Source organism: Antennarius striatus, chromosome 7, assembly GCF_040054535.1.
Source record: "Antennarius striatus isolate MH-2024 chromosome 7, ASM4005453v1, whole genome shotgun sequence".
NCBI classification, from domain to species: Eukaryota; Metazoa; Chordata; class Actinopteri; order Lophiiformes; family Antennariidae; genus Antennarius; species Antennarius striatus.
This window is the reverse complement of record NC_090782.1, coordinates 19134201-19202173: the sequence shown is the minus strand read 5'-3', so window position 1 is coordinate 19202173 and position 67973 is coordinate 19134201. Positions and strand designations below refer to the sequence as shown.

General features: G+C 38.7%; 6 protein-coding genes and 1 pseudogene across 13 annotated transcripts in view; 5 read left to right on the top strand and 2 right to left on the bottom strand.

Annotated features, from left to right (window-relative positions):
- Nucleotides 1-1161: 1161 nt before the first annotated feature.
- LOC137599456 (potassium voltage-gated channel subfamily V member 2-like) lies at nucleotides 1162-5787 on the top strand. The gene is made up of 4 exons (XM_068320409.1): nucleotides 1162-2424; nucleotides 3247-3505; nucleotides 3626-3676; nucleotides 5540-5787. Exons 1-4 carry the CDS (start codon nucleotides 1162-1164, stop codon nucleotides 5785-5787), a joined length of 1821 nt encoding a protein of 606 aa, XP_068176510.1.
- Nucleotides 5788-8654: 2867 nt separating this feature from the next.
- Nucleotides 8655-14132, top strand: LOC137599379 (N-acetyllactosaminide beta-1,3-N-acetylglucosaminyltransferase 3 pseudogene; annotated as a pseudogene).
- Nucleotides 14133-14716: 584 nt separating this feature from the next.
- On the top strand, nucleotides 14717-20513 carry LOC137599018 (N-acetyllactosaminide beta-1,3-N-acetylglucosaminyltransferase 3-like). Of its 3 annotated transcripts, none has more exons than XM_068319650.1 (2): nucleotides 14717-15343; nucleotides 18543-20513. In XM_068319650.1, the coding sequence occupies exon 2, from the start codon at nucleotides 18655-18657 to the stop codon at nucleotides 19684-19686; it is 1032 nt and encodes a 343-aa protein (XP_068175751.1). In that variant the 5' UTR covers nucleotides 14717-15343; nucleotides 18543-18654; the 3' UTR covers nucleotides 19687-20513. The 3 variants fall into 3 exon arrangements, with proteins under 3 accessions (XP_068175751.1, XP_068175750.1, XP_068175749.1); XM_068319649.1 differs by lacking the exon at nucleotides 14717-15343 and adding an exon at nucleotides 15766-16393; XM_068319648.1 differs by lacking the exon at nucleotides 14717-15343 and adding an exon at nucleotides 15766-16489.
- A 3223-nt stretch (nucleotides 20514-23736) lies between these two features.
- On the bottom strand, nucleotides 23737-37283 carry jak3 (Janus kinase 3 (a protein tyrosine kinase, leukocyte)). 5 transcript variants are annotated; one of them, XM_068319961.1, is made up of 24 exons: nucleotides 37124-37283; nucleotides 36347-36553; nucleotides 36061-36136; nucleotides 35534-35651; nucleotides 35054-35199; nucleotides 34645-34942; nucleotides 34396-34527; nucleotides 34132-34289; nucleotides 33940-34051; nucleotides 33388-33568; nucleotides 32895-33019; nucleotides 32367-32498; nucleotides 32191-32278; nucleotides 31900-32024; nucleotides 31323-31461; nucleotides 30329-30480; nucleotides 29989-30139; nucleotides 29440-29567; nucleotides 28849-29038; nucleotides 27492-27616; nucleotides 26512-26684; nucleotides 26054-26171; nucleotides 25863-25976; nucleotides 23737-25720 (listed from the first exon to the last, which is right to left on the bottom strand). In XM_068319961.1, exons 2-24 carry the CDS (start codon nucleotides 36543-36545, stop codon nucleotides 25622-25624), a joined length of 3279 nt encoding a protein of 1092 aa, XP_068176062.1. In that variant the 5' UTR covers nucleotides 36546-36553; nucleotides 37124-37283; the 3' UTR covers nucleotides 23737-25621. The 5 variants fall into 5 exon arrangements, with proteins under 5 accessions (XP_068176062.1, XP_068176060.1, XP_068176061.1 ...); XM_068319959.1 differs by having other exon boundaries at nucleotides 23738-25720; nucleotides 36061-36178; XM_068319960.1 differs by having other exon boundaries at nucleotides 23738-25720; nucleotides 34396-34515; nucleotides 36061-36178.
- A 3960-nt stretch (nucleotides 37284-41243) lies between these two features.
- Nucleotides 41244-51990, top strand: slc5a5 (solute carrier family 5 member 5). Its single transcript, XM_068320408.1, has 17 exons — nucleotides 41244-41299; nucleotides 41612-41686; nucleotides 41744-42092; nucleotides 42409-42474; nucleotides 42654-42705; nucleotides 43379-43446; nucleotides 43644-43798; nucleotides 44215-44355; nucleotides 47322-47451; nucleotides 48059-48147; nucleotides 49022-49134; nucleotides 49519-49589; nucleotides 49789-49875; nucleotides 50840-51042; nucleotides 51278-51375; nucleotides 51575-51660; nucleotides 51859-51990. Exons 1-17 carry the CDS (start codon nucleotides 41244-41246, stop codon nucleotides 51988-51990), a joined length of 1971 nt encoding a protein of 656 aa, XP_068176509.1.
- A 3997-nt stretch (nucleotides 51991-55987) lies between these two features.
- On the top strand, nucleotides 55988-63695 carry cluap1 (clusterin associated protein 1). Of its 2 annotated transcripts, XR_011036763.1 has the most exons (13): nucleotides 55989-56225; nucleotides 56316-56427; nucleotides 57828-57912; nucleotides 58005-58184; nucleotides 58574-58669; nucleotides 59032-59115; nucleotides 59223-59356; nucleotides 59524-59665; nucleotides 60085-60157; nucleotides 60653-60763; nucleotides 60951-60997; nucleotides 61963-62168; nucleotides 63389-63695. XR_011036763.1 is itself a non-coding variant. In XM_068320013.1 (12 exons), exons 1-12 carry the CDS (start codon nucleotides 56204-56206, stop codon nucleotides 62116-62118), a joined length of 1242 nt encoding a protein of 413 aa, XP_068176114.1. In that variant the 5' UTR covers nucleotides 55988-56203; the 3' UTR covers nucleotides 62119-63331. The 2 variants fall into 2 exon arrangements, 1 of the variants encoding a protein (XP_068176114.1); XM_068320013.1 differs by lacking the exon at nucleotides 63389-63695 and having other exon boundaries at nucleotides 55988-56225; nucleotides 61963-63331.
- Nucleotides 63696-63949: 254 nt separating this feature from the next.
- The window catches only part of LOC137599216 (N-acetyllactosaminide beta-1,3-N-acetylglucosaminyltransferase 3-like), a 5081-nt gene continuing 1057 nt past the window's right edge, over nucleotides 63950-67973 (bottom strand). The window contains exon 2 of the mRNA XM_068320014.1: nucleotides 63950-65230. Within this exon, the coding sequence (XP_068176115.1) occupies nucleotides 64081-65230 (1150 nt within the window). The 3' untranslated portion in view covers nucleotides 63950-64080. The remainder of the gene's footprint in view (nucleotides 65231-67973) is intronic.

Sequence of the window (67973 nt, the reverse complement as noted above, 5' to 3'; positions counted from 1 at the left end):
TTCCTGCTTAGAAGTTTGCAGAGATGTGAATAGAAGAAGGATGAAATGTAGCCAAAAAGGCCACATAAAGTCCAACATCAGAGCAAACTGTTCACTTCATCTCATATTTGCTGGGTTATTTTCCTGAGGTATGCAGGAAACAACACACTCAAACCAGTACCTGCCTTTTGACTCTCACCATCTACTGGAGCACAAGTTCGGAGTGACTTGGGCCCTGCAGCACAAGGCTGACGAGTTACCCACCAGTACCCAAGAGGGACACCAATGTTCAGATTTTGGACAGTGAGGACAGATGGTTTGAGAGATGTGAAAGAAGCCTTCCACCTGAAGGATGGTCTATGACATCATCGTTCAATATTTACAATCAGGTCCTTTCAAAACTCAGACGGCCTAAATAAAATGACTGCCATAGTTTGTCATGACTCATAGATGACCTGCTGCCAATTTTTGAAGTGAATGAACATATTTTATTTCAAAATGAATTCACTTCAGTTTAAAAGCAAATGACCTCAAACAATGGAAAACTGACGCAAATATTAAATTTTCTTTTTGCGAGTATTCAGATTCATGTTGTTCAGTTACAGTAATGTATTGAAGCAGGTTTAGAGTTGTAAGAATGGTATGAGGAACTGAAAGGTGTGGCGCTGGAAACAAAGTAAATTAAAAGAGGACTAAAATAAAGCAGGCCATGGAGCAAAAGACCAGTCTTAAGACCTTGATAGTTCTTAAGATAGCAAATATAGGCCATGTAACAAATGGCCTGAGTTGACTCTGCCCCAAAATCCTTAAATCGACTTTGATTCCCAATCCTGCCTCACTACCTTCATTTGCTACCTCTTGAAGAAACCAGGAGAGGAGCCAACAAGATTAAATGGCTCCCAGCTGCTTGCCTCCAAACTCAGTGCCTGTTCCATTAAATGACTCCACGCAATCAGACAGAGAGATCTTTTCTCTGTCTCGTGAAAGTATTAACTAGAAACTCAACTGAGTTGGAAAAACAGGAAGAGCTGCTTTTCACCAGGATATCAGTTCCTGCAGGAGCAGACACACCATTTCTGCTGTTTCAGCAAGATCGTATGTGTTACAGGAATCTTTTTCCTGGAGTCTTTCCTGTTGTCCTTTTTTTTTTTGTCTGTTTCATTGGCTTGAACTACAGTTGCCATGGCTTTAGAGAATGTTGAACTGCAGAGATGTTTGCGAAGTCGGCGCTCAACTGTCAACTGTCTATCAAAAGGTGTTGTAGACAACAAAACATTCCCATTTTCCCAAGAAAAAACAGTCAAAGCTTGGAGATCGCTGGATAATCTGGACAGTCCTTGCATCAAAGAAGGGTTGTCCAAAGCAGAGGGTAAACCTGAGCAACAACAGAGCATCAATCTTAACGTTGGGGGAAAAGTTTTTCTTATTCCCAAAAAGTATGCAGCTAAATATCCTCAAACCCGGATAGGATCACTGGCCCTCTGCAGCGACCGAGCAAAGCTCTTCACACTGTGTGACGACTACTCCGTGCAAAAGAATGAGTTCTTCTTTGACCGGGATCCTGCTTTTTTCCATCATATCTCCCAGTTCTACACGAGTGGAGTTCTTTGGATTGTACAGGAAATGTGCCCGATCAACTTTGAGGAGGAGATCGCGTACTGGGGCCTGAGCTTGAAGGACACCAAGCTCTGTTGCTGGATGGTATTTCAGGAAAAGATTGATGAGGTGAAGGATGATCTAAAAGTAGAGAAGGAGTTAATGGCTGAAATTGAAGTCAAGTACAATGATGAGTGCTTCAAGGACATGGTCTTTGGGAATATTCGGAAGAGTCTGTGGAACATTGTTGAGAATCCTTACTCGTCAACTCTAGCGAAGGCTTTCAGTGTTGTCTCCAGCTTGTTTGTGCTCTTCTCCATCGTCGCAATGACCCTCAACACTGTAGAAGAACTTCAGAAGTATAAAATACATGACAGACCACACATGGAATGGGTGGAGATCTTCACCATTGTGTTCTTCACATTTGAATATTTAACTCGCCTTTTCACAACTCCGAACATAAGTATGTTCTTGAAGAGTGGACTCAATTTTGTGGACATGGTGGCGGTCGTACCTTATTTTATCCAGATTGTCTTTGAAGCCTTTTCTGGCACTGAAGACGTGAATGCACAGGAAGACTTGAGAACCATGGCTCAGGTCAGCAAGGTTAGCCACGTCCTCAAGGTTGTCAAGCTGCTTCGGATCCTTCGTATTTTGAAACTGGCTCGACACTCCACTGGGATGAGGGCGTTTGGGTTCACTCTGCGTCAGTGTTACCAGCAAGCCAGTTGCATTTTCCTTTTCATTGCCGTGGGAATCTTCACTTTCTCTGCTCTACTTCACTCAGCCGAGAGGGAAACAGAAGGATCTCCGATCAGCAGTATCCCATATGCTTGGTGGTGGGCTGCAGTGAGTAATTGAATAAGACAATGTAATGCTGCAGCATCTAAATTTCATGTTTGATCTCTTCCCACAAACACCTGCTCTTTATTTGCATCCTTCCTCTGAGGACATTGGCATTAGAAGACACACTTTGGTTCAATGAAGTAAAAGTGTTTCAGCTGATTCTTTTGCTGCTTATATTTTTTCCTTTAAGCTGCAAAAGTATTTGTGGATAGATAAATCTGCAGGCTCATCTATGGAGAAACAAATTTTAACAGCAAGAAAAATCCGGTCCAAAAGTGGTCAGACATATTACTGTAAATGATTGGGTGAATTATGGTGGAAATGTTGTTTTTCAGGAAATATATTTAAACAAAATTTCATTTGTGTGTTTCAGTAGTTCTGAGGTGACAGAGTATTTTCCTCTGTTATGATACATACTGTTTATTGGGTTTTAACGACAGTGAGAGGCTAGTTGTGATTTAGTTTGATATTTCAATCTTAATCATGGACATGGTTACTTACATAACCATTCATGTAAGTATTTAGATCTTTTGGATGCATTGTCTTCTCGTTCTTGTGCAAGAATTTTCCTAATACCTTTGGTGATCTATCCACCTAACTTCATCATGTAAAATGAAAGGACGCACAATTAGGCAGGTGAATGTAAGTGGGTTGACTGACATTTGGGCCAGCGATGATTGGATAAGATTAACAGGTCTGAGATAAGCTACAATTTAAGTTTAATTTCGTAAGAATCTCAACATTGATCTTGTACAAATATAAGAAATTTACATCCAATCCAAACTATGATGAACAATAATACTGAGTCTTCATTTTCTTTCATAGGTCAGCATCTCCACTGTGGGTTATGGTGATGTCGTTCCAGTAACTATTCTGGGCCGCTTTGTGGCCTTTGGCTGCATCTCATTTGGAATCATTCTCAACGGCATGCCGATTTCTTTCCTTTTTAACAAGTTCTCTGATTACTATGCCAAGCTAAAAGCTCAGGAATATAACAGCACCTTAGTACAGAAGCGCTTTCAGCTCAAAAAGCGCCTCCGACGCCGTCTGGACATGTGTTTTCATCCCTCAAGGGAAGACAATAGTACTGAAAGCCAATATGATTGTATATACTGAGTGAAATCTTAAATATGGCAGCCATGGGGTGTCTTCATTGTGATTGTGTTGCTTAGCGAGCAATCTTTTTGCTTTGTTTTTATTACAGGCACCCTTTCACCATCAGTCCTTTGCATTGACTATGTGGTTGAGAACCATGGTAGGCTGTATAAGATTTATGAGACCGATTAACTTCTTTGTTGTTATCTTTTACATTGCATTTTGAAATAACTTTTTATGGTACTCTAAAAGAAGACTGAGTGTCTGGAATGCTGCCCAAGTTTGTAAAAAGCGATCAAGTTGCACATAAGTTGCAGAGTGGTCCTTAACTTGAGATTTAAAAAATAACAAGTGCCTGTAAACGCATCACACTAAACTAAACATTTCAATATGTAACACTCTGGTGGGATACGCAATACTGCAAAGTAAAAGTTATTTTACAAAATGCATGTATTAATAGATTTTGATAGATGTTGACTTCCATTTTAAGTCAGGATTTAGGAAAGTTTTGAAAATGAAAAGACATTAAATATAACGATTGCATGAGCTCATCTTACAGTGAGTGTGAGCAATTCTCTACTCATTAAATAAACCTGCATAATAGACGTCTGATAATGAGTTTGTCATTCTGTGTTTCCTGCGGAAGTTTCAAAACCACTTCCTCAACAGATGTGCATCAAACTATCTGCGTATGTGCAGAACTTATTTTTATCTTGCCTGAGATTCAAGACTGAACTGATAAAGATGAGAATATGACCGATCTGATTGATCTGGATTTCTTTCGTAGTGCAAATGATTTGACACAGGTACATTTCCTCCCACAGTGTCTCAGCGACAAATTGTAATTGCTTGCAGTTGTGCATGACAAGCAATCTGAGATTCTCCTTCATAATTATTTGATAGAGTCAGAATTCAGGGTTAGATGGAGCCAACTGATTCGCTGTGGTGACCCCTGACGGGAAAAACCGAAAGGAGAAGAAGAGTCAGGATTCATTGGTTCCCAGTGATGCCATCCTTTCTCTGAAGCAGCAAAGTATGCCTGCATCAATACACTGTCACCTCCATGCTTGGCGATTGGGTCTGTGGTTCTTTGTTGAACACTGTTATGATCACACGGAACTAAGGGCACCTGTAAATTCCACCCAGTTGAACATTTGATTCATCAGTCTGTAGAATATTCTCTCAAAAGTTCTCAGACCTAAAGTCTGCTGGCTGTAGATTTACAGGTAGGAGTTATTTCAGTTATTTAATTTTCAAAACTCAATAAAATGTAATCATGAAAGAGGTTGGGGTGTTGTTTCTGATTACGTATCTGATTAATCTGGAGTTCTTTAACTCTTTTTCTTTCTTGTTGTTTTTTTGCCTTGATATGATTTTCTGCGATGTCGGATAATAATTGTCTGCCTCCTTTTTGTCTGTTTGTACATCTTGTATTAATGTGAAGTACAAGATCTATGAATAAATACTGTATTGATTATAGCAGTGAAATCACATCTTGTGGTCCACTAATCCTCAGCGCAGATTAATTATCGCAATGATAAAATGTTAGATGAAAGTGATTACAACATTGTATTCAGGGGTCGAGGTTCCTTGCATTTAGTTGTATCATAAAATGTCTTGGCTCAGTCTTCTAACAGTCTGATGGATGAAATCGTTGCTCAGTCTGGTGGAACCGGCTTGGAGGGTCTGAAACCTTCTTCCAGAAGGCAACAGGCTGAAAAGGCAGTGTACGGGGTGCGTTGGGTATTTTATTGTTTTTGGCTACTCAGGTGAGACGGGAGTTGAACATGTCCTGGAGAGAGGAGTGAGGCACCAGTGATCGTCTCAGCCTCATGCGGTATGCATTGTGGGAACTTGATGCAGCAGGAAATGATGTCCTCAGTGCTGCGTCAGTAGAATGTTCACATGATGGGGGGGTTGGGGTTTTCACTCTCTTCAGCTTCCAAAGGAAGTTGAAACGCTTCTTAACCAGCGATATTGTGTTTATGTTCCAGGAAAGATTGTCTGTGATATGCAAATCCAGGACTTGGTGTGACTGACGTGCTCCACAGCTATGCTGTTGATAGCCTGTGGGAGGTGGTGGGAGAACGCTTTCCAGAAGTCAATGAAATTCTCTTTTATTTTGTCCACATTAAGGAAGAGCTTGTTATTGGTGCAACACGTGGCCAGCTGGCTCACCTCACCTCTCTTGTGTCATTCATCATTTTTGTTGAGAACCACCACATTTGTGTCATCAGCAAATTTGACCAACAGGTTTGTGTTGGAAGTTGATGTGCAGTCCTGGGTGAGCAGAGTGAACAGCAGAGGACTGTGAGAACATCCTTAAGATCCTTCACACAGACATTAAAACACACATCCAGTGATGTTATCTGGACCTGCAGTCTTGTAGACATTAATCACAGTGAGAAATTACTTCATGCTGGCTGGGATGAAGCACAGAACCGGGTCGTTGAGAGAGGGAAGAGCCTTCTGAGGCATGTTATTCGATGCAATATAACGCAAAACATTTAAGGAAGTCATTTAGCTGGTTCAGCAGAGTGGTGTCTTAGTCACAGATCTGTCGTGATGTTTGTATCTCCTTCCATGGACTGGGCGTACGTCCACTGAAGTTATTTTCTTGGCATACAGGCGCCTGACTTCCCAGATGCCATTCTCAACTGCCAATGCAGCTGATGATGTAAGCTGTCACTGTTTCCATATATTCCTGTAAGTCTTTTTTGTTTTATGTGGCTTCTCCTTTAAACATGGTCCAGTCAGGGTTCTCAAAACAGTCCTGAAAAACAGAGGTGGCACCAACACCCGGATCAGCCTCTGAATCGGTTTGTTGACCTTCACCCGTGGTCTGCATGCTGGCTTCAGCATAACAGTGACGTGGTCAGAGACTCCGAGGTAGGGGAAGGGAGGGGGGCAGCCCTGTATATTCCTCAGCAGCTGGTGCAACGTCCAGGGTGTTGCTTCCTTTTCTAGGAAAATCAACGTGCTGCTGTAGTTTTGGTAACATTGACTTCAGGTTTTCATTCTTACTTCACTTTTTCCTGGCTCATTTGTTGGCTCATTATTTTGGGTTTGTAAAACTGGAAGAGCAGCAGATCATCGTTATCTTGTACATCTGATTAACAATGAGGTATTTTCCTTCATTCACTCCAAAAGGTAATTGGATCCTTGCAAACATTTGCGTTTTTATTCTTCCTGTATTTTGTGTTCATGCCCTAGTTTACCCAAAAATAATAAAACATACAGGATGATATTTTTTTTATAACTTAGATACTAAAAATAAAGTGGCAAGAAAACATGTTCTGATAATTAAGCCTAAGTGGTGGCTGATAATAGTGGATGAAACTGATGTAGGATGAATTTGGTAAATCTATGAAGACTAGGCAGCAATAGGGGGGTGGAGGGCATCCAAACTAGCAGCGTGAAAGAACTAGAAGAATGGGAGGGAGTTGTATTTAAAAATTGAGGAGCAAGATGATCCTCTATTTTTAGGCTGACAATGAATATATGTTACTGTGGTTTTGAATAGATATAATACATGGAATCAGGATTAAAATACAGCCTGAGAGTGCAAAGCTTGCATATACCCTTTTTAATGGGTAACTAACAACATCTAAGTAAAAATCTATGTTCAGTCTGTTAAATATTAACATTTACCATCTAAATGTTAAACGTTTAACGTTTATGAACCTTTTAGTTTTTTAGTTTTCTTCTTTTTGTATTTACAACTATATCAATATGTTATTTATAGCGGAGCAAGTTAACACACACGAAAACATCTTTGAACAAGGCAGAAGTGGCCAAAGCATGTTTTTTTTACTCATGTAGAAGTACAGTACAGTTATGTGAGTAAAAAAATACAGCTATTTCAAATTCTTTACTATAAAAAATTTAATTAGAAGCGCTTTGGAATGTCTGTTGACATGATTAAGCGCTTTATAAATAAAGTTGATTGATTGATTAATTGTACTGAATAAAAAAAATCCAAAAATATAAAAAGTAGCTACAATAAAGACATTGCCTCCCCTTATTTTAATATATACATAATTTAAGGGTTTAGAAACTTTATGCTTGAATTCCTTCTTACAGCGTTTTTTAAATTGTGTTGAAAACAAATAGAAATGAGAGGTTGAGTCTGTTGCAGATTTACTTTCTCCCTCATCTTACTGTGTCTGGACTATGTAATTTGAAAATCTGCCCTTAGTTACAGATATTTTCAGTTTAGGAGTTTAGGAAGTTAATTATATATGATCTGTTTTGTCAGCATTAATTTTAATAATTAACTCGTCTTTACATTTTCTTAAATATACAGTAATGTTTCAGTTAAGAATTAAAACATACTATAACAATCTAACACTAACCTTTACTCTAACTCTGCACTTGTTAAATTCCTTGTTTTGATAACTTTTTTGTAATGATTCTAAAGGATTTGAACTTATTGATTGATTGATTGATTAATCTTAAAAAACAAAATCCAGACTCAAGGGTTTTTCCTTTCATAAGTACTGTTCCAGTTGGAATACATCATCCATCCATCCATCCATCCATCCATCTATCCATCCATCCATCCATCCATCCACCATCTATCTGCCATGTGCTAGAGGTGGGGGTTTCTTTAAACACCGTTCACCAGCTTTTTCCATCGTCTCTGTGGATCAGTGTTGTTATAATGTTAATTTCAATGTTGTTACAAATAATGTTCTAAAATTAAAATCGTTAAGTTGTTCTTCAACCATAATCAATCTATAAACATTGTTAAGACATCAATCAATCGTGTTATCAGCCTGGTCAAGTGGCTGTGTATATTTACTCAATCCTGTCATCATTTTTTTGTACATAATAACTATACTTTAAAGGTTCAGTCTCAGTTAAACTAATACACTAAAATCAGATCATTTCAGCTTTTGAATATTCTCATATGTGTGTAAATCTGAATATCTTATCCCTCACACATAGTCATGGTCTGTGTGATAAAGTGTAACCTTTGAATGTCAGTGTTCAGAGCACATAACAGAAAACATCCAGCAGACCGTCACAACACGCCAGGGTCATCCTGCATTGTTTGTAGGAGGATGTAGGTGAAAGATGAAAGAGAAAATAGTTTCTCAAAACGGCTGTAAGTGTTTGTCATATCTTAGATCCTTTGTTCGATATTCAGACTTCCTATTGGTGAGATCTGATGCCACTGAATGAACCCTCTGCAAAGTTTGTGACGATCATGTCATTCTTTGTCCTGTGACTTGCTGAAATGTGACATCTTTGTCATGTGAGAACTCTTGATTTGTTCTCAAATCTGACGAAATAAAAGCAAAATGTGAACGACTGACTTGGAACAAATGGGCACCGCCCCGCAGGATGGCACCGGATCCTGACGCGCACTGGACGCATCAATGAAGAACCGACGGAGACGCGCTGGGTGATCACAGTCATTACTGAAGTAAGGTCACTTCACTTCCTCATTTAAAAGTACTTAGCGCCGTTTTGCGCAATTTGCGCATTGGAAATATGTCAGAAGACGAAGCTGGAGTCCACGTTGTAGTACGTGGTCTTTTCTAGAAAAAATTTGTGACACCAGATCGGAGAGGAGCGTTTATCGCGCCGTCAACAGGTCTGTAAAACAGAGCGTTAGAAATAACAACACTTATTTAAAAATGTCATTCATTTAGAGGGAAGTCGTGCTTCATTGGTTATGGTGATAGAATGTATTGCTGTGCGCCGTTAGGTGATTAAAATATTCATAGACAATTTCACACAGTTTTATCTTAAAATATTCATTCTGTTCCCTGTTTAATTTCCCTGTGAAAGTATCGATTTGACTTTCGGGAGAAATGAACCATTAGGAGGGAACGCTTGCCTTGGATGAGGTTTTCAGTCTCCCAACATTCTTGGTATTTATTGCACTATTAATTTATATCTGGAATTAATAATCAGAAGCAAATATTGCACTGTTTTCCTGAAGGTGTTTAGTCTTCCTTGTATATACTCCCGGGTTTCAGGAACAATTACTCTTCCCAAACTAGTGTAACAAAATAAATCAGACTGATAGGTCTACATTACTCAGTTTTCATCTGCTAGCCTTGTCTTTTCTTTCTTTTTTGTTAAACGTTGGCTTAATGTTCCTGTTCTGGGATTTAAATGAAACCGTGGGAGATGTTTGGAAGAGAAATGCCGGGAACAACAACTCATAGACATCTGAACTCAGATAAAAGTCCCATTGGGAAATACTGATATAATCTTTTATGAATGTTTTGGAAACACTGCAAATGGTTTCACTATAGGTTAAAAAATGTCTTAAAAGTTAGGATAAAATTGTGAGAATAAAAGGAAGGCACAAACATCGGTATGATATTAAGCTACGACAGTATTGACAAAAACCATACTTCTGTAACTTTATTGTCCAAAAAAGTACATTAACTAAAATTTTATATACAAATAGTGTAAACAAACAGACTTAAAGCACTCCTGGTTTATTTTTGTCTGTTAATCTGAATGTGGTAACTTTCAAAGTTTCATCCATTCAGTTGTGTTTTATTACATTTTTACAGTAAATTGTTAGGATCTAAGCATTTTTTCCTCACTTTTATTGGTAATCTAATGACTAAATCCCTGACATCATTTATGTCACATTTTCCACCTTTACAATTTATTGCCACTCCACACCCAATGAACTTGTCAAGCGTAGAGGGCTCAGGTTGATGCCAACCACGTCATGTTTGCTCGATGCTCACAACGCAAAGGGAAGTCAGTGAAAATTTTCATTTATGGACCTTTATGAGCGTGTTGAAGTGATAAATATTTATTTTAAGGTCTGACTAAGTTTTAACTTACAGAATGTTGATGGTCAAACCATATTGTCTCCCTCCTGATACATTTTAATGGCCGTAAAGAGTTATCAGGTTGCTATGTACCAGCCAATTTATTATGCTAACATTAAAACTTGAGGAGTGGCTTGAGTTCTCAGAAACGTGGCACAGAAACAAATTTATCACACTTGTTCTGAGGACCATTTCTATGAGGCTCACATGGATGGATTTGTCACTGTCCAATTTAACTCTATCAAAATACACACTAAGCTCCTGATATAAGAAACTCACCTACTCAACACTGCCATGACCAGGGCATTTGGAGGGCTGCAGTCAGTAACAACCATGTATAAATGATCAGGTGTAAGTTGTATTACCAAGTTCTATTAATTATTACTTAGAAGAGGAAAGTTCAGTCATTTGTTTCTCCAGAGAGAGATGAGCTAGAAAAGCAGCATTCCAAGCAGCAGGAGAATAAACCCATGACGCACAACCAAACCATGATATTAACTGACTTCGCTGGCGCAGTCTGGCATTTGGCATGCGCATTGCATTGTTACAAGATTATGCACTGAAACATTTAGACTCCAGGGGCGCTCATTCAAAGCCACCAGTGGCTGGTAGGGAGTTTCCTCAAATGGCATGATGGTAACTTGTCCGTGACAGATTATTAGCAAGTGATAAATACGAATAGATAAAACTCCAGAGGAAGTCTGCAACACAGATGAGTTCTGAAGCATTTTAGGAATTAATGTAAACAAAGACATTAAAAGGTATCATCACTAAAGGTATCATTTTAGAAAAGGAAAACAGGAAAAGTTCTATTTTTAATGTAATCAACTGTCTTACGAAGGATTCTCAAGATTCAACAAAATCTCCTCATTGTTGGTTACAAGCAATGAGGTTGCCAATGTGTGTGGTTTCTCCAGTTAATTGCTTTTTTAAAAAAATAGTCAATTTTAAATAGAATTCTGGTTAAATTCTAGAATGTAAGTTAGTATCATAGACATACCTGAGTGCCTCACAATGAAATTGTTGTGAATTGTTGTATGTTTTATAACTACTTCCAGTAGTACTGCTAGTTTTAACTGTGGCGGCCGTTTATCAGAGATCATGTGACCAAGTTATGGATACTGTATAACATATAGTTTACTTATTAGTAAATACGTTTGTTATGTAAGTCATTACCTAGGTTATGAGGTGGTGTTTAAAGAACTGACAGAACAACTTCGTCTATGTGAATGGTAGAAAGATAAAGTACGAAACACCAGAATGCACAATGTGAGTCTAGACTCCAACATGTTGTTGGTTTAGACCAGAAAAGCACTTTGGATGACATAATGAAAACTACTGATTGGGTTGGGGTTACCTTTCTCCCATAAATTCATCCTTTAGTTATAGTTTGATCCACCAGAGCCTGAGAAAGGAGTTTAGGTCAGAGTCTTCACCTGCTAGTCCATGTTCAGGGCACATAGCCGATAGGAGACTTCCTACATCTCTTTCTGCAATATTATCCTTAATCATGTAGCTGTTTTTATTTAGTCAATCAAATTTTGTGTCCTTGGTTTCTTAATTTCACACCGAGCTGTGTTCTGTCTTCACTGCAGGGTTGGAAGGATGAGAAAAGTCAGTGGAAAAAGGTTGTTGCTGGCAACGCCTCTTGTTGTCTTTGTCCTCCATCTCTGCAAAGATTTTGTCGACCCCAAAGCCATCCAGCATCAAGTGTACGAAGAAAAGGAGGACAATCAAATCAGACACCCCACCAAAAATAACTCTACTGTTTTATTTTGGCCAAGTTGTCGAATAAATGCATCGGCTTCCAATGTCTCCGGCTTCGACACGCTTCCTAATAATATCAAGGATTTCCTTTACTACCGTCACTGTCGCCACTTCCCCATGCTGCTGGACCTTCCAGACAAATGTGGAGGACCTGATAAATCAGCAGAGGTCTTCCTCCTGTTGGTGGTTAAAAGCTCTCCTCTGAACTATGACCGCAGAGAGGTGCTGCGCAAAACCTGGGCTAAAGAGCGGTTACACAACGGCGTGTGGATTCGAAGGGTCTTCATATCAGGAACGTCAGATTCAGGTTTTGAGAAAATGAGGCTGAACAAACTCCTGGAGCTGGAGCATGGTGAGCACAGTGATATCCTCCAGTGGGACATCATGGACACGTTCTACAACCTCACCTTGAAGCAGATGCTCTTCCTGGAATGGATGGAAAGAAACTGTCCGAACGTTCGCTTCCTGCTGAATGGTGACGATGACGTCTTCGCCAACACAGACAACATGGTGGAGTTTCTCCAAAGCCTCCAGGATAATGATGGAGGAAAGCACCTTTTTATTGGCCATGTGATCCAGAATGTGGGGCCCATTAGAGAATCATACAGCAAGTATTTTATCCCGGTACAGGTGCAGGAATCAGAAACATATCCCCCCTACTGTGGGGGTGGGGGCTTCCTCTTGTCTGGCTATACAGCTTCAGTGATATATAATATGTCAAAGTCTGTGTCCCTTCTTCCCATTGATGATGTTTACATGGGGATGTGTCTGGCCAAAGCAGGACTTGGTCCAACTTCCCATATCGGTGTTAAGACAGCAGGACTTTATGTTCCCTCCAGCGTACTCGATAGATACGACCCTTGTTTTTTCAGAGACGTTTTACTGGTACACAGATTTCTTCCAGCTCACTTGTACCTTATGTGGCACCAAATCAATGATCCTAATCTCAAGTGTTCTCAAAAGAAAAGGTTTCAGCCGCATCAGATTTGGTGACTGAGTTTCATGATTCCTTTCTTCCAAGCCCTAGATTGTAAAAGAAGGTAAAAATCTTTTTACATTCTTAGCTTAAAAGGTCTGGACTGTTTCCCTACTGCAGCTGTTTTATGAAACTCTTTATGTTGGTAAATTCATGGGTGTGCAGAAATAAGAAAGGGAGATGATGCCTTAGTCACAGGTTCGTGGAATAAGGGTGATATATCCCAAATAAATTAATTTAATAATAACACCAAAATAAATTCAAAGGTATTTGATGAATAATCAACAAACACATTTTCATCCCAGGTGACCAAAAACACCAGATAATCATTCGTCAGTGGACGGGCGTAATGCACAATGCAAAACCTTGTACAAAACTTTGTTTTCACAGAACAGCCCTTTGGTTAAGTTTAGGTACTACTACAAAACTAGTTGGCATAACAACTGGATGAGAAGACAAAGAATGAGGTAAAATGGGGGGGTTGATGTCCTGGGATGGAGATTGGACCGGAGGAGTGGGTTGTTACCACCTGGTGTATTTTCTGGAGACATAATCCATTCAAAGCTGATGTAGTTTTTGGAATATTTATTTGACATCACAGATTTGTTGAAATAAGCGAACAATTCCTTTTTAATGATGACTACTGCTAGTTTTGTTTTTATTTTTATTTTGTTATTACATGTTTGTTAAATATTTAATTGACATTGTGGTTGTTGTGACTGCAGCTGGTGATCGCTTCACAAATCATTTTTACTGCCAACTGAATCATTTCCGTACAGTACATTATAGTGTAGTATCATATAGTGTAGTTTAGTACAGCAGATTACAGTAGAGTACAGTAGTCTTTGAACATTGGGTTCCAAGATAGATATTGTTGTCGACTCATAGCTGTACTGTCAATAGTATTTGCCTAAGAATGATGAAAGATGATTTCTGTTCTCTTTCGGGACTTTGTAAGTTAATAAAGGTTGATTGCTGGGCACATGTCTGTACACAGTTCCATGGTGTTACAAATATGTTAATTATTCTGTTATTTCATAATAAATTTCTTGTAAATTAAATTATTTTCTGAACAAACTGAATATGTTTCTCATATGAACACATTCGTTTCCAGGGGACACCTAGCTGGAATCACAATGGAAGTAATTTAGAGATCATTTTTTACCTAGTCAGCACTGCCAGCCTCTCAGTAAGAAAACCCTTCATGGGTTCGAATTCATTCCTGGTCAACGATAAACTGACTGGATGCGAATTCAGGCTTTAAGTGGAAAGGAATCTAAAACTCTAGTTCCCCCTTGTGTTCAAAGCACGTTACTGCAACTCTGAGTATCACCACTACAGTAAACGAGCCGTTCTTAATCTCTTCATATGATCCTACATGAGTTCTGTGTCTGAGTTATGTTTTTGCCTATATATATATATATATATATATATATATATATATATATATATATATATATATATATATATATATATATATATATATATATATATATATATATATATATATATATATATATATATATATATATATATATATATATATATATATATATATATATATATATATATATATATATATGATCATGGCAGCACAAGAACAGGCCCTAAGTACAAGAGCAATAGAGGCCAATATCTACCACAGTAGATCTGACCCAAGGTGCAGGCTATGTAAAGAAGCCCCAGTCAGTCCAGCATGTGGTAGCAGGGTGTAAGATGCTCGCCAGCTCAGCATACATGGAAAGGCACAACCAAGTAGGTGTGATAGTGTACAGGAACATCTGTACCCAGTATGGACTAGAAGTACCCAAATCCCAATGGGACATACCACCGAAGGTGGTTGAGAACGACAACGCTAAGATCCTGTGGGACTTCAGCTTCCAGACTGACAAACAGCTGCTGGCTAACAAACCGGACATAGTGGTGGTGGACAAAGAGCAGAAGAGAGCAGTGGGGATAGATGTGGCGATTCCAGCTGATGCCAACATCAGGAGGAAAGGAACACGAAAAGATTGAGAAGTATCAAGGGTTAAAAGAACAGCTGGAACAGATGTGGAAGGTCAAGGTTAATGTGGTCCCTGTGGTAGTAGGAGCACTTGGAGCAGTGACCCCCAAACTGGAAGAGTGGCTCCAGCAGATTCCTGGAACAACATCTGAAGCCTCAGTCCAGAAGAGCGCAGTCCTAGGAACAGCTAAGATACTGCGCAGAACCCTCAGACTCCCTCTGGTAGAGGACCCGAGCTTGAGGATGACACACAGATACCACCCCACAAGGGTGAGAGGGACATTTTATATAATGTATATACATATATATATACATATATATATACACACACACACACACACACACACACACACACACACACACACACACACACACACACACACACACACACACACACATATATATATATAAAATTGATTTGATTTGATATCTCATTACATGTAATATAATACACCTCTCCCTGGTACTACAAAAAGTCATTTCAGGTCATTTCAGAACAAACACATGAGGAACATTTCATATAGTTTTAATTAAAACCCCTGTAAAATCATCTATAGAAAACACGGGAGCTAGAGTATATTTTTCTTTCACATTATTTCAGTAGTGATGTGACTGTGCTTAAAGTTTCCAACAATATACTAACCAAATGTAAGTTTCTATTGTGCATTTAAGAACAGAGTTTATTTGGAATTTTACGCTCAACAAAGCTCACCTCCAACGCGTCACCCATCAGACATTACCTTCTTTCTGTACATTAATTATTTTGGCACTAGATCCGGACCACATCCTCCTCTGGATATACCTTAATACGGTGATAAGCGCACCTTTCGTCATATTGAGTGCTTAAGATAAACTTAAACCCTGTGTTCAAGCCAAGCCAAACAAAACCAAACACAAAAGCTGGTTTCTAAGTTGTTTGCGTTCCTGTATGGAAAGGGGATCTGCTGTTCCCATGATGACGGCCGACTCTGTCATACCTGGATTTGAACTGGAATTTCAATAGACGGACTTTCAGTGCGTTTCATTGGTACAGCATAGATAAAACAGAAAGAGCCGGATCGAAATGTTTCCGTTCTTTCCCCATTTGAACTACTCTAAGGCACTGCCCGTCAAAGAATCTCTTTCTTCGGGCTATCAGAAATTCTGTTTCTAAGATTTACGCACCGTGGTGATTGCCTTAGGAGCAAGACTCAGGGCAGAGAACGCCCCTGCGGATCTTTTACCTTTACTTTGTCTTCTACAACAGGCTCAGCCTCACAGTGAAATGAGACTCACAGGAACTACCTTGCTGCGCTCACGTAGATCTTCTAATATGTTCAGGTATTTATTAACGACCTTAATGACGAGCCTAATGTTCCTGTTACTTACTGTCTTAAATAGATCCATATACTTTACACCTCTGCGCTCATTTGGAAGGTAATTTAGAAAAGTATTTGAAGGGGCGATGAGAAACTCTTTAAAGCACCATCTCATTTATTTTGAGTTTACAGTCTACAACACAGACCGGCAGCTTAGAATTAATGTCTTAATATCTGTTGCTTTGGGGAAAGTAAAGTCTGGATTGAAAAAAATGACATAATTTCACATTTTAATCACCTTGAGAAGAAACCTCATACACGTTGTGTCATAATAAAACACACACCGTGTAAATTGTAGATTACTTTAATGTGTTACTGTGTGTGGATTACAGTTCAGAGGGCCGTTATTCCAGGTGAACTATTCACACCAGACATTCTTATTGACAAAAATGTTTTCTTATGCTTTTATAAACACAGACATTAATAAGCCACCAAATCACAATGTCCCATATTTATTTGGATGTAGCACAGTAGACATGAAAAGCACAATAAAATTAAATAAAACTAATCTGGTTGAACAACTTGAGCAGATAAAAAATATGGGTTTTTGACTAAAGATACCCACAAGATAAAATACAGTTCTTACTTTTAACACAAACAGCCACAAACAACAGTACTATTATTTCTACAATATTATAACAATTTCATCTCTTCTATTATCATTTTTTACACCGGCTCATGTCACACCTTGTCAGTGTCCTGCAGGATGAAGTCCTGTAAATCTTTGAAAATCCATGCTTGTTCTGATTTCACGGTAGATTATATTTAACAAAGAACAGTTGGTTTTAAACCTGTGACACAGGAATGTTTGTGTTGATGCATGTTAGTTAAATGTAAATGCCGTTAACACACCCTGAGAAAGCCAAAAGCAAGAGGGTGTGAAGACAGCCGATAACCATCTGTGAAGGACTGGAAGGGAGTTTGTGAAAAGATGCAGTATTGTGGTAAAAATGATGACAAATAATGGCAACAATCATGCAAACCCTTTAGAATATTTAGTTAAAGAACTGATTTCCTCATTCCTTTGAGTGAGTAGAAATGTCACGTGTTTCAAAGCTGCTAAAAATTATAACAGAAAACCACAAATCACCAACATTTAAAATTGAGCAGTTGAACACATCCACTGTTTAAGAGACAAGTGATTTAATATATAACCAAACATATCAAAATAACGATTACAATAACAAATAATTTGATACTGTCATCTCACACAAAGAAATTCTGATGAATATGAATTATATTGCATGAAAGGGATTGAATGTAAGACAAATTCTGAAGAAAATTCAAGATTATTCAGCCAAAATACACTAACTAACCAAAACTCAATTATTAATTGAAATTTGATTGAAAGTACAAATAATTCAGTAAAAGTTACTACTTTGTCTCAAACCGGTATAGTTTGTTTCAAAATGATAACGCAGGAATGTTTCTGTGCCTTAATACAAGTACCATCAACACGCACTGACGCACCCAAAACAGTGAATGCGTGCTGACAGCCGATGACCATCTGTGACTGGAAGGGGGTGTGTGAAAAGATGCAGTATTGTGGTGAAAATGATCACAAATAATGACCACGACCATACAAACCTTTGAGAATATTTCAGTAAAGAACCGATTTCCTCATGCCTTTGACTGAATAGAATTGTCAAAAATTGTAAAACTAAAACTACGTTATTGATCCCAAACTGGGAAATTCACATGTTGCAACAGCATTCAAGAAAAAAAAAAAAAACAAGTTAAAAAGAAGCATAAAAATAAGAAGAATGAAATTTAGGGGGACAGTAAACTTAAGAATAATAGATTAACATTAAATAAGACAGAAGATATACTCAAGTATATACAGTACAGGTGCAAATGTTACATTTTAAACATGTTAGTGTAATTTATAGTATCGTGGTTAGCCAGTGGCTGACTAGTAGGGGACTTCTGTGTCTCTTTGTGTTGTTCTTGACATGAGAATGTTTGGCCAATCTTGCAAAACCACAAAGGAAAGAAAGTATGTAGTGTTTTCTGTATTTAATTATAATCAAGGTTTATTCACCTCATTATGCCTCTATGTAATCAATTTTTTCTGTGATAATGAGAAAACTTTTTTTCATTTTTGACTGCAGATTTCTGAAGCTGAGAGGAGTCAAAACAGGATTTTTCCTGTTGCTTTTGGGAACTCCTCTCCTCCTGGTTGAGTTCTCAAAAAATGCTGGAAAGGCAGTTGTTGTCCAAAACATGGGAGAAGACAGTCAAGTCAAGGCACGCAAAAACAGCTCCTATGTACGCTCTTGGCCATCATGTCAACAAAATACATCTGTTCAAAATATAACCGACTTCAACAATCTTCCTAATAATATCAAGGACTTCCTTTACTACCGTCACTGTCGCCACTTCCCCATGCTGCTGGACCTTCCAGACAAATGTGGAGGACCTGATAAATCAGCAGAGGTCTTCCTCCTGTTGGTGGTTAAAAGCTCTCCTCTGAACTATGACCGCAGAGAGGTGCTGCGCAAAACCTGGGCTAAAGAGCGGTTACACAACGGCGTGTGGATTCGAAGGGTCTTCATATCAGGAACGTCAGATTCAGGTTTTGAGAAAATGAGGCTGAACAAACTCCTGGAGCTGGAGCATGGTGAGCACAGTGATATCCTCCAGTGGGACTTTCAGGACTCCCTCTTTAACCTCACCTTGAAGCAGATACTCTTCCTGGAATGGATGGAAAGAAACTGTCCGAATGTTCGCTTCCTGCTGAATGGTGACGATGACGTCTTCGCCAACACAGACAACATGGTGGAGTTTCTCCAAAGCCTCCAGCATAATGATGGAGGAAAACACCTCTTTACTGGCCATTTGATTAAACGTGCACATCCCAGGAGGACGTCAAGGAGCAAATATTTCATTCCAGTTGCAGTGCACCAAACAAACTCCTATCCCCCCTATTGCGGGGGTGGGGGCTTCCTCTTGTCTGGCTATACAGCTTCAGTTATATATAATGCGACAAAGTCTGTGCCCATTCTTCCCATTGATGATGTTTATATGGGGATGTGTCTGGCCAAAGCAGGACTTCGTCCTACATCCCATGTTGGTATGAGAACACTAGGATTTCGCATTCCCTCTCGTAAAATAGACGGCCATGATCCTTGTTATTATAGAGAGGTGTTGGTGGTACACCGATTCCTCCCACCTCACTTGTATCTTTTATGGCACAGACTAAATGATCCCAACCTGACATGTGATTCCCCCAAGAAAAGGTTTTGGCTGTTTTAGACTTAAGGTACATGACTCATATTATTTAACCAGACAAAAGACACAACAATACCGCTTTAGATCATGTTCCGTTAAGAAAGATGCAACAGATTAATTACAATACATTAGTCTAATTTATACATACTGTTTTTATTTTGCAGAATGCAATTTAAACCATTTCAAAAATGATCGTCTTCTAATTTGGAGAGTCCCAGAAGTAAACTATATGTCCTTCCTTTTAAAAAGTACTCACTGGAGGAGGCAAGGAAGAACATATGATATATAATGTTTTTCCTGATGGTGAATTGTTTTTGCCTCTTTGTAATTATGGGAGTGTTACTATGTTTTAATGTCATATTATTATGTTGGTATATATTCTATTTGACAGGAATTGGAATGAGTCTTGGGAATTTAGATTTTAATGTCCAGTCATAAATAAATGAATAAAGAGATACATGCATACACACTTTTTGAGTTGTGTAGAGTTTGATGTCAGTGATGCAGAAGAAATCTTTTCTGCACACAGGTCACAGAATTGCTTGATGCATGCCAAGCACATTTGGACAAGCCAGCTTCATTTTAGAATAAAGTGCTGTGGACTGATGAAACAAAGATTGAGTTATTTGGTCATAACAAGGGGAGTTATACGTGACGGCGAGAGAACATAGCATCCCAAGATAAACACTACCTTCCCACAGTAAAGTCTGGTGGAGGATCCACCATGTAGTGGGGCTGCGTAGCCAGTCCTGGTACTGGGAATCTTGTAAAAGTTGAGTGTCGTATGGGTTCCACTCAATATCAGCATTTCAGAAGAATGTTTAACAATCAGTTACAAAGTTGAAGTTACATCAGGGCTTGGGTATTTCAACAAGACAACGACCCAAAGCACTGCTCAAAATCTACTCTGGCAAACTACTCATGTTGGGGGGCGGCAGTGGCTCAGTGGTAGAGCGGGCAGTAGAGCTGGTCGTCCAATGTTCCCAAGATTGGCGTTCGATTCCACCTCCCGCCAAAAAATACCTGGGTGTGAGCTGACAGTGGGAGGTGTCAGCTCACCTCTGGAGCACTGCCGAGGTGCCCTTGAGCAAGGCATATAAATATATATGTATATATATATACTGTATGTGTGTGATTAACTAGAGCGCCACTAATTTCCCTTCCGGGATTAATCCAGTATATAAAATAAAAATGAAGGTGCAAGTGCAATGTTCTGGGATGGCCATCTCGGTCCTCAGACCTGAATATCATTGAAAATTTGTTGGATGATCTGAAGCGGGCTGTTCATGCTGGTAAACCATCAAACCAATTGAACTGGAGATGTTTTGTAAGGAGGAATGGTCGAAAGTACCTTGATCCAGAAACCAAAAAATAATTGGAAATTTTGGGAGCATCTAGAAGCTTTTATTTTTGCAAACAGAGGGTCTACTAAATATTGATGGGGTTTTTTTCTGTTGGGGTGCAAAATTTTTGCACTTTTTTTCAAATTTTTTTTAATGTATATTGCACAATAAACCTTGTTTCACTGCTGAAATATTACTATGCCCATCGGTGTTTGACAAACAAAAATGAAGTTACTTTTCCAAACACCCAGTCATTTATAAATGGAAATAATGAAAATTATCAGGGGTAGGCAAACTTTCCCATACCACTGTAGATTGAAGTGTTATGTATTTACCTCATACATTAATTACCTCACCCCTCTTTCTTTACTTATTTTCAATTAGCTTTATAATCAAGCTGCATTGCTGATATGCCATCATACTAAGAAAGCTTTTACCAAGTGTGGACAACCCATAATTTTCTGTCTCTATGTGCAAACAGAACCGATTGTGGTTAATAATATAGATCTTGGACATTGAAATGTAAATTAGAAGGGGGCACTGTGTGTTTTGTCATAGTGCATTAATAGAGAGATTACATTAGCATTAACAGTTGAGATAATTCTGATTCAGCCTCATTCAAATAGCTTTCATGTGTTTCTGAGAAAGAGATCTCCATCTGCTATTATGAACAATCACACTGATGATGATTTCAGAGGCTTTTCTCATTAAAGCTTCTCTAACAGAATGACGAAAAATATCATCCACCTCAGCAACACTGATTTTCAGTTACACCACAGAAACTCCATCTTATTACCTTTTACAGTAATCACTATTGTTCGACTGAAAAATAATCTTGAGGAAGTGCAAGAATCACATGTCAGAAGTATAAATAGTATGTGCCATACTTTTTTTTCTCCTGTGCTGTGTACCTCACCCATGAATCAAATGTTTCTTAAACCTTTGTTTATTTGGCGTTGTTTGCTTTCAACGAGATGGCCATGCAAAGCCAGTTTTGTCACATTACAAGTGGAGGCCGATGACCAGCTGAATGAGGTTTGGCTATAGAGTGGTCCATTGTGTTTATTTTTCTTTTCATGGTATATGCAAACTCAAATAGTAGTAGTTGAAGGAGTAAAATATTGTGTTAAGTAGAGGGAGGAGGTGAGACAGGGTCTTTGTGGTGGTGAACATATACTGGGCTGTAGAAACGTGGGATGCAGCAAATTGATGTAACATGTAGACAAAGGAAGGAAGACAAGGAGATTGGTGGTCAAATGAAGCCATTAAGTGCCTAAAATAAAAGTTAAAAGAAAACCTAAAAAATGAGAGATGAAGACAGTAGATATGTACACATGTGCATGTGATGCAAAACAAAGTGGGAGGTGGTGGAGGTTAATGCAGGAGAGAATAGTGAATCAGGAACAGTTCACTAATCCCAAAGTGAGGATTGCTACGAGATGAAGACTGGCCCAAATGACATACCCTCGGAGGCATGGGGTGTCTAGGAACAATGGCAATGGAGTTTTTAAGTATTTGTTGGACAAAATCTAAGAAAGTGAGAGTATGTCTGAAAAAGAGAGGCTAAAAGGGAAGGTGTAGATTTGAACCAACATGGTGTCATTGTTTCTGGAAAATGTTATATAATAGTTATGAGGAAGTTGTTTGAAAGAGTTGGGAGTGGCAGAGAAGTATGTAAGTGTCAGGCATGTGGATAGGTACGTGAAATTCGATTGGTTTGGGTTACACTAGGTTGCTTCCTCGTACAATGAGAGTTGAAACTTTTTTGCAGTTACAGACCCGGTCTGATGAGTCCGATCTCTTTCACTCATACTGGGAAGGAGAGGCAGCACAGTGAGAGTGTGACTGAATAATAAAAACATTTGGTCTTTTATACTGCTTCAAGTCCATCCCAACAACAGAATTACATTTTAGAACACTCGGGTGTTTCACCACCTGGCTTACTGTAGGCGTTATCAATCTTTACCACCTCCTGAGAAATATTCCTTTTAAGGGTTAATGATTTGCCCCTTAATGTATGAATTCCCTTCCAGCACAAGCTGTTGAAAATACCTTGTCAATTTCCACAGGCGCACTGTCTCTCAAACCTCTAATATATATATAAAAAAAATATAAAAAAATGTCCCTCTCACCCTTGTGGGGTGGTATCTGTGTGTCATCCTCAAGCTCGGGTCCTCTACCAGAGGCCTGGGAGTCTGAGGGTTCTGCGCAGTATCTTAGCTGTTCCTAGGACTGCGCTCTTCTGGACTGAGGTTTCAGATGTTGTTCCAGGAATCTGCTGGAGCCACTCTTCCAGTTTGGGGGTCACTGCCCCAAGTGCTCCTACTACCACGGGGACCACATTAACCTTAACCTTCCACATCTGTTCCAGATGTATATATATATATATATATATATATATATATATACACACACACACACACACACACACACACACACACACACACACACACACACACACACACACACACACACACACACACACACACACACACACACACACACACACACACCTGTGCTGGAGTTAGGTGGACTAGTGTTGGTTTTTGCTTGCAGGAATCAGAGAATGGATGGCACGTAAGACATAAATAATAACAGGACACATATCAACAATGTCAGCTGTGGATAAATCTACTGTATTGACCCGAATATAAGACGACCCTGATTATAAGACGATCCCCTCTTTTTCAAGACTCAAGTTTGAAGAAAGACTGAACACCAAATGTAATTTTTATACAGAAAATAATTACAGTTCATCTGAAACAAATGATTATAACAATATATTCGAGAGAAAAAGCATATTATTTTGCCTCATTCAAATCATGCACAAACAGTCTATCACATCTTAATATCTGAACATTTAAATATGTAAACTAAAGTGCAATCACATTTGTGAATGAATGGTGAGTGGCACCAACCTTGCTACCATCCGAGAACCGACCCACTTTTTTCCAGATTGCCGCTACGTTTCTCTATTTTCTGTTATCTCCTCTCTTATTTTCTTCTCTTTTCTTTCTTACTGCTATTTTTCATTTTTCTTCTTCGTGACAGGGGTTCGCTTTTGCCTGGGGAATTAAGTTCAGTATTCGCTTTAAAGATATCTGGCGCCATCTAGCGTTGTGAATGGGTATAATGTCTTGACCCCGAATGTAAGACGACCCCCACTTTTTCAGTCTTATTTCAATGCAAATAAACACCGTCTTATTTTCAGGCCAATATGGTAATTCAATAGCAGCTGCTTTAGCTGATAAACATCACCACAGCTCTGACCGTTTTAGATGGACTATGGAGCAGTTAAGTCATGTGAAGAAATTTAACAATCAAGAGAGCTTGTTAAAACTAGCTTCAAGTCAGTTAAAGCCATTTCTAAGTCAGAAGTCCAAGTAACTTATCTGCGTCAGTCATGGCCAGTTGTTTCCCCCCATGTGTAATCTCATGTGGAGGTTGAGAGATCTTTGCAAAGTAACAGATCCCAGGATAGCAGCCTACTGTGAATACAGTGCGCCCTTGCGCATATGCGCATCAGCGCTCGCGACTTCACCTCATCGCAGATTTTTGATAGAAAGTCACGTGATACCGTACGCGCATTCTATTGGCTGACGGTATCCGGAAGTGCGCTCTGTTCTGTGAGTCTCGGACTTGCGTGACACAAAAGTGCTTGAAACAGTCAATAAGAGTGTGGGAAAAGGTATTACAGAGAGAAGGTGGTTTAATATCAGTATAGGGAGGGTTCATAAACATTTAAATCACCGTAAATAATAAGATAGTTTGTTGCTATATCGCGGAATTCGTTAATCGCGTGTGGTTCCTGAAACGCATTAACCGCGAGGAATGAGAGCACACTGTACTATGTAACGTTACATATTTTTGTCAACACGGTCATCAAGTGGACAAAAAAAGGAACCTGACCTCATGGAAGCCCAAATCCTGCGATGTGGAACTGTCTGTTATTGTGGACAGAAACTGCTTTGCAAAGTGGCTTCTGTCAATAAATAAAAACAACCACGGCCCATTGTATGTCCTATAAAATATTTGTATATTGTTTGTCTCTCAATGTTACATTTGCATTATTTGAGATTGCGCAGCTCTTAATTTTAAAATTACTTTGTTTTGAAGGGTTTATTTTGAAGAGTTTGTTTTGAAGAGTTTTGGCTAAAAAACACCTCTGAATATACATGTTGTCATTCTTAACATTTGTACATAGCATTACTTTTTTTCAATTTTACATTTTCATATTTATATTAGCTACCTAGATTCAGTTCTTCAAGTTTTAAAACATTTGATTGAACATGTTTTGTGGTTTTTATTGTAATAAAATAAAATGCATTAATGAATAACAAAAACCTATACATCTGCCGTGCTTTGACAGGATTCTGGGATTATTTAGGCACCTCAGTAATCAAGGATGTCAAAGAACTGAACTTTTATAATACCTGCTACAGAATTTTTTTATTCTTATTACAAACAGGATGTAAACACGATACAAATGAAAACACAATGTAACACATTACCACAGCATAAATGAAGAAAGGAAAATATTACATGTTAATATGCATATAGTCATGTTGCAATCTACTTTACATGTCCTAAATTCTACCATATTTGGGTTTTTCTTTCTAATCCTGCAACATCATTTCAATCTGTTTTCCCAAGCTTGAAAAACACGGTCGCTCCATGAAGTTGTACGCCCAGCACTCCTTCATCAAACTGTACACCTGATGTTACAATAAAACACACATGAATAATAGCTGTGCATGGATATACAGACAGAACAAAGAGTTATTGATATTTGCAGCAAAATATAAATATATAAACCAATATAAACGTTTTAATTGTGAGAAAAGAGAGTAAGCACACCTTGGATGGACAGTTTGGTGGAGCTGGCAACCTCCAGTTATTCTTAAGTATATTGGTCAGATGCATTGAAATGGATGCACTCTGCACATTAAGTCCAATCTCCTGCAAATACAGCTGTAACAAAGATATCAAAATGGACAAACCATAAAGGTGCAGCAGTCTTATATACAACATGTGTGTGTCAAACCTACCCTTTTTGGGTTGGAGCTCATGTCACAGTAGGAAAACAGCTCATGAAGAACAATGCCGAAACTCCAAACATCTGACTTCTGGGAGAATCTGGAATCAATGATGGACTCTGGAGAATACCTTCATTAGATGAGCAATGTGTGTATGTATCAGATATTGGAGAAAAAAAATCATCAAATAAACACCATTTCCAGGATATTATGTGGTCATCATGACAATTAATGAAGCACATTAGTGTAAAATGTACAATGTGTATTTCCAGAGTTTTTCACGTCTAAGAAAATTCTCATCATTTGGGGAAATTCACTTTGTGACAGAGGTAGACCTTATCAATCAAATACAGCAGAATAGCTTAGCTTGGTTCAAAGATGGTAAATGCTAGGTAGCAGAAAGCAACAGATTTGTCTGTTAATAATTTGGTTCAAACCAATTTTGAGTATTCAAACATGAGGTAAACTACCAGAAAATGGGGCTCTCTCCAGGCTGAGTGACGCGGTAGTATTCCTTGTCAAAAGGAACAACCTTGGTCAACCCAAAATCAGCGATTTTCACCAGTGACTCACTGGCCACGAGAATATTTCTGGCTGCAAGATCTCTGTGCACATAACGTAGGGACTGCAGGTACTCCATGCCCTAGTAACACGTAGAAAACAGATTTTTGAAAGGAATTTCTTATGAATAGTAAACATAAAACGATTCATGAGTCTCAAGAAAAAGCATTTGTACGCACAGCTTTCTCTACTGTAAATTTTACAACAGTAAAACACATTATTCTACAACCTTGATACCTAAAAATTCAAATTCAGTCATTGTCAAACTGTTCACATATGAGGGGGGCAAGTCACAGATGGATATTGGACACCTTTATTGGACACCATTTATTTTACGTACACACTTGTATTTAACCACTCACTGAAACTGGTTTCATACATGTAACATCATAATGTAGATTGTCCCTCAAAACTATTGATAATTTAATCAGTTACTTTATTTCATGAAGTATAGATGCTGCAATGAAGAAGGAAGAAGCACACAATTAGCATTAGTTCGCTTGTATTAGCAGCCAAAAAAAAAGCCTGTGATAAGATTATTTCTCTGCTTTCACACCTAATCTTTGGTTTCTTTAAAATAGACCAGAAGAGAGGAACAAATATTGAGTGCATTGGCAACACCACTGAACAATGTTTGATTTCATGTGATTACATGATATCAGTTAAACCGCTGCTACTGATTTCAATGTAATGTTTGTGAAATATGACATGTCCAGGAGTGGGACATTTTTGGTGTGATCCAAATTTTCCATCAATAACAACAAAGCAAAAGCATGTCTGGGTGAATAGTTTGAGCACTTGAAGAGGATGATGAATGTTAAAGTTGCAATACCCATTCCAGAATTATTTTTTAATGACATTTAATGACATCATTTCAGCTGACTCTTACCTTACAGATCTGAGAGGCAAAAAGCAGCATCCGCCTGGTGTTCACGTTGTGTCGATGACGATCCAAGTAGCCAATGAGGCTGCCATGAGGCAGGTACTCCATTACTAAACTCATACTAAGTCGACCTGCACACATGCAAAAATTAAAATTATAGAAAAAAAATAGAAGAAAACTGTCAAAACTGAGAAAAGACACAAAAAATTCACATAATAAAGTAAATTTAGTTAAATTTATTACTTTACTACAATGCCAGTGTCAGTAGTGGATTATTACTTTTTACTTGTTTATATTTGAATGCCAAATATTGCATTTTTGCTTGACAGTAGCCATGAATACTGCGAAACTTTGTCTGGAAAAATGTAGAGATGGGGAATTGCTTTTGCAGAGTCAGATGTGGGACACACATTAAAAATACCTACTAACCCACACAAATATTTTTTTAGTTATTAAACATCTTTCAGTCATTACAGACACAGCTTTGTCAAGAATAAAGACAAACGAGAATTAACTTTTAAAAGAAAATCAAACCACAATTTTGAAATGGATGGAATATTCAAAACTCTAGAAAAAAGAGTAGAGTAGAATAGAGTAGAGTAGAGTAGAGTAGAGTAGAGTAGAGTAGAGTAGAGTAGAGCAGAGTAGAGTAGAGCAGAGTAGAACTTCATTGATCCCTAAAGGAGGTTCCGTTAGGGAAATTAACTTTGTCACACTACACACAGCAGTGACCACACAAAAGCACACAGAAGAAGCACACAGAAAGTATTACCAACACCTAAAAAGAATAAAAATAACCCACCATGAATATACAAATAAAAAGGCATTAATAGGCATAGTGTTTGCAGTGTTTATGGTTATTGTGCCTATCATCCCTCAGACTGGGTTCACAAATTCGGATTTTTCACACATTATCACTGAATTCACCATGGGCTATTCACATAATCAGTTTATCATGTTATATATGTTTGGATTATAACCTTTGACCATCAAATAATGGGATTAGGAAAAATGAAGAAAAAAAAAAGGCTGCCATAAGGCGTCTTTTCGGACAATGGGAGCTTAAAATGTACTTGTATAACAAGTTTCCTGCCAGACAGGGCTGCACAGATTTGAGCTTTCAAACATTTAACAAATAAAACCTGAGGAGGAATGCGCTGGTATGGATAATGTGATTACGTTTAGAAAAACAAGGGTAGTCAGATGCCTTTAAAACGGTAATCAATAATGGCCCTCTGTAAAAGAAGGCAGGAAATTAACATTAAAACTGAAACACTCAAGTTACTAGTTTGATTAATGTTTTTTTTTTTTAATGTCTCTTCTTGTTTTGGTACATCATGTGGTTTTTGAGTGCTTTTATCACCTGTGCTGTAGCAGACTCCTCTGTATTTGACAATATAGTCACAGTGAAAAACACTGAGGGTGTTGATCTCCTTCTTGAAGTCTTCCATGGTCGACTGCTTGTTGGGCTGCAGTTTCTTCACAGCAACCAGCTCTCCTGTGTTATCTCCCAGTGGGTCGTAGCGACAAAGTTCGACGCTGCCAAAGTTTCCCTAGAAAAGGTTTGAATCACTCACCTGTCAGTCATTTAAAAAGGTAAAGATGAGTTCTGTTGTGCTAAGAGGCAGGTTATCATGAGATTCTTGGTATTCTTGTGTTTTCACTGCCCTCTTGTGGATGAATAAGTGCCAAAGAAAAAGAGGCATGAAAATTTGTGGGTGGTGGGTGATACATATGAAACAAATGAAGTTCCATCCATAGATGACGTTTTTGAAGCTCTGTCATAGATTTGTGTTTTGATTGCTGATATAAAGAAGTGTTTTGTATGACTTGAGCAACACAAGAGTTCATTACAGGTAGTCCTTTTCTATGTCAGTGGCTTTAATTCATCATTCATGGTTCACAAAAAGTGCTCTGCAGTATATTTTGTAGTGAATATTGTGTTCAGACGTACTTTTCCCAGTAGAGAGATGTAGCGTAGGTGTCTCTCTTCAAACAGTGTCTGGTTGTACTGAGTGGAGCTGAGGGCTCTCCACACAGGAGGCTGTGTGACGGGGTCAGTGGAGTGTAATACCACATAGTCTGGCAGACAAAAACACTTTTTAAATGAGAATTAGGTTGTGCAAATGGTGGGCATTTTTTTCTGAAAGCGAACCACTTTGACACTTACTAAAATCCAAAAGTATTTTCCAGAACACATGCGTACTTAATTATTATATGAAATCAAACCGGGGAAAAAAACCCCAAACAATAAAGGGAAAAATCAAAATAAGTAAATCAACATGTGGATCAGAACTAAATAATCTGCAAAACATCCCGCTGGTTTAGACCTTTGAAGGTACTAATGGCATTAACACTGTCTGATTTGGATTTTCTACTTCCTATATTGAATTTAATAAACCTAACCATGAGGTTTCAAATGGGTCAGTTCATAAATTGTGCTTGTGATGTGATTTATACCATCAGTGTTCAGTATTAACTGTGCCATGCCATTCACCCTTACCTGAAGTGATTAGACCGTTGAGCTGACGGATAATAGCCCGACAGGAAGGTCTGAAGGCGGCCTGGTAGTTCATACACAGACCGATCAGATCAGCCAGCTCGGTCCATTGTGAGGGAGGCAGCTGCTGGAAGCTCTCATAAAACTGCCACTTCTACAGAAAATATATCAGCAGTATCATATCATTTATTGTGTGTTCTTTTATGATCTTTTTCTTTATTTCATCATTTTTGCATTACTTACTGTGGACTTACTAAAAGAAACAGCTTGATTAATAGTAGGCTTAGAGAACCTGTTAGATCAGTGTGCAAGTTTGTTTAATAGGCGAAGGAGAAGCACGTACTTCATGCAAGTCCCAGCCTTGCAGCGGATTATTTCCACCATTGAAGATTTCCCACACAGTGGTACCAAAGCTCCATTTATCACACTCCAGCGTCATGTTATCAGGAGCCTCGAGCATCTCTGGGGCCACCCAGGGAATTCTGTCCAGGATCACTAACAAATACACAGACATGCATACTCATATAAATATAAATAAGAATAAAGGATTGACAAATACACAGTTATACATATTAACACACATGTAAATAATACTTCCAGATTAGGTATCACTTTCTGAACGCATCATATCTCTTGTAGGTAAATTTCTGATTATTTATCTCTGTCTTGATTCATCTTTTTAATCTTTAGTAATTACATACTCCACTTGGCTGTATATTTAAATAAACTTAATATTTCAATATAATTAGATGAATTAAACTGTTTATTTTGGCAACTATAGCCTATAAACCTTCGCAGTGTTACTGAAATCATCTATATTGGGACGGCAGTGGCTCAGCGGAAGAGAGGAAGACAGGCTCGACCATCGGGGGTTCGAATCCCGCTCCTGCCAGAAGAACCATCGGAGTGTGAGCCGACGGTGGGAGGCATCAGCTCACCTCCTAGCCACTGCCAAGGTGCCTTTGAGCAAGGCGCCGTCCCCCCTACGAGATGCTCGTTAGGGCGCGACCCTCGTGCGCGACCCGTCACTCCACCTCCTTGTACTTCTGTATGTCCTCTCTATACTAACTGCATGCCTACAGGCCCCTAGTGTGTGCTGTGTTCTGGGGCCTGTAACCACTGTGTGTGTAATTAACACATATACAGTATATATGTACATGTGAAGTGTGATGTATTAAAAAAAAATTCCCCAAGAGGGACAATTAAAGTAATGGTTATAATTATAAACACACTACAGCAATGTCAAATACCATTCCCTCTTTATCCTGACTGTTAGATTCAGAAAATTATACATTAGTACGAGGTGCTTGGAGTTTGGAAATCCCTTCTTAATTTACCGTCCTTTCCTAGCATGACGATGCTGATGCCTGGGTCGCTGAGCTTGATGAAAGGTGGCGTACCCTGTGACAGGTCACCTTCTCTGGCTAGCAACAAATTTTTTGCACAGATGTTTCCATGAAAAATGTTCTTTTCCTCCTGGAAAACAGTAATATGTTAATGTTAAAGCAGTCTAGCATTGCCACCGGGCCACAAGTTCGGCCAATTAATTTATTTTGTATTTAATATTTTATTAGTAATTTTTCAGACCTATTATTGTAACAAGATACGTGTGTCTTTTTCATCTAATACAGTTTAAATGGAGCTCTTTTATTCCAGCACAATGGATAAGTAAAAAATTGAATATATTTATTTCTTGGAGGCTAAAATTAATCCTCATAATAACCACCGAAGCTAATCTAACCCTGAAGCACACACACGCACGCACGCACACACACACACACACACACACACACACGCACAAAGGGACTGTAAGGGCCTCCAGAAGAAATGGATTCTCCTTTTGATATTCAATGCAATAAGCCCGTAGTTCATGGTTTTTTCATTACCTCCTATGATTATCACAGATAATCTTACCAGAAAATACAGCACAGATGCGAGCTGTTTGACCACGTCAAGTTTCCAGCTCACTGACACAGGTTTCCCTCTCTTCAGATAAAGGTCAAGGGCCCCGTACTCGACAAACTCCTGTACCATAATGTCTGGGAGGCACAGCAGTTAGTTTGTTCAAACCAAACATAGAGACACACATACTGATCCACATATAACACGATTAAGCTCAGGTTACATTTTTACATAATGAATAAAACGCAATAGCCTCCTGGAGGTGACAAAAAGAGCTTGTTGGAATTAAATGTTTGAACTTACTTTTTACCCCGTGGACACTAACACCGTGTACAAGGAGGAGGTGTTTGTGTGAAAGCTGACTCATCAGGCTAGCGGCTTCAAAGAATGACTAACAGAAAGCAAATACAGTTTAATGATGTGTAGATAATATTAAAATGAGTCAGAAATAAGCCGGTGAGTGTTTCGGTGTACTTCACCTCCCAGCAGTTTTTGTGAATGATGTCTAGCTCTTTAAGGAAAACCTGTGTCTCGTGTTTCTCCCCATCATGAATGTCTGTTTTGTAGCCTTTGAAAATCCGAGTGAAAGAGCCCTTTCCAAGACATTCATCCTTACAGTAAAAACACATGCAGAAGCTATTTTAAAAAATCTTTCATAATAACTCCTACATTATATTTAAATAACAGTTTGTTGTGCCTAATGATAGGCTTATGATTTCCAATCATTGATAATGTTTTCAGGATCAGGAAGTGGACATGAAGCAGGTCTCAATAGGACAACATCATCATGATGACATCACATGGACGTCACTATTCCCAGGATGCAATGATGCAAAAATTGATTGGTGGTAATGAGTTTGGTGAACACGTACTCCTGAGAGCTCTTTCTCCTTACAGATATTAAGTGGTAATGATTACTTTAAGTAACAGCAGTCCTATTGAGGAATTGTAATGATACAAAAATTGGCTGACTAAAACTCCTATTCTAGTCATGTCTAAATACCCACCCACTTCAGGTCTTCATATTTGATCATGTGGAACTGGATGTGGCTGAATTTGTTCCTTTCACGCGTCTGGGACTCTTGAGCTTCTGTGGAGCTGCTGTTACGTATGATGATCAGATTTGTGAGTTCTGCAGGAAAACAATATAACATGTTCATTATCAAACAGCCAATGATGAGCGAGGACACAAACACAGACAAGGGTGAAAAAATAAAATATAAAGGCACCAGGAGCATGAGGCAGGCTAAGATATGTTGTGCTATAATGTCTTTTGTGATGTGACACTCAGTATTTAGGGTGGCTTGTATCCCGCGGCCTCACATTTCTCAGCTGAAAGAGAAACTCGGAGGGCTTTTCACTTATTAGTGCACTTTGCCACAGTATATTTGATGGCAAAGCATCACAGGAAAAACCTGATCATATTTTGTTTACTTAAAGAATTTTTGGGGTGTGTGTGGGAGCTTATTGTATGCAATCAGAAAAGTGAAGTAAACACACCTTGTGGTCGGGGTGGACAGCAATGGGTCAACTTCACGGGTACGTCAGCCAGCAGCAGCTTGTTGTGTTGGTAATAACTGGTGAGCTCTTTCAAACTGGAAAAGGATTTTCGTACTCCAGGGAGACTGTAGTGCTCATTTTTAATAATGAGACAGTCTTTATAGTCAAGCCCAAGTGGCGTCTAAAAAAAAAAGAAACATTTAAATGATGTTTTTGCATAAGAGGGTGTTGTCATATTTTCAAATTCATTGAGAAAACAGATTCTTCACACAAATTGTGAAAGATGACTTTAGATCATATCCTTCATGCTTGTTTCTGTTCAAAAAGTCAGGTGTGTCATCTACACAATAACACATGAACACAACAGAGGCCTCTGTCACAAACAGACAAAGACTTTCCTCACGTAAACTGTCACTGTCAAAGAATGTGGACAATGAGAGGTCATGGTTCCTGGTACGTTTCACCTTTGCATCCTGCTGGTGCATCGAATTTTGCTGAATTTACCCGTGAGCATGCTTTTAAATCAGTCTGTAATTTTGCAGGAAGCGTTACCTGAACACAGATGGTAAGGAAGAAGTTGTCATAGTTCTTTGGACTCTGACGCAGAACGAACGTGTTGCCTTTAAATCCTGACTTCTTTAGCTTGTGGACTGCAAACTCTGATCTGATTGAAGAAGATGCAGACAAATAAGAGGTGCATGAGTATGTGTAGTAATGGATTCAGTGTGCATCAAAGCAACTCACGTGATTGGGCCATGACAGTGGTTTTTGATGGCCTGCAGAATACTTGGGGGAGCGATATCGTGATAGAAGTAGTGGGTAGAGTCTGTGATCAATCTGAAGTAGCCATCAACAAGTGACACAAATGAAAGTGCCTCTTTCAGACTTTGGAACTTGGCTTCCTGTGGTGCAAAATGAAAAAAATGCAAACATGCATATGCTGCATCAAATCATTGTCAGTTCTCATGAAAAAACTGAGGAATGGTTGGCATAAGATATATCCATCACCAAACATCTGTCGTCTTTGCGGGTGATTGTCACCATCCTGCTGTCTTCGAGACCCTGTTCATGGCATGTCTCCTTTACACTGATGTCAACGATTTCTTTGAAATCACAAAAGGTCTGCCACTGAAAAAAAGACTGATTATTCGACAATATAAGGCTTTTGTATGAGGACACATCCAAAAGTACTTTCTAACTACATATTGAGATATGAACATAAAGAATTATGAGTGGTTCACTAGAAGTTGTTCTTACCTGGGCACCATCAGGATTACAGCTACCACTGGTTTGAATTCCTGTTTCCCCAGTGACACGCAAAAAAAAAAAAGTGGACTGGGAGCAGGAAGGATTAACCGGGAAGGTTTCACTTCCTAATGATGGTTCAATGCCAGCCAGTTCAATCAAGTACTTGAGCTTCAAGCTGCACTCATCCACTGAGCTGCTACCAAGGTTCTTTAAGAAACCCTTCAGGGTGTTTCTGATTCGATAACGATCCAGACGGTTTCGTCTCTGTATGTCAAGACGATGTGATTTAGGAAGGCATGTCTTGTAGCTAAAAGGAAAGAATATACTGTAGCTTTAGTTTTTTTTCTAAAGACCTCTTTGTTGTTGGATATCAACCAATGAGGTAACATAAAGTTAAGAAACATTATCTCAAATTTACCTGACAGTCTTGCAGATGTCCTTTATGCTGTGGTGGCGCTCCTCAGCCATTCTCAGCAAGTCCAGCACAGCAAGGCCAAGGCATTTCTCTTGGGCGCTCAAAGGTGGAGACACCCCTGCGTTGCTAGCAATAAAGTCACTTCGCACCTACAAACCCAGAGATATCAGCCATATACATAGATTAGAATAATATAGATCATTAATTATGAAAAGTATTAATAAATGATTTTTAAAAATCCCTAATAGAAGAAACAAAAATTCACTTCATTTTAGACTTTCAGCTTTAATGTAATGGTGTTTTATTGATGCAGTAGTTCTGCAGCTGTTTTACACATTATGTCATGTTTCAAGTATAATTACAAAAAATGTAATCCTGTGAAATTATTTTGGATATATATAAATATCCGTGCAAACTTCAAATACTTTACAATTACAATGAACACATCTTGACAAGCATTACATGTAGTGACATACTCTTTACCTGAGCAAATAGATAATCAATCACACTGCAGTCAAGTACAGGACTTATCCTGTCTCGGCTGAGACTGTAGCGGCATGATGTTCGAGGTCCTTGACCAATCCAGTTGGCAAAAAAAAACCTGAATCCCCAAAATAAGTTTGACATAAGTATGACTTAAATATTTGTCACAATTTCTTATTTATTCACAATTCCTTGAGAAATTCTAACAAAAGCAGGTAAACATAATAAAAACATTTTTGACGAAAAGACATTAATGTAGCCCACTGTTTTTCACTTGTGATTTCAAGCAGAGTTGATAAAGTTGCAAAAACTTGTCTCAGAAATGCATTAATGCTGCAAGCAACTCTTCTCCCACTATATAATTTTGAAACTGTATCTTGTCTTATTTGTTTCTCCTTGTTTTTATTTGATATTTGTTATTTACAGGTGAATTTATTATATCCCAAAATATCTAATAACAGTGTAGTGTACACTGCTTTAAGAGACAACAGAGTGAAGGTATGATTTTTTTTTTGCTTTTTACCTACCTGACTCTAAAGTGCACTTGTAAGTTGTCATCTGAGTTGAACATGTGCGATGGAGGATACCAAAATGACAGATCAGCTGATGCCAAACCAAAAAGATTTAAATATACTGGTAAAATTCCTGGCAGGAAAGATCACACATGCATTTCTGTCATTGCAGCATGACAAATCAGATGATGCTATTATGACTTTGTGAAATAAAATTTCAGGATATATTGACAAGAGAGAAGATGAATTTGTTAGCCGAAGATACATAACATAGTACAGTTAATGTGACAAACAAACTCACCGCATATTTTGGCTGCTTGGATGCAGACATTTTCAGCAGAAATTTGACCAGATGAAACGTGTATTGTTGTTGCGTTCTTTGTTGTTGGGAAGAAGTACAGATGCACTTCTAAACCAGGACCAGTGCTAGAACTGGACCTCTGGATGCCTTCCTGGTCTCTGACCACCAAAGGGCTCAACTCCTCTTCACTGAGATCCATCAATACCTCTGAGGATCAAATGAGAAAGCTTTTCATAATTTTCAAACAGCCATGACAGGAAGTAACACACTTCATTATTGCCACTGCCAGAAAGGTCATGTTTTTGCCGTCACTACCTTGTTTGTCTGACTTTTAACAGGGTTACCCAAAATGTTGACAGATTTTGGTAATGTTTGTTATATTTACCGATAGCAGTTTAAAGAAGTATTTATTAATTTAGGTATTTAAAGTGCAATATTGTCCATTTGAAATATAAATTACAGTAAAATTGAAAGTAGTATCACATATAAATAGTAAAGTAAAGAACATGTTTATAGATATATTTGTTAATACTAGACTTTTAGTTTTTCTCTGTTTCTTACTGAGTGGTCATTTTAATTATTATCTAGCTCTTGCTGGTTTGAACCAAAATCAAATTGTAGCTACAGAGCTAAGAGCTAACACATCCCCCCTATGAATCATTGGGTAATTTTATCTTAAAATGGCAGCCTGACCTTTCCTAACATAGGACAACAACTTTATACTATATTTAAAGATCAAATGATGCACATTAGTGAAAGTATTTGTTGGAGTATTACCTTTAAATTTGTACAGCGAAAGCCTTCATCGCAATCTTTGTTCCTCTTTACCAGAAGATTCTTCTTAGACATCTGTGTTCTTTGTTGTTGAGAAGAAGTAGAGATGCACTTCCAAACCAGGCGACATCTGTCTGTGTTTGCATGTTGTGTGTGTGTGTGTGTGTGTGTGTGTGTGTGTGTGTGTGTGTGTGTGTGTGTGTGTATGTATGTGTGTGTGTGTGTGTGTGTGAGAGAGAGAGAGAGAGAGAGAGAGAGAAAGAGATAGAGAGAGAGAGAGAGAGAGAGAGAGAGAGAGAGCGAGAGAGAGAGAGAGAGAGAGAGAGAGAGAGAGAGAGAAAGAGATAGAGAGAGAGAGAGAGAGAGAGAGCGAGAGAGAGAGAGAGAGAGAGAGAGAGAGAGAGAGAGAGAGAGCGCTGACAGGAAGTCAAATAGAATTTCCTGATTTTGTTGAGCAGATGAGACATTATTGATGTTGCTTGTCATTTTTGTTGGACAGTTTTTATCCTACTGACTGAACTGACATACATAACATTAAACACTGAAATGTAGAATAATTATTAACATCAGGTTTTATGTGTCATGATTCACAAGTCAAATGAAGAAATAAAAAAAACTTACAGAATATATCAACATTACTCAAATATGCTTTGAGCTAGGAGATATTTAACATCGAGTGGGACATAGGAAAGGCAATTTTGTTTAAGCTGAAGCATTAAGATTCTTTTAAAAAAAGGACTTTTCCTTACTGTTGCTCAGAGGTTTCGCTGCTTCCAGTGGATCATAAACTTGTGTGTAACTATTTTATCAGATTGATTTGAAACTGTGCTTTGAGAGTTGTACTTCTGACGGCTGTACTTCATATTGTACCCAAACAGCAGAATCACACATACTTAAATCAATCAATATGATGTAACTGTTTAATATGACAAATTCCTTGGCTTGCATTATTAAATTTCAGGTTGAGCTTTCATTTCAAATTAAACAGGCCAACTAAAAATTGATAAGAAATTTGTAGAAAAATCAATGCTAGGAATGTGTCAAATCTTTCACAATTTGGTCTTCTTCAAAGCAAATGCACTTATGTGCACCAAAAAAAACCCCATTCAGAACACGGGGCATTACAGGAAAGAAGAACCAGCTGACATCTGTGGTTTCCCTTTTCTGCAGGAGGCCTTGAGCAGTTTCCTGTTGGAGCTGTTAGAAAAGCACCTATTCTGAACTGCAAATATGAATTTATTCTTCTACTGGATTAGATATTCATTCCAAAAAAATGAATTTGTCCTCACCTATTTGAGGTTTCGAGCTCTTTTTTCAATGTTGTTGGTGAGGTTGTTCCATGTTTCCATATTGCAAAGGAATACATCAAATGGTGATGTCAACATGAAGGCTTCAAAATGTTAGCATGTGCATCAAAAGTATTAGCATGACTCATAAGCTTAATTAAGACTTAATGATCTGCTTGTACTTGAATAAAGTGACAAGCTGACTGCTCAGTAACCACAGGAAAATGCCAAAGGGATCTCTGGATGCGTTCATGCAGGGAGGTATCAGAGTTATCAGAGCTGTCACTACTGGAGTTCATCCGTTCATTCTAACCACACTACCAAGTTCTGTCATTAACATCTCACACCCCTGCATACAATCATCCCGTTCCTGTCACCGGTGTTGCTCAGCCTGTTCCTCATCATCCAATCAACCTACACTCTACATACTGTATATTCTATTCAGCATTCAGTTCTTTGCCAGATTGTTAGCGACTTGTCCTACTCTGCAGCAACTCTTCATGTGATGACTGTGTTCTACTTTTGTTTGTTTCTTTGGTTCTGCCTACTGTTTTTATGATTATCTGGTAGAGATTAGTCCAAGTTTGGATTTGGACTCATCTCTACTATCATGCTTTTGGGTTCTCTTTGCATACGGGACATACATTAACTGCTGCGCCACAAAATGAAACATGAATCATGAAAACAAATGTTTCCCATTGGTGTACTACGATATTTCTCTTAGACTGCTCTTGTGGTTCTTGGAATACGGTGCACACTCTGTAATGGTAGGTGAGAATCCAGGTGACTGGCACCACCCTACCACCACGTGGAGTATTCGTATAACCAGTTCTGAGTCCCAGCTTGAATCACACTGGAAGTAGCTCTCACTCAGTCCTGACCAGAGATGGTAGGTTTGATTAGTAAGTTTTAAAGTTTTAAGTTTTGGGGGGGTTTTTTTCCAGCTTTTTTTTCTACATCAGTATCTGTCCTCTGCTTGCCACGGACATGTCTCCTCTCTCTTCTTCTCTCTCTGTGTTTCTTTTTCCTCACTCTGGAATAAATGGTACTAAAACAGTGACCTTTCAGCCTGTGCAAATATGTGGGGGATTTTTTAATGCATGGCTACCCTTTCTGCACGGGTTTGCAACAGAGCCGGTAGATTAAACATTCTTTTAATTAATTACTTTCAATCTGTGTTGTTCTTCCTCTTGATGGGTTTCCTTCATTTCAATGTCCATGTAATTGTCACGGAACACTTTACATGATGATGATGGTAAACATATCATTAACTGGGATGTAGTCAACTAGAGGCAATGTCTTTATGAAGGGTTCAGACTCCTAACAGATGAGCACTGATTTGTGAATCGCATGACATACAGACATGTTAAAGACTTAGTAAGTAAAGATGTAGTAGAGATAAGATGCATTTTCCTGATTTCATGAAGCCCCCATCAAGATGTTATTTGAATTAATCTTTGATATTTGTCACTCACTGCAAATATTTGCCTACTTGAGTCTGTCCGTTACAGGAGTTTCTGGTTTTTTTTAAGGAGGAACTTTCAATGAATTTTAAGGACATGCACACGTCTTGTGTACACTGCCTGCACTGAAGGTGTATAGAGTCGAAGCACCAGCTGAAGGCAGGTAGAAACTGTCAGCACATTCCTCATACTGCGTGGACAAGCTGGAGTGAGTGGAGTCTCTTCAAATTTCAATCGTCTATGATAAGAAAAAAGGTAGGACTTTGTGATTTGTTATATAGTTATGGTTAAGTCTTCTTTAAAGCAATTACAATGTGCAACTGAATACATTGTAGCTTTTGTTTCCCAATCTTGTAAATAAATTGTGGATATAAAGACCATTCACTTATTATAAACTACTTGCAATAATGTAAAAGAAGAAAGGTCAGAGTTGTAGCTTAAACTTTCTTGTATAAGTTTTTTGTTCAAGAATTTTTGAGTGGAATTTATTCCTTGATCAAATCTTGACTGTGCATCACATATTTTTTAAGAAACATCCCTTTAATCATTGCTGCATTGCCAATTAAGTTATTTTCTATGGCATAATCAGAATTGCCTTCATAAAACTTTGGAGAAATTAAAAATAATGTAAGTATAAGCAGATATATTTTAGTGAAAGACAATCATTTTAATGATCAGACAAATCAGTTTCCTTTGATTTTCTTCTCCTTTCAACACAAACTGACTGGCGGTATCTGACTCAGATCCTTTGTCCATTCAACCCGAATTCTTGAAGAGTTTTGCAATTTTTTAAGAATGTTTGCCTACATTGTATTAATGTCAATGTTGTGGAAATTTATAACATAAATGTCAATTCTAATAATTTCCATTACCTCTGTTTTCTTACCTGTTTTACAAAACTGGAAGCAAGTTGCTGGATTGAAGAAAAAAATGTCACACAAGAGATCTTTCACACTGAATTTTACAACAATCACATGACTGTGATAATTTTTTCAACTTTTTGTGGTTTTTTTCCCACATAATCTGACCCAAGATGTTTTTCCTATCAAAATTGCATTTGACTAGTAAAACAATACAATATTTTAATATTTTAACATTTCTTTTTTTTCATTCACTCATTCATTTTCACAACCGCTTCATCCGCTGTGGAGGGTCGCTGGGAGCTGGAGCCTATCCCAGCTGACTGAGGGCGTGAAGCAGGGGAAACTCTGCATGTGATGCCAGTGCACCATGGAGGCACACAGAAACGCAGACAAACACACACACACACACACACACACACCTATGGTCAATTTGGGATCGGCCAATTAACCTGAAGCGCATGTTTTTGGAGGTGGGTTGAAGCCGGAGAACCCGGAGAGAACCCACGCAGACATGGGGAGAACATGCAGACTCCGCAGAGTGGGACTCGAACTCGAAACCACCTTGCTGTGCGGCGACCCATAATGCTGCTCTTTCTTATTTTTTTCTTATTTTAACATCAGATTTGAAATGTTTGTTTGCAAGAAGCCCACTTCCGTTCATTTAGATTTAGTTGTCTGATGAGAACAACTGTTTACAGAATAGATTTAGGCAGCAGTTGCTATATGGTAAAGTAACATTTATCCAAATCAGGTGATCAGTGATCATTTAGAATCAATCGACATCAATTATTAACTTACATAAAATATTTAGTCATTTTGTATTTGTGTGTTTGGAAAATATTAGTCACTAATTCTAAATGTTTTGCTTCATATTTTAAGGTGCGTAAAGTTGTCTAAAACTGTGACTATACCTACATTGACTCTAATTCACTTTGACAGATATATCAAACATTTGCATCCAACTGCAAGACAGAAGAACTCCCAGTGAAAAACAATGGAAGAGGGGCTGAGCAGTGAATCACCCAGAGTAGGCTTTGTTCTAGCTGACTATGCTGTGTTTGCTGCAATGCTGGTTGTCTCTGTGGCCATCGGACTCTTTCAGGCCCTGAAGAAGCGCAAGAGGGAGGATAATGTTGATGACTTCTTCACTGGAGGCCGGAGCTTGCCAGCGGTGCCTGTTGGCCTCTCGCTCTGTGCCAGTTTTATGTCAGCAGTCCAGGTTCTTGGTGTTCCCTCTGAAGCTTTTCGCTATGGATTAAAATTCCTATATATGTGCCTGGGACAAACCATCAACTCCCTGCTGACCGCTTATTTCTTCCTGCCAATTTTCTTTCGCCTACAAATTACCAGCACTAATGAGGTTATTATTATTATTATTATTATTATTATTATTATTATTATTAAGAGCATTAAGTTCATTTTAGAATGCAGTGAACATCTCAAGAGAGTCATTTAAGAGCATATTGTTTAATTTGTCTGTCAAAACTAAGAATGGAATTACTGTATATGTACTATATATTTAAAAATGAGATTTCTGAATCAGATTAAATCTATGTAGACATGATGCAACCACGATTTCTCCTAAACAATGTCAAAGTACACCTGAGGGTGATTATACCTGATGAAAAGAGAAGGTGAGGAAGGAGGAGTGACATGTTCCATCCTATCTGTCATAGTATCTGAAGATGAGATTTGGCAGAGGGATGCAGCTTTTGGGGAGCATCCAGTTTCTTGTGGTTACGGTAAGACAGACATCAGTGGGGTTCTTTTACACAGTCGTGTAAGAAGATTCAACTCCGAAAATATAGTTCAAATTTACCCCCAGCGCTGTAAGAAAACCCAATAAAATCAGAATTTACATGTTAAACATTATCTAATTTTTCTTTAGCTCTTAATTGTGACCAGCTGTCTTTTCTCTCAGGTGCTTTACACAGGGATTGTCATCTATGCACCTGCCTTAATCCTAAATGAAGGTAGGACAGCTCAAGGCAGTAACTTTACATAAACAATTATTGACCATTTGGAGCACAGAAAAGTACAGTAAAGAGTGTCGCATGTGCAGATAGTTTCAGTCTGTCACTCATACTCAGCTCTAAAATCTATCCCATTCATTATTAACCCGAACAAGAATGTTCAGTTATAAAATTGAGTCTTCTGGTTAATTCTGAACGTGCTCTTGGAAGTAATTTCCCCAAGAGGATTTATAAAGTATGTTTCTTCTTCTCAATGTCATCCTTTGGAAGTAAATGACAACAGAAGCTCAAATCTCTCCAAACATTTTGTTTATATGCACAAAGTGGATATAGACAAAAGAACAAAAAACAAACACTGACAGACTTAAAGTCATTGGTTAAAACTCATGATATTGGCTTGTTGGTCGCAATGTTTGGTGAGAGCAGACTGGCTCTTCAGCAAATTCTTTGAATAGTGGTGTACCTTATGCAGGCACATCTTCTAAAGGAAATATATGAGGACACTTGATATTACATAATGCCCAAAAACACTCATCAGCACTTTGTCCTTGACCCTGACTGACAAGAATAACATCATTTAGCAAACAACAGGTGATAAACAGATCCTTCACTATACTTTATTCCACTCACACATGAAAACTATAAGAGCACTTATTTCTCTTTTCAATTTCAGCTACTGGACTCAACATGTGGGCATCTCTCTTTTCTACTGGAATTATTTGTACATTGTACACCACACTGGTAAGGAAATATTTTTTGCATCTCAACAAACCAACATGTCTTGCGATAGTGACTGACTCACAAACTTGTTAATCTGAGCAAACAAGAGTTAGTGTTTCTGGCTTCATTAATAAATAGTTGTTTCTCGTATTCTGGTTTTGTAAACGTTTCATATGCTCCAAAGTCTGTTCCTTAGTGCCTCTCACTGTCTGTGACAGGGTGGAATCAAGGCTGTGATCTGGACTGATGTGTTCCAGATATTTGTCATGTTGTCTGGCTTTTTGGCCACTCTCATCCATGGCACAGTTTTGGTTGGTGGTCCTGCAGTGGTCCTGGATATCGCCCGAAATGGATCACGCATTAATTTTGATGAGTAAGTACACTGTTATGTTAAAATTTAATCGGCAAAACTATACTTTAAATCAAGTGTTAAACTTGGTTCCCGGCTTTAACTCTTTTTTGAATCCTAGCTATTGCTAATATATTGTTGAGCTACCAACCACAGCTCACAACTTAGTGGATGTCTCAGTCATTATCAGAAGATCTAAATACAAATCATAGTTTATCAATATTAGTTTCAAACGTGAACATGTTAAGTTTGTTTTATTATTATTTTTATTAAAATTGATTTTTTTGTCATACTCATACTTGGAAGCTTCTGTCAAGAACAAAACCGCATTCAAATATATTGTAAACTGAAATTTGTCACCAGATTTGGGTGAATGCATTTTTTATGATGAAAAAAGTCTGTGGAGTGTCACAGATTTATTTACTAATCTTTTCCACTAGTTTTAACATTGACCCACGAAAGCGCTATACCTTCTGGAGCCTGACTGTGGGGGGTACATTGGTATGGCTGTCCATGTACGGTGTTAACCAAGCTCAAGTCCAGCGCTACATCTCCTGCAAAACTGAAAGAGAGGGACAGTGGTGAGTGGAGTTTTTTTATGTTGATGCACCTGATTCACTGATTTGAATGTGAACAGCCTAAATACTTGTCTAAATAGTTTCAGAATTTGGTTGAATTCCTTCATGGATCTAAAGAATCATTAAAAGGCCTGAGCAACATGTGGTATGATCTTGCCACATATCCCATCCCTTACTTGGATGTTAGTTTCTTCCTGTTCAGTGTTTCTTTTGTGTTGTACATCCTGTCATCCTTACAGAATAATCTATTCCGTTCCACTGTCTCTGTTCAAGTCTTCCATGCTTTCACATGCTTTTAGGGTTGATTCATTCCTTCTTCTTTGGGGTTATGCAGTTCCTGTCTCATGTGTAATATGTTTTTTTCCCAAGTCTTCCTATGTCAGTCTCTGACATTGCTGGATTTAAATTTGGATCTTTTTGGACCCACCGTTTCTCATTTGGATTTGTTGTTGTGGACTCTGACAGGGAACGTCAACATTTTTTGATATGACTGTCTTCATATCAAACATGTTGTTGCTTATCCAAGTTGGAAGAACAAAAAATAATTAGCTGACTTGTAGTTGACCATTTGGAATCATAAATGGTTTGTATGACAGACAAAGACCTCTAGATTACATTTACACCAAAATTATGTCTCATATCATTCATTGAGTTTTGTCATTTAAATAGGATGGAAGGGTCAGATTTTGTTTGGACAAAAGTTGTCCAAAGAAATTATGGGCCTTACTACAAATTGTGGCAAATACAACAATATTTTTCAGTTGTCTTCTTGTTATAATTCGGCCATGGAGACCACTGTGGAGAGAATTTGACAAATTCTGTCCCTGGACTGTCAAAGCAGCATACAGTCTTCTCACAGTTGTCTTACGGGTCTGTCTGACCTGGGCTTGTCAGGAACTTCACCAGTTTCTTCAAATCTTTTTCTTATTCTCTACACTTGACATTTTAGATGCATTGAGGATGTTTGCCGCCTAGTAGCTTGTTCTTCAAGCTTCCGATTAACAGCATGCTCTTAAAGGAGCAGTAGCCTGTCTCACCTATTTCTCCTAGTGATTTTTAGGAGAAACATATGAGAAACATTTTAGACAAGATAGAAACTAAAATGAGACCCATGTAGGAATCTCAAATTTGTCTCCTGAACTACAGAAGAACAAGCTCTGAGCAGTAAATTTTTCTTCTGGGTTTGACCTGATTGAATCATTGGTATGTTGAAAGGTCATGTTGTCCTTCACGTTATTGTCTAGTCTAGTGTGATGGGATTCTTTATATACACATCTAGTAATGGTGTGTATAAAATGTATAATGGTTTATAGTATTATAGTAAATATAGTAATCATTATATTTGTCAAAGGTGTAGCTGTCATCTCTAATTGGTTGAATTTTTTAAAGGCACGTCAAGACTTTTGTCCTAGCACAATCTTTCTGTCATAATTCAATGATAAGTCTCAATGAATGATACAAGAAGCATGATCTGGAGACCTTTGCTGCTCATATAAACCATGTCTGATTCCAGTTGGTCAACTACAAGCCATTATTTGTTGTTCCTACACTGTCATAATTGACAAAGTTTTTGACATGGACTGTATTTGTGTTTTAGACTCTGTCTTTGCCTTAGCATTTAGTTTGAAAAGACTACTACATAGATTACACTCTTGTCTGTGTGTTCTGCCATTTCTTTATTGAAATCAAAGATCTGTACTTCCTGCCCTTGCCTCATGTCTGAACCGGGGTCCTCACTTGATCCTGCTCATTTAATGAATGTATCTGTTACATATTTCAATTATAACATGTGCCTTCCAGGTTTTCCAAATATCTGGTAAATCAGATGGTGTGCTATTCTCCCATTAAACTGCACGGCCATTAAACCAAGCTATCAACATTAGGCTATGTAAGCTGCTTCAGAGGATGATTCATTTGGTGTCATGGAGGTGACACATCTAGATATCACCCTACCTTTGAACACCAGCAAGAGAAATATTGTTTTTCGTAATGGAGTTTTTGGAAAGAAGGTGTAATATTTGATTTAGAGTGTAAATGGAAAGTCACGATATTTACACAGTTTAGCATGAGCAAATGTTTTTACCTCCAGCCCGTTAACAGGGTTTCACATAGTGCCTGATGAATTTAGTGGAAGGAATGGGGATATAGTAAAGATTATGTTATGTTATTATTTTATATCATATTGCAGTGGATCCAGATAAAGGGGTGGGTTCAGGAATGAGTTCTTCCCCAAATTAGGGGGTTCATACGAAGACTAACTGTGTTAGTCATGATCTTGTTCTTTTGGTCATTACCCTGAGGTTGTGACTGTAGAATGACCAATAAATTGAGAGCTTTTAGTTTCATGTTAAAGGAAATATAAGAATATCATATGAATGACAAGATGGTGTTATCTCACGTCAGATATCTGACTTTTTCATAATGGCATGACCCGTAAAGTTTTTTCTTTGTACTTAGATTTTTGCAGTATTGGTGTGAGAATATAGATATGGATCACCCAGCTTGCCATTTTGATCTTAAGTAATACAAAATAAATCAATAAAAATCTCCTGTTGGGGCTTGTAGCTTATATTTTCTCTTTCTCCTTTCTGCTTTTCCCTCCACGGGTCGCCACAGCGAATCAGTTGCCTCCATCTAACCCTGTCTTCTGTATCTTCTCTCACCAACTACCTTCATGTCCTCTTTAACTACATCCATAAACCTCCTCTTTGGTCTTCCTCTAGGTCTCCTGTCTGGCAGTTCAAATCTCAGCGTCCTTCTACCAATATAGTCACTATCTCTGTCTGTGTCCAAAACCATCTCAGTCATATTTTCAACATATTTAAATGTTGAAATTTTTATTAATGGCATTTTATAGATGCAACAGTCCTTTACATCAAGTTTTATAAAATAGACTGGAACAAGAGAAAATTTCAAACCTGAAATTGCATCAACGCTGACCTTGTTATGATGTTTTCTTATGATTGCAGGGCATTATTTGTGAACCAAGTGGGACTGTACCTGATTGTTAGCAGTGCTGCAGCTTGTGGAATTGTCATGTACGGTTATTACATCAACTGTGATCCTTTGAAGTCGGGGAGGATTTCGGCCCCTGATTTGGTATTCAAGACATCCACAAATATTTATAATGATTGAGGAATGGAGCATGACACCATGTAGATTTGAAATCTGTTGCTGATTAGTTTAATTATGATAATAGACAGTTATGTCACAGTACTGTTATTTCACAGTCATGCTCTAAGCTCCGCTCATCATTTGTCTAGGTGTTGCCCCATAGCTACGCTTTTACATGGCTATAGAGAAACAAGCACTTAATGCTGACCTTTATAAATTATTAAAAGGATAAAAATATTCTTTGACAGTTTATATGAGACTGAAAGAAAATAATTTATAAACTAGAATTTTGTTATATGTATCAAATATTAAGCAACTGCAAATAGTATATGTAATTTATAAGATGTGATATGTAAAATATATACTGCATATCATATGTAATATGTCATATATATATAACAACTATAATATATATTATATTTATCATAAAATATGTACATATAATATGCATTATATATACAGTATACTGTGTGTGTGTGTGTGTGTGTGTGTGTGTGCGTGCGTGCGTGCGTGCGTGCGTGTGTGTGTGTGTGTTAAAAGATGTGTGTTAAAAGATTATCTGTCCTTTTTCTCTCTCTGGCATCTGATGAAGTATATGGCATACTACGTGTTGGAGATATTCCAAAATTACCCCGGTTTTCCAGGTCTTTTTCTTGCCTCTGCATACAGTGGAACTCTGAGGTATTTTCATTCAGTCTTGGTTTCTGTCATGGTTTTGTTTCTTACTACAGGTTTTCCCAATTTTTTCTACTTTCAACATGCTCAACAGTACAAGTAAATAATCTCAAAAACCTTTCCAATGGATTTATAAAATTACAGTGCGCCCTCGTTCCTTGCGGTTAATGCGTTCCAGAACCACACGCAATTAACGAATTCCGCGATAAAGCGACAAACTATTTATCTTCTTATTTACAGTAAGTTAAACATTTTTGACCCTCCCCATACTGAGTATTACCTTTTCCCACACTTGGGACGTAAGTCCGAGAGTCACAGAACGGAGCGCACTTCCAGTTGCCGTCAGCCAATAGAATGCATGTACAGTATCACATGACTGCCTACCAAAAATTCGCGATGAGGTGAAGTCACGAGCATTGAGGTGCGAATGCGCGAGGGGCCCTGTATATAGATTTTTACTTCTAGCCTCACTGATAGCTACTATAGTGGATTTGCAAAAGATAACAATGTCTCTGTAGGATCTGACAAGCAATATGTGTTCAGATAGGATCAGAGTATAATTTAAGACCTGGTGATCCAAAAAGAATGTTGCAAAAATTTTTTTTTGAAAGGCTCATGTCTTATAATGGATGTTTTGTACAGAACCATAATCAATCATTATTTATTGAGATGAAATATTTTCTTTTGAACTTTTTAAGTCATGCTTTGTGTAGAAGTGTGATTGTAAGGGCCACTAATTATGAAAACATCCTGCTTTACCAAGTGGCAATGATAGTTACAGAGTAAACAAGAAAAAGACAATATTAATGACAAGTACACAAGACCAGCGAGCTGTTGTCACAGTATAAATGGCAACTACTGTACTTGTCTTTTTTCACAGCACGGCCTCCACCAGTATCAATGCAATGGCTGCAGTGACGATGGAGGATTTACTGCGACCTTATTTGGCCCAAATGACCCAGAAGAAGTTGATCCTTGTTTCCAAAGGACTCTGTAGGTTGATGACTTAATGTTTGCCTGATATTCAAAGGACTTAAGCATATGATTATTTTTCCATTACGACCAGTTACGTTAACCATAGCCAGCACATACCGTATATACAAATATCTCGAGTAGAGCAGCTACAACTAGGAAAGGAGTTTAAAAAAATACAATAAAAACACAAATATTTAAATTCTCATTAGACTTGGGACTTGCTGTGAAATAGGTACTTTGATATCTTGAGACATTTTGTACAATAATTTCATCACTTTTAATATTTCATACTTACTCGATGGTAGATGATGTCTATTTTTGTTTGGTTTAAAAAAATGTTTCGTTGAAAGCAAAATGTATTCCAGGTCATTGTTCTGAGCATAAATTCTACTTTTCTTTCAGCATTGCTGTATGGAATTGCTTGTATTACCATAGCTGCTCTCTCCTCCCTCCTTGACTGGGGAGTTCTTCAGGTAAATGTCCAGATATTTTGATACTGTACTAATGACTTTCAGTTCATTGTGCAACAACCTCCTATCTTTTGCAGAAATGTAGCTTAAGGAAAATAAATGGGGAAACAAATGTACAAACTTGCCGCAAGTAGTTTTTTGTAAACTTGTAGATAGATTGTAAATTTAATATGCTGTTTAACTGCACTTGTCCTCTCTTCAGGGCTCATTCACTATCATGGGTGTAGTCAGTGGTCCTTTACTGGGCACATTCATTTTGGGCATGTTCATTCCAGCGACAAATACCATGGTGAGTCATTGGATTTGTCCCTTTTGTAATAGATTATAGTGCTTTGCTTCTTCTTGTGGAATAAGTCATGATAAATAATATCGTACATACAGTATATTACTTTAAATACATAGCATACACCCCAGAAATACATGCTTGTTGTGTTTGACTAAAACGACATCAAAACATCAATTTTACTAGCCGGCTACCCGTGATATATTACCATTTCATTAGGACAAACTAAAAAGGAACAGAAAAAGATTACTTTTATTTGAATCCTAATTGTTTAACACTGGTTAATAGTTTGATTAATTAGGATAAATACATTCATGTGAGCAGGCGACAAGGTGGTGCAGTGGGTAGCGCTGCCGCCTCACAGGAAGACGGTCCTGGGTTCGAGTCCTGCACTGTGCAGTTTGTGTGTTCTTTCCGTGTCTGCGTGGGTTCTCTCTGGGTTCTCCAGCTTCCTCCCAGCACCCTAAAATATAAAGTTCAGCTGAATTGGTCGGTCCCAAATTGTCCATAGATGTGTGTGCATGAGTAGTTGTGTGGCCCTGTGGTGCACCAGCGTCACGCTCAAAGTGTCACCTGCACGTCTGCTTGGATAGGCTCCAACAACACCCTTGACCTGCAAAAGAAGAACAAGTATACTTTAGTTATCCTCTTGGGTATAACAAAAGTATAAAATCTGAAGAAGCACATAAGAAGATGAATGAACGCTCCTGTGGCTAGTGTTTCTTCGTGACTTGGTCTAATTGTTCCGTTTGTCTCGGAAGCACAGTTCATCATCATCGAGGTAATTTTGGTTGAAAGTGTGTTTACACAGTAGAAAAATAAGCACACTAGGTAAACTTCACACGTACTTGAGGAAGCATGCGAAGCCATGATGCACACACCTCACCCCGAAGGCTTTGGATTGACAAGAAAACAGAAACCAAAGACCGTGTCCCGTATATTTAATGTATTTTGTGTATTTTTCTCTCAGGGTGCTTTCTTGGGAATATTAGCAGGCTACTGTGTCTCTTTGTGGTTGGCTGTCGGTTCAGCTCTTTACCCACCCAGTGAGGAGACCATGGGTGTCCTGCCCAGCTATGGAACAGAGTGTATATCCAGCAACTACACCCAAGTCAGCAGCTCTGTCGAAGAAGAACACACCATCTCCATCCCACTTCATCCCAGTAACCAAGGGTCAGTGAGTTTAACAAGACCTGCACATTTGGAGCATGTTATCAGCAGAGATTAATATGTCATACATGAACTAAAAAGATATAGTTTTAACTTTGATAGCTAAATCCAGAGCAGGAGGATTTTTCTAATCATTGTAACTTTAATTGATGATATCTTATTAAAGTAAAAAAAATATTGTGAGTACAGACAAGGGGCTAGATACATATAAAGTATTTAAACTATTTTCTAAAACTAGGGGCTTGTATGATTTCTACTCCCTGTCCTACCTCTACTTCGGTGCCGTGGCAACTAGTTCAGTTGTGCTTGTTGGGGTGATAGTGAGCTACGCAACTGGTAAGAAAATAAAGAGACTTGAGATGCTCAGTGACACATTACTGAGCAGCTCTGTTTTAAATCAGTTACACTTCTGAATTTCATTTGATACTATGCTAATAAAATATTGTTCAAGATATATTTGATTTAACTCATTTGCAATAAATTGTATTACATTACACCCGCAATTTAATAATTGGTTTTGATTTTCTACACGCAGGACCAACAAAGAGGAATGAGATTAAAGAAGGTCTGTTATGGTGGGATCTGAATAAAAAGCAAGTAGAGGTCCCATCAAAGCATAGCGTAAGTGTTATGTCGACATCATGTGTTTGACTTGAAATGATAGTGTTTCTAAAACAAATGCTGTTAAGAAAAAAAGTTTTCAAAATGATGAAATCAAAAGATCTGACTCATGTTGAAGAACTGTTTATCTAGGCGGTTAACGTTAAATAGGAGCATTTCTTTTAGGTTTCTTTAAGAAGAATCTTTGTCTTTTTGCAGGGGGAAAATGCAACAGATGAATCATTGCAGCTGCCATTAAGGGACCAAAATAAAGAAGAGGGTTATGAAGATGACAAATCAACAGATATGAATATGAAATACCTAATACAAGATAAGGTGTTGTACACTTAAAAGCGTTAATGCCAAAAAAAGATAAATGGAAAAATTGTAGATATTTTTGTTGGACGGAAGTGCATTTAAAGCTTGCGTCCCAGGGAGGTACGTTTCCTGACGATTGTGCGTCAAAAAATGTGTGTCAAAGACGCAAGGACGCATGCAATCGAGAACACTATATATCCCTTTTCTATTCCCCTTCCAGTCAATTATCTTTTTTTTTTTTTTTTAAATCTACTGTATTCTTAGTGAACACTTGAAAGCTCGTAGTTGTACAGTCTTCTTTTCCTTTCGACTTTTCCCTTCAGGGGTCGCCACAGCGAATCAGTTGAATCAACTAAAACTGTCTTTTCATCCACTTCTGTTGATTCGCATGTTTGATTTGGCAAAAGTTTTACGTAAGGGAATGAAAGATGATATGCTGATCTCTCATACTGGGTTCTGAGTGCTTAGACTTCTGTGAATAAACTTCTTCCATGTGTTCATGTTCATAATCACCACTTCATCTTTCCACCTAACACCTAGTGCCTCCTGTGGCTTGTTGCAGGGAGCATTTTTCTGTCACAGGGAGCATTTTTCTGTCATTTTTAGTGTCAACATTTAAGATTTTTACAATGTCCACATTTTGTAATCCTGAACCTAAGCATACTGGCAGCTGTGCTGTGTTGGTGGTATTGACAGTTCAAACTAACTTCATAGAAATGCAAACATCTTTCTAAATGTTACCCCACTTTGGTGAAAGGCTTTGAAAATTGGGAGTGAAGCTTTTTTTTGGCCTGGGGGCCATGAACTGATGCCATCTGGGATTTTTTGAATTCCTTCAATGCTGAACACTTCTTTTGTCTGCACATTCATGCTGGTCTGTCTGCAGCAATGCACCTGCAACTCAGATTGTTGTGTCAAACTGTGTGTGTGTGTGTGTGTGTGTGTGTGTGTGTGTGTGTGTGTGTGTGTGTGTGCGTGCGTGCGTGCGTGCGTGCGTGCGTGTGTGTGTGTTTACAGGAATTTTCCAATATGACTTCATGCCCTTTTATCTTTGTCATTAAGTTTGTTGTATTGTGTACTATACACAACTTTCCATGCCACTCAGATATTTCCACATACACTGTATATGAAGCGCCAACATTGCCCAGACATCACAAGCAGTGACAGTTTACCTTAATTAACCATCAGTAACGGTAACATTACTGTTGTTTACACTGTTATACTTGTAAAAAGTATTTTCCGGTTTACGTTTGGACTTCATGGCTAGAAAAATGTTTACTCAGACTTCGACAGGTTTGAAAAGCAACAGTTGATTAAATTAGGGACATAAGTGCAAAATAATCTTCAGCTCCAATCCTACTGTTCCACATAAAAACCTTTCATGAGCACATCTCTCAGAATGATGACTCCTCTCTGCTTGGTGGCAGCACATGATCTATCCATCCATCCATCCAGTTCAGACCAGATAGCAGAAACCATAACAGAATGCCTGTGTCAATAGTGCACTTATATCTAGTAGATGTGACCTCTACATGCAGCTCTTCTTCTGCTGCATTGCTCATCCCGAGTTGACATCCCACATCTTGATATTCACATCCACCCCTTCTTATTCATTTCTGCCAGAGGTCACAAGTTCCATTCTGCAGTCAGTCTTTTGTCTGTTGACCTTTTTAATATTTGTTGAGTTTTCTCTTGAAGGTGTCGATACTCGTTGAAGTTGCTACTTCCACTGGCAGGCACAATATTTGCGTACAGTGCCACTAATTTCTCTGCGGGGATTTAATCAGTGCTTCTTCTTTTCCTTTCAGCTTTTCCCTTCAGGGGTCACCACAGCGAATCAATTGCCTCCATCTAAATCTTCTGCATGAATTAATCAGTACTGTATATACAGAAACCGTATATATATATATATATATATATATATATATATATATATATATATATGCACTAATGATTTAATCAGTACTGTATATACAAAAAATGTGTGTGTGTGTGTGTGTGTGTGTGTATACAGTATATATATATATATATAAATATATATTATGTATAAATATATATATATTATGTATATATACAGTAATTATTTAATCAGTACTGTATATACAAAAAAATTTATTTAGTCCGGCGCTTTTGTTTCATGTCCACATTCCTCGCTTAGTACTGTACTGTGAAAATCTCTATCATCTGTCTGGACTCATCTGTAGTCCAGACTGGGCATGTTCATTTTTCTTTGAGGCTTTATCTAATAACAGCTCAGAGTCCTTGTTTGTTGGAGGAGGAATGATGTAGGTGACAAGTCTCCCCAAAAGACTTGAGCATTTAGCGTAGTTTATTGTTCTTCGATGTTTGAACTTGACGTGGTAAGATCTAATGCCACTGAATGAACACTGTTCAGAGTTAATAATTTCATTCTGTCTGTTCATTAAACTTTGTGACACCTTTCTGACACCTTCATCTTGTGCTGTGTCTGGAATGAACACTGTATCTAAGGACCGGAGGACTCTGGCCTGCTCTCAAACCTGACACACACTTTACAGAAGACAGTAACACATCTTTACTGCAGTGGGATACAGTTTTATTAATACGAGCTGTTACGTATATTCACTTTCTCTGACATTTCTCATTATAAGACCCTTGAAAATGAGAATAAAAACCAAATGATTTTACCAAATATGGGTAATATCCGGCATTAAAATATACTGTATATTGCTGCCGAGTGGTGTCTGTTGATGAATGTCACTTCACATGTATACAAACATGGCTGAAGGATGCATGAAATCAATGTGGAAGCGTGTCGTTCGATCGCCAGTATTTAACCGATTCTCGACATACAACAGTAAATATGACTTTCCAGATAATCTTATCACCCATAATAACACGTCAACCATAACTGAATATTTGTCCATATTGAGTGACTGCACTGCTTCAGTGCACATTAAGTCTGAATGCTAACATCAGCTAGCTACACGTTGCTAGTGCTCGGAGTTCCACCATTCATCCGCGGCCCTGTTCGAGTCCTCGTCCGCCACAGCGCAGTCCAGGCGCTGGACACCGGGAAGTGCCAGGTCCCTTTCGTTAAGCTTCTCCAAAAACGAGGAGAGTAGTCTTTTATTTAAATGGTCCGTCAGGGTCCTCTCTTCGACACGGTCTTTGGCTACATTTCCGGCTGGCGGCACCTCCTCCGCGTCAGTGTCCGTGCTCAGCGGCTGGTGGGCCGGCCTGTCGTTCAAGGACAAGCCCGTCGACTGCTCGTCTTCCGCGGACTGCTGCTCCGTCCAGGTCCCGGCGACTGCTGCAGAATCCGTGTCCATTCGAGATATTAACGTGTTTTGGAGTATAGCATTCTCCTGGTCTTTCAATCGTTTACTGTGGAGCCCCCCGGTAGGAGCTTGGTTTCCTGTCGGGTTGTTAGATGGCTCACCAGTGGGCTCCATCGTACTCGACGTTAGTGCATATCCGTAGATATGGCGGATGAAGTCTGCGCTGATTGGGAGGTGTCGCCCCCTTGTGTCCAGAGATATCACTGCTTCACCGACAGACACTATAGAACGGTACACTGTACAGTGTATATCCCTCTCACCGTGCAGGGTAAATACTATAATCTGCATTATAATGACTAAAATAATTATCAGTGTACGTGTGTTCGTTCGTCCGTCCGTCCGTTTGTATGTCCACCAAATACCCTCGCAAATAGAAATTGCGGATAGAAAGATGAAACAAAAAGCACATTACTTGGGTGGCAAAGGGGAAGGAAAATGAGATGAGGACCTCGACAAAACTAGACCACATTCAAGTTTCAACTTTTGTACACTCAGGAACCGGATAAGATAGAAAGAAGAGGGAGAAGGCCAAAATGAGTAAGACCATAGATCAAAGATAGTGCTTTGACAGATCAGCAGAATGTCACTCCTAACAGGACCCGACGAGTAGGACTACTTTTTCCATAAAGAAGAAACACTGTTCAATGTATGCTGTACGTATACTCAAGATTCGCTGCTAGCGCCATTCGCTTTACTTGTCCTTTTTGACCACTTTGAGCTTCCGTAGAGCTAGCTTTAGCTTCCATAGAGACTATCTAAACAGTTACACAGGAGTCGATGCGGTTCAGCTATCATCTAAGCCACCATTCAAAAACAATTATTTTATAGTTAGTTCACTGACGTTCTTTTGATAAAACTTACACGTATCTTAGCTTTTTGGATACATACTTTTAGCAGGATTTTGAAGCCCCGTTACAAAACCCAAGATGTCTTTCCGCGAAACGAGAAGTAAGTAACGTTGCGTTGAGCATAAAAAACAAACCAACACTTTCCGTGTCTCTATGGAAGTGGTTTTTCATGTTGTTTTTCGTTTGGCAGGTTTCATTGAAATGATGAGGACGTTGGGCTATCCTCGTATGATATCCATGGAGAGTTTAAAAACACCAAACTTCGCCTTGGTGGCAGAAATCCTCAGATGGCTACTAAAGACGTAGGCTAATCCAGTTTGGAAAATTCTGCATTTGTTAGTTATTTCAAAACCTAGTTAGTTTATACGGAAGCGTAGAGCTGCCACACCAAGAAAATAAAAACCGGGACGTATCACGTTATTTCGTGATACGTATCTCGGAATTTCGTGATACGTATCTCGGAATTTCGTGATAGTATCTCGGAATTTCGTGATACGTATCTCGGAATTTCGTGATAGTATCACGTAATTTTGTGATACGTATCTCGTTATTTTGTGATACGTTTCACGAAATAACGTGATAGGACTTTTTAAAGTGGTTTCATTTACTGTCTGCTGGCCATCAGTAAATCATGGCTCCTTTACATGATGCCATTGAATTATATTTCATGCTTGGCTTGAGACATGGTGAGATTTTACAGTTATTGGGCTCCGTGGATGACATTTATATAAGCATGCGTACCCTAAGACGACACTTGAAAAAGATGGGGCTATACCGGAGGAAAAACGAGTCGGACCCTCTTGAGGGTCGTTCCTCATTGATGAGCTGGAGGGACACAGCCGGCTGCATGGATACAAGCTCCATCATGTCAACATGACATTCATTCATTCATTCATTCATTCATCTTCTAAACCGCTTAATCCGCAAACGCAGGTCGCGGGTCAACATAACATTTTATCACGAAATTCCGAGATACTATCACGAAATTCCGAGATACTATCACGGAATTCCGAGATACTATCACGAAATTCCGAGATACTATCACGGAATTCCGAGATACTATCACGAAATTCCGAGATACTATCACGGAATTCCGAGATACTATCACGGAATTCCGAGATACTATCACGAAATTCCGAGATACTATCACGGAATTCCGAGATACTATCACGAAATTCCGAGATACTATCACGGAATTCCGAGATACTATCACGGAATTCCGAGATACGTATCACGAAATTCCGAGATACGTATCACGAAATTCCGAGATACGTATCACGAAATTCCGAGATACGTACCACGAAATAACGTGATACGTCCCGGTTTTTATTTTCTTGGTGTGGCAGCTCTACGCTGCCGTAAGTTTAAACCCTAGTTAGCTGCCAAATTGGTTTGTGTGTTGTTGTTTTTTTTTAACTATTTCCGTGTGAATTTTGCGCTATATTGAGTGCTAAAGTTTATTTTTCCTATTGTAGATCCCTCTCTGTTTTTAGTCAGATAAGCCAAAACTGTATCTCTGTTGAATGCAGTCGTGCAGAATCGTAGAAGTCACTTGGATGAGAGGCAAAACATGGTCAAATACAGAGCTCTACCATGACTTGGATGAATGAGAATCTCCACAGCCTTCTAGTCAAAGCAATGTGGACAGCAAAAAGTATTTGTGTTTTGTGTTTTCATATCTGTTTGTCTCCCCATCACACAGGTATGACCCTCAGATGGATATACCAGATGAAATAGACACCGAGGCAGGTCGTGTGTTCTTCATTAAGGCAGTGGCCCAATTTATGGTGATGTCTTTACTTTATTCAGAGTGTACACTATGATCGTAGCCAATGAAAGCCTGCTGGCCAATTTTAACCGGTGTGTTATGTGGTTGCAGGCTATGAAAGCGCACATCAACTTGAACATGAAGCATCTTTACCAGGCTGATGGTTATGCAGTGAGAGAGATGCTAAAGATCACATCCCTGCTGTGCACTGCATTGAAGACGCAGCAGGTGGCCCTGGGAGATCAAGCTGAGGAGGACAACAGCAAGTACAAGTTTGACCTCAGCTTACAGGTGAAATACAGGTTTAGTCCAACCTAATCCTAATAACTAAGCTTTTGTATTTCAGCTATCAGCTCCAATGAATTTTGAGTAAGAAGACTTATGAATTAATTATGAATAAATGAATGAATGAAATTTAAGTTAATTTTTATGGGAAAATAAATATGGATATATTGAACTGATTTCCGTATGTTTGGGATTTAGCAAATGCGAATGTGCTGTGCATTCAGTGTTTTCACTGAACTTTTGTTGCTTTTCTTGATGTGACTCTCACATTGACATTGTGATTCCAGTTCTATTTCTTTTAAGGTCCTGCTTCCTATCCTTGTTGATCTGATTTTATTAGTCCTAAAGAAAAAAAAGGGTGTTGCTGATACAACTTAACTCTGTCTGGATTTTAGGTTTCCGAGCTTAAAGCAGCTCGTCAGCTGGCGTCTGAGGTGACACTTAAGGGAGCTTCTCTTCATGATTTATTAGGAAAGGAGGCCAACCTGAGAGTAAGTGAATGAACCTAACTGCCACATATGATTGTTTCAAAGTTCCTTTATACTGAGTCAATCTCAAATCTTTCAATAAGACAATAAAGATCGTTTTACTTCAGCTTTTTACCTACAGTTTTGGCTATGTCAAAATAGAATTTTTAGCTGAAAATTTACCACATGTAGGCCTGCTTCACACCAACTTCACTCGATGAGGCTTAATTGTGTTTGCTCAATTTGAAACATAGATGAACACAGTGTTTATTAACTAACATTATTGTGACCCATATCACAAGTGTCTATGGAGATCTAAATGAACTTGTACATTGTTTTGGAAAGATTGCTGTGTGCAATTTAATTACTCTCCCACCCACCCACAGGAAAAGAGGACTGCAGCCATCGCCAGACCTCTAGAAATAAATGAGACAGAAAAGGTTCTGAGAGTTGCAACCAAAGAAGTTTTGGTGTGTATTTTACCTGGCAACCCCTGTTTTTTTATATTACCAATACTACATCTGATTTTATCTATAAAAAGGTAGTGAAACTGACTGAGTTTGTGCTTGCTGTAAAGGGAAATGTCGAGAAGCTAAAAGAACTCCTGAAAAACGTAGATTCCGATATAAGTACTCTTGACAGCAAGATTGAGAAGAAGAGGCAAGAGCTAGAGAGAACTAAAAAGAGGCTGCAAACATTGCAGAGCGTCAGGTGAGTTCACACCCCGACAGGAAAAAGTTCAATTCTGTCTATCTTTACTTCATATTTTCTTTAATTTGTGGCGAACTTACACAAAACTTACCAAAAATGTAGGCTTACAGTGAATTTGTAAAAAATGCTCCCTCCAAAATGCTTGTTTTTTCTTCTCTTATTTTTAGACCAGCCTTCATGGATGAGTATGAAAGGATTGAGGATGAGCTAAAGAAACAGTACAAGAGCTATATGGAAAAGTTTAGAAACCTCTGTTCCCTGGAATCTCAGTTGGATGAATATCACAGACTGGAGCAGGACAGGTTTGAGGTGTGTGTGATATGAGACCAGTGATTCATAATATAACTTTGTATGCAACTTCTTGAAAAGACATTTTTGTCATTTTTATCAATTACATTGTCACTCTGCTTCAGTAATCCATACTTTAACCCAGCATCTGTATAGGTTTGCAAAAATGGCCTTAATGGAACAAAAACATAAAAATGGAAAAGTTCAAAACATGGAAATTAGATTCTCTGTGATTAAAGAAACAATATCACTTAACAGTAATCCAGAGCCTTATCTCTTAGTTTGGCTTTTCAAAACTAATTCCACTACCACATTAGGGCCTTGCTTGTCTTATGTTGCTTGAAAATCTTTGTAATAAACAAGATTTATGAAACTTTGTGTAAACAGTCTGTCACCCTCTCTGTGCTGACAATGTGTTTGTTCTTTTATTATCTCTGTAGAAGACTGAGAAGACGATTCAAATGATGCAGCAAAGGTTTAGACCAGAAGAGAGTGAGCTAATGTGGACTTCTCGTGAGTTGACCAATCACACGCACACACACTGTGTAAGCTAATAGTGGTCGTACAATGTAAACCTCTTCTATGATTTTACATCCCTCCGTCCATCTTTGGAGGGATGTAAAATCCCTCCGAGCTGGGCCGCGGAGGCAACCATCTATACAGGGATACTCATGCTTCCTTCTCCCAAGACATCTCATCTAGCTCTTCTGTGGGGATCCAGAGGCCTTCCAAGGTCATCTGAGAGACATAGTCTCATAGGTCATTGCCCAAGTGAGCATTGAAGTCCCCAAGAAGAACAAATTCCCTGGGAAGGGTACTGAATAGCACATCAAGAGGGCAGGGTATTCCAGACTGCCATTCGGTCCAAAGGCTGAAATAACAGTTAAGCATCTGTCCCTGACCCAAAGGAGCAGAGACTTATTCACCATATGGTGGCTGAGCTGTGCGGTTAAGGTGGCAATTCAACGATATGATTTTACTTGCTTAAATAAAACATTTTTTTCACAGAGAAAGATGAAGATTCTGACTTGGACACTCCAGACGAGCAATATTTAGACAGTGACATGGAGGAGTCTGGACCTGCCAAAGCGTTGACTATGCGTAGTGGCATCATAGCAGGTACTCAGACAAGGCATAGCCAGGTTTTTGACATGATCGTCTTTTTTTAAATATACTAAGACTGCACCTAATTGTTAGACATGTTTTCATTATGTCCTGCTTTGTATGTCATTAAAACCTGGTCATCAAACTTAACCTAAGATACACCTGTCGCATAAACTTAGTGTTGCTTTTATTCTTACCACAGGACGAGCAGCTCATGTCACTGGGACCATGCAGGGTGGCGATAGTGAGGTTCGTACTCTTACAATGTTATCAGTACTATATGCTACCTTTCTCTTCTTGGTAACCTTTTCAATTGCATCTCTTCCCAGTGGCCCAAAGTTGCTGTATACAATACTGGTTAATTTGTTTGTGGTGTCCAGACCATCAGTTTGGACCAGTTTCACATCTCTTTTCACCTTTACATCCTGTCTTTTTTCCATATGTTACCTGTCACTGTTCTTCACATGTGTTTTAAAAGCCTTCTTTAGCTGTTTTGAGAAGGTCAAACCATCATGTCAAAAGACAACAGAAGCAAAAGGTCTGTAAAGGATCAGGGTGAAAGGTGTAGTAGTTCCCTTGTGTATTAGGGAAAATCCATTCTCAAATTCTGGGGCACAAAAGAGTTCAGTCCAGACAAACAATTGATCCCCATTAGTTGCATGGCTCTGTCTGTGTCCCTCTATTGAAGCACTATGTGAGCACATATACAGTATACCTATTACCTGTACTTTTAGCGTTGCTGAGAGACATTAAAAGATAATGATTATGTGACTGGACGGAGAAATGATTGTGATTCATCTAAAGAAAAGGAATATATCTGTTTCTTTTACAGTATGTGTCAGACTACACCGCTTTTGATGGGTGGTGCAGATGTTTTGAGTGGATTTTCCCTTTGAATGGTTCCTGTAGATAATCTGTTACTTGTCTCATTTGGATTGTTTAAGTTTAAATCAGCTCAAAACTGGTTTATATTACAGAATAATTGCTTCTGTATTTTGATCACCCTGTCTAATTGGCATTTTTTAAAAACAGAATCTGGTGTAGCTTTTATGTAGAAATGCAAAGAATTTCATGTCTGTTGTAGCTCTACAGTGAATGTCAAGTGTTTGCTTAGAAAATTGAAGTTGATATAATCAGTCATTTTACTGGATTGAAAACTATAAGCTTTTACCAAGAGTTGTCATAATTATGTCCTCGTTTTCCTGCTGTTTCAGACTGAAGACAGTGAGATTGATGTAGATGAGGATGACGAGGAGGAGACCAGTGACTTGGAAGATGAAAGTCTCGAGGACCCATTGAACAGGGGTGCCCGCCTCACTATTGGACGCATGAAGCCACCTCTTCCAGGCGACAGCGACGATGACTTCTGAACCTGCACCAATACACAGATGATATCTGACAGAAACTTCTTTAATAAAAAGTAATTGAAGAAGCAAAAGAAACAGAAGCTCCATGCGAATGCAATTCGATCACATGTGAATGTTTTAATGTGAAAGAAAGAGACTGTTGTGACGACTAGCGTCGTGTGTGTGTGTTGGGGTTGTCCCCTTGCTCCCTGCTTTTCTGTCTGTTCCTTGTCTTACGTGCATCTAACCTGTGCCATTGCCCGATGGTAATTGGAGGAGCATAACTTTTCTCTCTTCTGATTAGTCGCGCAAAGGTCTCTCCAGCTGTATAATGAGCTAACCTGGCTGGTTCAACGGCAGAAGGCAGCAGATGTTTTGTTAATGGTTTGCTTAATTTTGGGTGAGAAATAGGGTTGGACTGCCAGTTTGGTTAGTAAATTTTTCTCCTATTTACCTAGTTAGGGAGGTAAGATCATGTCATTTTTCTTGGAGGTTAATTATTTACTTTGCAGTTAGGATCGTTTTGTTATTTTGGCATTAGTCCAGCCTATATATATATATATATATGTATATTTTATTTTTATTTTTTTTAACCTGCAAATTTCTCTTTGAGTAGAAGGAATGGATAGATATTCCTTCGTTGATCTTTGCTTCTGCCCTTCCTTCGGCCATCTTGGTCATGACAATTCTTGTCGCCTTTACAAAGGCGAGGAAGGCGGTGGTAATGATGGGATGACACGTGAGCGTGTGTTGGAGTGGACTAACACTAAAGCGCTGTCGCCTCAACACTGCGGGTTCGGGTTCGAGTCCAGCTCTGTGCGGAGTTTGCATGCTCTCCCTGTGTCCGCGTGGGTTCTCTCGGGGTTCTCCGTCTTCCTCCCACCTCCAAAAGCATGCGCTTCAGGTTGATTGGCCGGTCAAAAATTGCCCATAGGAGTGAGTGTGTGTTTGTGCATGTTTGTATGTCTTTGTATATGTGGCTCCGCAGTGCACTGGCGTCGTGCGCGGAGTCTCCCCCGCCTCATGCCCTATGTCAGCTGGGACAGGCACCCGCTACGGTGGATACAGCGGCGGTACATGAGAATGAAAGAATTAAATATTTTGATCCCGCTCTTATTTCTACTTTATATGTCCTCAACCGAAGAAGTAAAGAACTGCCTGTATTGGCAGTCGTAAATTCTAAATTTGGCAGTTGTAAATTTCCCAGTTTGGGATCAATAAAGTATATCTTATTGTATCGATATTCTCATTTAATATCTTTCTATCATTTAATGTCTTTCAAATTTAAATCCAGGTATGATGGAGTTGGCGCTCATCATGGGAACATCAGATACCCGTTCTAGACAGGAACGCAAACAACGTGGGAACCAGCCTTTGTGCTTGATTTTGTTTGGATTGGCATGAACACAGGGCTGAAGTTTGTCTTGAGGATTCAGTCTGACAAAAGCTGCGCATCCAGAGGAGGATGTGATCCGGATCTGGTTTTAATCCCACTGCCCACTAGTTGGTAACTAGGCACAGTTCACATCACTGCTGAAAAATTATATAAAGATGTTTATCAGCCAGCTCATCTGTTATGCTATTAGGAACACAGTTTTTATTATCTGGTTTTACAGATTTGGGATTTTACTAAAATTATCTGAAATACTCGTGTATGTTTTTTCTTAAATGACTTGAAATTGCTTTTTTTAGTAAGATAGAATTGGGCTTAGTATGGTGAAACTTAACTTGTTATAGTCTGTGGTAACATTATATAACGTATGGTGAAAATTTACAGTCTGTGGGAATATTATATAATGTGACAAGAATGGCTTGTTTTTTGAGAGACATTATCATGGCATGTGTCACATCAGCACGTTTGCTGTAGTAGTTACACTCAGATAGTGTTCTATTCCTTTTCATGTAAATGAATTGAAAAAAAGAAAAGAAAAAAATGTTTTTACCATCCTTCACAAGGCTTGGAAAAAAAAGAATCTTTAAACTCAGTCACCAAATTTGATGCGGCTGAAGCCTTTTCTTTTGAGAACACTTGAGATTAGGATCATTGATTTGGTGCCACATAAGGTACAAGTGAGCTGGAAGAAATCTGTGTACCAGTAAAACGTCTCTGAAAAAACAAGGGTCGTATCTATCGAGTACGCTGGAGGGAACGTAAAGTCCTGCTGTCTTAACACCGATATGGGAAGTTGGACCAAGTCCTGCTTTGGCCAGACACATCCCCATGTAAACATCATCAATGGGAAGAAGGGACACAGACTTTGACATATTATATATCACTGAAGCTGTATAGCCAGACAAGAGGAAGCCCCCACCCCCACAGTAGGGGGGATATGTTTCTGATTCCTGCACCTGTACTGGGATAAAATACTTGCTGTATGATTCTCTAATGGGCCCCACATTCTGGATCACATGGCCAATAAAAAGGTGCTTTCCTCCATCATTATCCTGGAGGCTTTGGAGAAACTCCACCATGTTGTCTGTGTTGGCGAAGACGTCATCGTCACCATTCAGCAGGAAGCGAACGTTCGGACAGTTTCTTTCCATCCATTCCAGGAAGAGCATCTGCTTCAAGGTGAGGTTGTAGAACGTGTCCATGATGTCCCACTGGAGGATATCACTGTGCTCACCATGCTCCAGCTCCAGGAGTTTGTTCAGCCTCATTTTCTCAAAACCTGAATCTGACGTTCCTGATATGAAGACCCTTCGAATCCACACGCCGTTGTGTAACCGCTCTTTAGCCCAGGTTTTGCGCAGCACCTCTCTGCGGTCATAGTTCAGAGGAGAGGTTTTAACCACCAACAGAAGGAAGACCTCCGCTGATTTATCAGGTCCTCCACATTTGTCTGGAAGGTCCAGCAGCATGGGGAAGTGGCGACAGTGACGGTAGTAAAGGAAGTCCTGGATATTATTAGGAAGAGTGTTCAAGTCGGTTATATTTTGAACAGATGTATTTTGTTGACATGATGGCCAAGAGCGTACATAGGAGTTATTTTTGGGTGTCTTGACTTGACTGTCTTCTCCCATGTTTTGGACAACAACTGTCTTTCCAGGATTTTTCAAGAACCAAACAAAGAGGAGAGGAGTTCCCAAAAGCAACAGGAAACATCCTGTTTTAACTCCTCTCGGCTTCAGAAATCTGCAGTCGAAAATAAAAAAAAGTTTTCTCATTAGCACAGACATAAATTATTACATAGAGGAATGATGAGGTGAATAAACCTTGAAATACAGAAAACACATTTTTTCTTTTGCGATTTTGCCAGACCGCCCAAACATTCTCATGTCAAGAACAACACAAGAGATGCACAGAAGTCCCCAACTAGTCAGTCACTGGTTAAACTTGATACTAATTACTAGGGAAGCGAGAGAACACCACTATCTGTATCTGTTCAACCATCTAAATTATCTGTATCTGTACTCGGAATGGGTGGGGCTTAAACCGGAAGCGCGTGTGGTTTGAGCAGAAATTTATTCATTCGGGGGTTTTTTTTTCTTTCCAGACATGTTATTACAGCAGACTTCACTTTCATCAGTGTTGGAACATCAACAACAACATCCAAAAAGAAAAAAAAGGGTTGATGGGTAGAAGCCATTAGCTTGTAAAATGCCCGTTCCCTGAATCAACAACATCTCTCTCTTGCAACACATTATCAACCGAATTCATACACTGCATGTCAGATTTTAATTATTATTTCTGTACATTGTTGTTTTGAATCGTCCATTCAGTCCAATGGACGTGCATCTTTGCACAAGTCTTTGAAATGACTCAAACTTTGTTAATGATCTTTTTGTCATCCATTCCGAATGGTGGTGTCGGTGCCGATTGAATTTCTTGCTTTGTGTAGCTGAGTGTGCCTGCCCCCACTCCTAGTCACTGATGTCAGCATCATGGTTTCTGGCCATTGCATCCATACGTTTTCCCAATCTCTCCAGCTTTTGAGTAATGTCATCCTTGAACCGAGCGTTGCATTGTCCTGCCGGTCACTCATGCTCGGCATCAGAGCCATGGCCTCCTTGCTTGCGGCATCACAAATGGGTGAGGCTTAAATCGCTACATTATTTTAAGTCTGAAATTGATACGGATTGATCAGACGTTTATATATTTATTGCTTATTTTAAAACATTTTACAGAACAGCCTCAAAATTGAGATTCAATGCTTTTGAATCAATGCTTTTGAATCTATTTACAGAACAAGTTTTTCATGACCTCAGAGCATGAAGTGCATTAATGGATACAACAAATGCAATAGGAAATTATGAACTAAAAAGTATGCATGAACAAAATTGTCATACTCAACACAACTTTCAATTTTTTTTATTTTTGTGAAGTTATTTATTTATTTTTACCACCTAATGTTCTTACCATTTTTTTTAAACAAAGTTAAACAAAGTTTATTAAGGTGTGTGTGTGTGTGTGTGTGTGTGTGTGTGTGTGTGTGTGTGTGTGTGTGTGTGTGTGTGTGTGTGTGTGTGTGTGTGTGTGTGCCTTATGTAACAGTTAAAATATCTATACAGTATATAAATTATTAATTTGAACTGAGGTGAGAACGTGTCAAACTAAAAAGCAAGCAGGTAAAAAAAAATGACTGGAGTGGAGGCAGTGACTGATGTGACATGAGCAGTTTTCAGCTCTGTCTGGTTAAATGCACTGCGTTCATGCCACAAAACAATAAACAAGTTCACCAAGTAACCTTAGACAGACTGAAATAGAGGCAAGCTGAGGAAAACCTTAGGAAAGCAACACGAGCTACAGTGAAGCCATGAACAGAGAGAACAGTCAATGTCTGTGTGTGTGCGAGTGTGTGGCAGCATGTAGTGTCTCTGTAGGGAAGGGCGGGCACTGTGTGTGACTGGACAGTCACAAAGCGTGAAGACAGTCAGTTCTGAGGATTTTCCTTCAGCCATGCCAGCTGGAATAGGCTCCAGCGCCCCGTGACCCGCGCAAGAGGATGAAGGGGTCAGAAAAATTAATGAATGAATTAACAAGCACGAGTATTGGCGAGTTTTACTCATATCGTGCTAGTACTCATCAAAAATGTGTTATCCGTACCGGATACTCGTCTGAAACGAGTACCCGGCTCAACCCTACTAATTACAATACCATGTTCAGTATGGTAAATGGACAGTACTGTACTTATAAATACTTTTCTAGGCTGACTGACTGAAATACAATCCAGCATTCACACAAACATTCTTTCAGTGGTGGAGGCAGGCATCTCCTGCTCTTCAGAAGCATTAATCCCTCAAACCATCACTCATACACCAGTGGAACAACCACTGGGAGCAATTTAGGGCTTGGTATCTTGTCTAAGGACACATCAAAATGTGGGCTGCATACCTGGAGATCGAATCACCAACCACCTGGTACACTCTATGACTGAGCCACAGCTCATATATATTTCCTTACAATCTTAATGCTAAAAAAAATTTTATTACAGAGAAGCAGTCACTGTAGCACGTGAGCAGCAATACGAAAATATTAGACCTATAAAGAAAAGACGTGCTACACCGTTGTAATACAAATTTAAATTCCATTATTAGGCTTGGCATCAGACTCAACTGGTAGAGCAAGTCATAGTGTGGTCATATGACAGGTGGCACAATAAAATAGCTTATGTCGGGAAAATCCATGTAATCCTGCTCATACTTGGTAAATAAACTGTGTTTTATTCTTATTACTACGATTTTACTCATATTTTCAATGAAATCTCAATTAGAAATTGAGTTTTTGGTTAGTTGTAATGATTAGGAAAATATTTTGCCTGAATAATCTGAATAATTTTCTCCAGAATTTATTTTACATTTAATTGCATTCATGTAATATAATCATATTCTTCAAAAGTCCTTTGTGTGAGAGGAAAGTATCAAATTATTTGTTAAAA

Excerpts from the sequence above, each read along its gene's own strand:
- jak3 (XM_068319959.1), bottom strand. The coding sequence starts at position 36,545 with ATGGATCTCAGTGAAGAGGAGTTGAGCCCTTTGGTGGTCAGAGACCAG. Across the intron at positions 34,528-34,644 it reads GTAATCCTGATGGTGCCCAG|TCTTTTTTTCAGTGGCAGAC; the intron begins GTAAGAACAACT and ends TCGAATAATCAG. Across the intron at positions 33,569-33,939 it reads TCCTTACCATCTGTGTTCAG|ACGCCACTTGGGCTTGACTA; the intron begins GTAACGCTTCCT and ends TTTTTTTTTTAG.
- LOC137599018 (XM_068319648.1), top strand. The coding sequence starts at position 16,338 with ATGAGACTCACAGGAACTACCTTGCTGCGCTCACGTAGATCTTCTAAT. Across the intron at positions 16,490-18,542 it reads CCTCTGCGCTCATTTGGAAG|ATTTCTGAAGCTGAGAGGAG; the intron begins GTAATTTAGAAA and ends TTTTGACTGCAG.
- LOC137599456 (XM_068320409.1), top strand. The coding sequence starts at position 1,162 with ATGGCTTTAGAGAATGTTGAACTGCAGAGATGTTTGCGAAGTCGGCGC. Across the intron at positions 3,506-3,625 it reads TCCCTCAAGGGAAGACAATA|GCACCCTTTCACCATCAGTC; the intron begins GTACTGAAAGCC and ends TTTTTATTACAG. Across the intron at positions 3,677-5,539 it reads CTATGTGGTTGAGAACCATG|GACTTGGTGTGACTGACGTG; the intron begins GTAGGCTGTATA and ends ATGCAAATCCAG.
- slc5a5 (XM_068320408.1), top strand. The coding sequence starts at position 41,244 with ATGGGGAGAACATGCAGACTCCGCAGAGTGGGACTCGAACTCGAAACC. Across the intron at positions 42,706-43,378 it reads TGCCTTAATCCTAAATGAAG|CTACTGGACTCAACATGTGG; the intron begins GTAGGACAGCTC and ends TTTCAATTTCAG. Across the intron at positions 49,590-49,788 it reads TTGACTGGGGAGTTCTTCAG|GGCTCATTCACTATCATGGG; the intron begins GTAAATGTCCAG and ends TCCTCTCTTCAG.
- cluap1 (XM_068320013.1), top strand. The coding sequence starts at position 56,204 with ATGTCTTTCCGCGAAACGAGAA. Across the intron at positions 56,226-56,315 it reads GTCTTTCCGCGAAACGAGAA|GTTTCATTGAAATGATGAGG; the intron begins GTAAGTAACGTT and ends TTCGTTTGGCAG. Across the intron at positions 57,913-58,004 it reads AGGCAGTGGCCCAATTTATG|GCTATGAAAGCGCACATCAA; the intron begins GTGATGTCTTTA and ends ATGTGGTTGCAG.